Genomic DNA, 52,653 nt, shown 5'->3' with positions numbered 1-52,653 from the left:
GGAATCTGCGTGCTCTCGCAGAACAAGGAAACAAGAACTTGCACCATCCAGTACCTACGAGCAATACACCCCCGTTATAAACCCAAAGTAAACTGAGGGTCTCTCAGTAAAATTCTCCTTATACCTATAATACACGTACGTGCATGAATATTTCGCATAGAGCTTCCATTTCTCGCACTTTTGCTCAACTCAGAGAAAAATGCTCACTTTTTTTAAAGCCAAACGGTATATTCACGTATAAATACATATCTTATCGTACTCAGATAAAAATATTTCAATTTTTCACTTATTTCCCGTGGCTTTTTTACGAGTAAATTAATGACGTAACATGTCAAATCATCTTATATTCACAAAAATAAACATACTATTCTTTTGAATTCTCGTTAGCTAACCCAAAGCGGTGGTAGTATTCAGCAATTACATAATTATATTTCTCCAAGTCTTCCTATTTGAATGGTCCTATTCTAGCAACAAAGTTATCTTCTCATGTAAGATCCAATCGACATAATTTCTTGATAAGATCATTTTTAGATTCCATCGCGATAACGTTGAACTTTCTTCACGTACTGTTAACTAAGTTGCTGCGTATCGCTTTTTCCTGTGTATTTTGCCAATGGGGGAAAGAGGTAACACAGTACCTCGGAAGTGCTTCTTACTGGACATGTATCACTTCTGGGTCGATGTCGCTGGGCGACACGCTAAGATGGGTGGCGCGAGGGAATTCGAGTAGAATCAAGAGGAGATTTCGTGGGGCGACAATGGGACCGAGGAGATAAAAGAGGAAACTGGAAAAAGATGGAAACCGACTGCTGGAGTTCGAGAGTGGAGCAACAGAAAAGCACGACATGGAAGTTGATCTTGAAGCCTAGCCAAAGGACGCAAGGGCTTTGCCTTTTCTCTCTGTGAGAGAAAAGCGTGACTTGAAACTTGGTCGGAGGCACTTTTGGATGTTTGATGTTGATGGATATGGAGTGTCCTATTTCTGATGAACTGTCCAGAACTATGACAAGTTTGGGTTGGTCTATGTCATTCCTATCATGCAAATACTTACTTTTTATTGAGCTCCAAAGTGGGCACAACGGACCTATATGTAGGACCATTCCCTTTTGTAACACTTTTATAACATGATGACTTTACGACCTATAACATGCTAATCGACGTCTTTATACTCAATTACGCGAGCATATTGTAATGTTGCACATTATGACGGGTGTACTTCTTACTGTATCACATATGCAGTATAATTCGGCGACACCCTTCTATCATTCTCCACAAACATCACGTATCGATACACGATATAAGAAGATTCCATCCATCGAACGGATTGTCTTTGCCCTCTCGATGTTTTGAGAATACTTTCGAGAAACTACTTTTATTTTCTGAAGGGGTTATTTAGGTTTTCAATGAAGCATCGAATCCACCTCCGAAAGTATGAGCAAAACGAGAATCATTTGAGAAGTCTCGTTTAATCGGGAACTGATACAATTTGGAATACCAAATCACTCAAATCAACTCCATTTTCCCTCCGAAGGACAGGAAAATTATCCAAAAAGTCCTAAACCTATTGCACTTTTGCCAATTCAGTTCTAAACCTTTCAAGTTTGCCAATTGAGTCCTAAACCTTTACACTTCTTGCCAATTGAGTCCATCCGACCAATTTTGGCCGGAAATCGCTGCCATGGATGCCAGCCGGCTATGTGGCGCTAATGTGGACATTTTTGAATAATATTTTAATAATTTTTTGAATTTTTTATTTTTTTTCCTTTTCTTTATTTTTTTTTTTTGGTTTAGAGTTGGCCGGCGAGGGTGGCCGGCTGACCCTTGCCGGCTCTGGGCGAGGGCATCGCGACCTTCACCTGTGGCTGGCGAGGGTCGGCCGGCCAGCCACCCTCGCCGGCCAACTCTAAACCCAAAAAAAAAAAAACAGAGAAAAGGAAAAAAGAAAAAAGAAGAGAAAAACCACAAAAAAGTCAAAAAGTTATTAAAATATTATTTAAAAATTTCCTCGTCAGCGCCATGCGGCTGGCCAACATTCACGTCAGCGATTTTAGGTCAAAATTGGCAAAATTGACTCAATTGGCAAGAAATGTAAAGGTTTAGGACTCAATTGGCAAACTTAAAAGGTTTATGATTGAATTAACAAAAGCACAATAGGTTTAGGACTTTTTGAACAATTTTTCTGGACAGGACTCCCAACTTGAAAACACGATTACGAACTAATCACTCCACAATCAAAGAAGGGTTTTTCTTAGGGACCCCCAAGAAAATCCCATAAGTAGAGCGCATGAGATATGTAGTAGTAGAGTCACTTCAATTCAAAATCGAGAAGAGGTCCCGCCATCAACTTTTCTAAGATGGCACCAATCCACTGTTCCAACGCGACACGTTTCGAAGTTTCATTGGCGATCCAGTAGAGACACGAACCGGTGGGGCAAAGCACAAGATCATCAGCCAGAAAGATAGAACAGAAGAGATCCACTTTCGAGTCTCTTGACCCGTTGTCTTTAAGGAAAGACATGCGAGCGTCTTCTCCCAATGGCATAGGAAACAAGGTTCTGTCCTCTTGGATGGTAGTTGCACCATCTTCCATACATTCATCGTCTAAATGAATCCCCCATGCATGCAATCTGAATACATTCGAAGCATGGTGGTTGATGGGTATCATGTAAAGAGCAAAAACATCTTATTAGATTGAATAATCCAAGACGCGCTCAATCTCATGTTCCCCGATACACGCGATGATCGCTTCAAGATGCAGCGTCGCCGTGGCTCAACTGGGATGGAAGTCACGGAACATGTACCAGAATTTTACGCGATTGTGACCATAAACATAAGGGGACTACTTCCTTTCTTCTTTATATGAAGTCGCTTTCTCAGGTAGATCAAGTTAGTCTTCAACAGCAGATGTGCAAAGAATGGTGAAAATCGAATAGACGGGATCGTCACGCGAATTCTAGTCAGTTTCGAAACTTGAGATGCGCCCCATCACAGTATCCACCACTTATGAAGAATGGTGATGCTTTGATTTGAGCTGCATCATCTGTAATATTCGAGGAAATATTATGAATTCGAAAATACACCACTAATTGGCATATGCTTGTGAGAACTGTATCAAAGAAAGGAGGATGAAGATGAAATGTCTCTTTATTTTGACCTTTACAAACAGTGAGCTGAATTTACGTATACACTAAACGCTTCCATCTTTAATCATTACTTGGTTAAATTAATGTATGAGATATGTTGAATTGTTAAATAAAACGAAAAAAGTTACAGCATAATAAACTAAAGCTCGTGAACTTTGTCCTTATCGACATGTTGGCAAGTTCTTAGTGTTAAATTAAGTGAGGTTTAAATTAATTTAATTTTTATTCTTAGCAATAATTCAAATTTTGAAAACGATGTTCTACAATAAGTTTTAATGTTTTCTACTATTTATTTTATATATATATCGCAAGTTCAAATTAACAATAATTTTATTGTAACTTTGAGGTAACATGATTTATATATTCCTCATAGTCAAAAGCAGAAAATATAATGAATATGTATTTGAAATAAGCTATAATGTATCGAAATTTTATTTATTTTTTGACTCAATGAATTGAACTACTTGAGTAAAAAATGGTAATACTGATTGATTTTCAAAAATCTGTTGCCCAATATCATAATCTGCATCAAATATTTAGAACTTATGTGAATTTTGATATCCAAGGAAAAAGCTGTAGCACAACAAACAAAACCCTATGAACTTCATCACTATGAATAATCTTGAAATTAATTATCCCAATTATTTTTTTCTAATTATAAATGTTCAATTGGGTATTGGCTCGGGTCTTTTAACCATTGTTTAATCGGTTGAAACCGATTTTTCACTGTTGCATGCGAGTGTAAGTCACTAATTAATCTGATTCTAATTGCAGTAGAGTTTGGGAAGCACTGTATCAAACGGCGAAGCACGGTGTTATGGATCAGGCGAGGTTGACATGAAACTGCTTTTGAACCAATTGTGTTGTCCGGTGAGAGATTAACTACAGATTCGAGTCCTGATCTGTCGTATTAATCATCCGTAATCACGCGATTAATCAAGTCCACTGAAGTGCAGCTCATGCATGCACGTACGTACAAGTAAAGAACACAATAGAAACAACAAACGAAGGACTACAGAAACGCACACTTCCCACTTTTCACAATGCTATCGCCATGAGCTTTGTTTTTTGTGTTAATTAACTAAGCATTCGTTTAAGTCACTCTAATCGCTATCCGGGGTTTTCAAGACGGCCTGTAGCATCCTTAGAAAATTTACTTTTTTTAATTTTAATGGGCATCTTCACGTTTCATGCAAGACCGTGATTTTGTGGATAAACATGGAATCAAGGGGAAGGAGACAGTGGAAAAGACGAAGTTTAAGACTACAATGTTCCTTGAAAACACCTTCTGTTTGGTCCCTTCCAGAAATCTGGTATTGATCAGAATTTATTTTGTAAAGAGCTTCTTTGAACAAGTTAGGGCAGCATTGTATGGCCCATTCATGGACCATGGATAGCTATCAACCCCATTTTTGGTTCTCCTTCTTGGAGTGTCGATAAGATACACGTGTCACCAATCAGAGTCGTAACGGACAATAGTTTGAAGTCTGATTTGCTTAGTTCTACACATCAATGGTATGATTTCTGCACAAAGTGTTCCAGTCGAATTGTAGATTGGGAGGCTGTTTCCAGTTCAATCTTTAATCAGGCTTGAGAGTTTGCATTGAGATCTGGTGATTTGTACAGCTGCTAGTGATTAGTTTGGTTGGTGGGACTGAGAGAGATCGAGCGACTAATGTCGCGAAAAGAGATAATCTTTAATTATACCCCTGCGACGTGAAGGCTCTGCTAGTGATTCACAGGACGGAAATTATATAGCACGGGATGCAGATGGTGTTGAATCGGAGAGATGGAGTACAGATCTAAAGCATGAACCAAACAGCATCTAAATACCACTCTATCCGAGTCATTACCAAAAAAAAAGAGAACCGTCAAAACGTAATATGAAGAAGTTCCGGAACACAACATCAGAGCTAGAGGATTAGCTATGAAGAAGTTCCTGCCACGACATTAGCACATTTAGATGCTACGACCGTACAATCAAGAGGATTAGCTGCTAAAGGTATCTATCCAGCAGTAGATCCTTTAGATTCAATGTCAACTATGCTCTAACCTCGAATCGTTGGTGAGGAACATTATGAAACTGCGCAAAGAAGAATAGGAAGAAAAAAGAAGGCATTAAGAGATAGACCCTCCTGGCCCAACCCTAGACAATACTAAACACAGGATGTAATGCTCTATCTTCATTTTCATGGAGAAAGTGTTCAGTAATCGACATGTCCATTCAAGAGTCTTGCACCCAACAACAAATGCGACAGTTAACAAGGCCTACCCAGTATCATAATTCATTCTCTTTCCTTCCTCAGCTTCTTCATAGAACTGACAGACTGTCGTACGATCAGCTGGCTTTTGCCAATTCTGGCAAGGGACAATAGGACAGAACCATCACAGGGAAGAATACAATCAATAATCAAGTCGGCTCCTTTTCGAGATCATCGTATTATTATCATCTTGTGGCTACAGATGATTGGTTACCCACACAATACACGCTTGTAGTGATGCAAAACAGATGCCATCGAGGCACACATTTTGAGACCAAAGTATGTAGAAAGACCGCTTCCGGTAAAGCCAGCTGAATCTAATGTATACCTGCAGAGCAGTTGGCTCACTCGTCTAACACAGGGGAAAGCAAGGGCTTATCTGAAAAGAAAGCTTCCAAGTTCCCGACGACGAGGTCACATAAATCCGATAAGGATTCCGTGGTAAAAACAGCTGTATGCGGGGATAATACGACATTATCAAGAGCAAGGAGCTCTTCAGGAACATTGGGCTCATTCTCAAACACATCTAACCCGGCGCCTCCAAGCTCTCCCTGGACTAGAAGTTGCACCATTTCCTTTTCGTCGATAATTGATCCACGCCCAATGTTAACAATCACACCTTCCTTCCCCAAAGCTAATAGTACTTCCCTATCGATCATGTGGTGGGTTTGCTCATTCAGGCCACAACAGATTATAAGGGCATCGCAATTAGTGGCGAGCTCACGGACATCAGAATAGAAGGGGTACGAAACATATGGCTTCTTCTTCCTTGAGTTATATGAAACGGTGCATCCAAAGGCCTCAACCCTTTTAGCAACTTGTAGGCCTATCCTTCCCAATCCAACAACTCCCACTCTCTTGCCTCCTAGCTGCAAGTGCCACCATAGCCAGAGAAGATATAATTTACTCTTCATGTATAACTGAGACAATAAGATCTAGTCGCATAAAACAGAAGGAATTCTCTCCCTGAATTATGGAAATGAATGACGACATACTATTCTATCTACACCTCACCAGTAACAGAAAATCAGAAAAGCATGAGTTAGGCAAACCAGTTCAGAGGAACTCATGTTATGCCGCATCTGTTACTGACCCTAAATGGATTGTCCAAGTGTGCTTCACAGTCAAATCCATCAGCATTGACATTTTCAAGAGAAGACAAAACATTCATTATTTCAATTGCCTTGCTATAGAATACCATATGCCACGGCTGTAAAACGAGTGACCCGTGTTACAACATTTGATAACAACATTAGTAATTGCACATCGAATTTGCTAAGCCAACCCAGGGGATGCTCAAGACCATATAACTCTGTTGAACAACATATCAGACCAAACTCCCCATTAAACATAAATCTTGTGGCCACATCATATCTTAAATGAAGATTTTACGTATTATATTTACTGTCGGTAAATCGAAATTTTAAAACTTTAGGGAGCTGAATGCATTAGAGTCGAACGAAGGAAAATAATGAAAACCAATCTTTCCAAAGATCATCCATCAATAAAGAGATCTTTTTGGGCACACATCCTATATACTACCTTAAATTACTACTGTTAGCCCCTAAAACGATCATAGCTTTTTCTCGTCAAACAATCATGCTTGGCCGGCCCAAAGGTCTCGGCTTAGGGGCCGGCTTGTCGGCTCGGTATAAACATCCTCCACCTGATCAGCCAATTAATAGTAGAATAATCTGCAAAACACTTCTAGCTCAAAGAAACAAGTAAAAAACTATGCTTGTCCTATTCAGCTATTCCTTCTCCAGAAATTGATCGAGACACAGCACATCGCAGCATCATCAAATGATGGTGTTTAGCTAGAAAGAAATCATCAATCTCTCTACAGTCTAGAGGGTAAAGCTTTAACATAATGTAACGGAGCACATAATCATCAATGGCGAAACTCAGTTGTCACATTGCGGGTTACTCAAATGCTGACTTCCTGCACGTTCCATTAAAGTTCACATTCGCTTAATTCTCCTCTCTTGATGACCATACACTCATCCAAAAAACAATTGATGACAAAAATCGTCACAGGCAAGTAAAGAGATTGAGCGAGCAGTGATACCTTCGAACCGAGTGCGAAATCTCCCTCACTACTCCACAATCCCCGCCTCACGTACCGGTCGCCGGCCGAGACCTTCCTCAGCACGTCGATCAGCATCCCGACCGCCAGATCCGCCACCTCGTCCGAGTACACGTCCCCGGCGCTGGCGATCGCGATCCCCCGCCGCCGGCACTCGGCCAGGTCGATGTGGTTGAGGCCCGCGCTGGTGGTGACGACGAGGCGGACCCCCGGGAGCCGCCGGAGCATGTCGGCGGTGACCGGGGCCCCGCCGGAGGTGAGGATGGCCTCGGCGGGGCGGGCGTCGGGGGAGGAGAGGAAGCCGTCGAGGGGGAGCGGGGACTCCCAGGGCTTGAGGAAGCGGAAGCCGTCGGGGAGGGGGCGGTCGAGGAGGGCGAAGTGCGGGGGGTGGCGGAGGAGGAGGACGCAGGGCGGCGGGGGACGGCGGCGGAGGGGCGGTGGAGCGCCGTCGTCTTGTGGGTGGAAGGCCATGGGGAAGTCAAAATGAGCGATTGTCGAATGTAGAGAGAGAGAGAGAGAGAGACGGGGGAATTTTGTTGCCGTTGCTTGGGAAAGGGAACAGATACTTCAAGAGGAATTTGGTGCCATAACATAGTACATGTGGTGGTCCGCCTCCATATATTCGTGTCGAGAAGAATCCGATTTCACCCTTATAAAATTTTGGGACAAGTGCACCATAAGTCCTAAAACTTATCATAAAAATACATTTGAGTCCTAAAACTTGCAAAAAGTTCATTTGAGTCCTAAAACTTGTCAAAATGATTCATTTGAATCCTAAAGTTAACACCGTTAGATTTACTAACGGAAAACGCTGACGTGGCGCTGATGTGTCATTTTTAATTATTTTTCTTGAGACACGTGGCGCCATGTCAACAAAAATAAAAATAAAAATAGAAAAAGCTGCAAAAAAACAGAACCGGTGGTGACCAAGCCCGGTGGCCGCCGCCACAGCCACCGGGAAGGACCGGCGGAGGTCGCCTGGGCCTTCCCGAAGCCCGGCGATCCTCGACGGCCCCAGGCGAGGGCCGGTGACCCTCGCTCAAATCTGGGCCGAGGGTTGCGTAAGTTTCGTCCGATAATTATTGAAGCATATGTTTCCTTAGCTGCATTCGACATTGGGATTTTGTAAATTCACTATCAAGTACTGACTTTCTCTTATTATTCATTGTGAATCAATACAAATATTAAAAATTCTATGCAATGTAACCAATCCCTTAAAACCTTCTAGTCGAAATAACGATTTTATCCAAATACCATTTCCACGTGAAGAGCCTAAAATGAGTCAACCAGGTGGATATGGAGTTTTGTAGATTGGATAGAATATGGAAGTATTTTAGTAATATTGATCGGATCGAATCGGGTGCAGGTTGGGGTATGAGATCACTAATTATGTATTGCATATAAATGAATCAAAATAAGTTCGATGGGTCAATTTGGATCGAACTATTTTCGACCCGACCTATCCATTTGACGGCCCTAAACGAGACTCCATCAAAGTTGGACCGAGCATTGCAACCACAAGAAAAGCCGGCACCACTTTTGTGCGACTCTCCTAATCCTCAAAAGAAAACGTGATGATAATAAAGAAGTTCCAGAACATCAAGATCAGGGCTAGAGGTACAATACACAACACAGGATCTGATGATGTATCTTCATTTTCATGGAGAAGTCTTCAGTGATCAACATGTCCCCCATTCTAGCGTCTTGCACCCAATGACAGATGCGACGGTTGAAAACAAGGCCTACCCAGTATCATCACTCATCATCTCTTTCCTTCCCCGGCTTCTTCATGGTACCCGACAGACTATCGCACGATCAGTTGGCTTTCACCGATTGTGGAAGGGATCAACAAATACAACAGGACGAAACCATCACGGGGAAAGAATACAATCAATAGTCAATTGGCCACATATGGTGGGTTAGCCGCGCCAAACACGGCTAGTAGTGATGCACAACGGGTGCCATCAAGGCACACGCATTGAGACCAAAGTATGTAGAAAGACTGCTTCAGGTGAAGCCAACTGAATCTAGTTCAGTAGTGGTAACAGAGCCAAAATAGACCAGCTGAGCTGTCGGTTCACTCATCTAACACAGGGGAAAGTAAGGGCTGATTCGAAAAGAAAGCTTCCAAGTTCCCGACGACGAGATCGCATAAATCTGATAAGGTTTCCGGGGTATAAACAGCTCTATGAGGCGATAATACGACATTATCGAGAGCACGGAGCTCTTCAGGAACACTGGGCTCATTCTCAAACACATCTAAGCCAGCGCCTCCAAGCTCTCCCTGGACTAGAAGTTGCACCATTTCCTTTTCATCAATAATTGGTCCACGCCCAATGTTGACAATCACACCTTCCTTCCCCAAAGCTAATAGTACTTCCCTATTGATCATGTGGTGGGTTTGCTCAGTCAGGCCACAGCAGATTACGAGGGCATCGCAATTAGTGGCGAGCTCACGGACATTGGAATAGAAAGGGTACGAAACGTATGGCTTTTTCTTCCTTGAGTAATATGAAATGGCACATCCAAAGGCTTCAAGCCTTTTAGCAACTTCTTGGCCAATCCTTCCCAATCCAACAATTCCGACTCTCTTGTCTCCCAGCTGCAAGTGAAATTACCACCACAAGCAGAGAAGATATAATTTACACTCCATATATAACTGAGACAATAAGATCAAGTCGTATAAAATGGAATAAATTCTCCCTGAATCATGGAAATAAATGACGACATACTATTCTACATCTATACCTCACTAGTAACAGAAAACCACACAAGCATGAGTTGAGTCAACCAGTTCAGAGGGCCTTATGTTATGCCGCATCTGTTACTCACCCTAAATGGATTGTCCAAGTGTGCTTCGCAGTCAAATCCATCAGCATAGACATTTTCAAGGGAAGATAAAAAAATTCATAATTTCAATTGCCTTGATAAAAAATACTTTATGTCATGGCTGGAAAACATGGAGCGACCCATATTACAATTTTGACAATAAAATCAGTAATCGCACCATTGAGTTTACCAAGCCAAGCCAGGGGATGCTCAAGACCATATAACTCTGTCGAACAACATATCAGACCAAACTCCCCATCAAAGCTAAATCCCAGGGTCGAATCATCTATCTTAACTCAAAGATCTTACCTATCATATTTACGGTTATAATCAGAAAAATGAACACTAAATAAATCAAAATTTACAAATTTTAGGAAGTTGAATGCGTTACAGTTGAACAAAGGGTAATAACTAAATCCAATCTTTCAAAAGATGGTCTATTAATAGAGATGTTTTTTCGCCCGTCATGACAAAGTAGCTTTTTATGCATCTAGAGTCTAGACACAACCTTTATACCTTAAATTACTAGTGTTAACCCCCCATGAGAAGTCTGAGGTCCATAATAACTAGAAGATAAACTCCTCGTGCCGATCATTGCATTTTCTCGTCAAGCAATCACGATTGGCCAGCCCAAAGAGCTGAAGGTCTCGACTTAGGGGGCTAGTTCTCTCGGTATAAACATCATCCTCCACCTGATCGGACCAATTAATGGTGCCGTAATCTACATTTACCTCAAGAAACAAGTAAAAACTATGCTGTCCTATTCAACTATTCTTTCTCCAGAAGTCGATCAATACAAAACACATCACGCCATTTGTCAAATGATTGTGTTTACCTAGAAAAAAACTCATCAATCTCCCTACAGTCTAGAGCCCGAAGCTTTAACATAATGTAACAGAGCTCATAATCATCAATGGCGAAACTCAGTTCTCAAATTGTCGATTACTAAAATGCTGAATCTTGCACATTCAATTAAAGCTCACTTTCACTTCATCCTCCTCATCCAGAAAACTATTATTGACGAAAAGCGTCACAGACAGGTAACGAGATTGAGCGAACACTAATACCTTCGAACCGAGTGCAAATTCTCCCTGACAGCTCCACAATCCACGCCTCACGTACCGGTCGCCCGCCGAGACCTTCCTCAGCACGTCGACCAGCAGCCCGACCGCCAAATCCGCCACGTCGTCCGTGTACGCGTCTCCCGAGCAGGCGATCGCGACCCCCCGCCGCCGGCACTCGGCCAGGTCGATGTGGTTGAGGCCCGCGCTGGTGGTGACGATGAGGCGGGCCTCCGGGAGCCGCCGGAGCATGTCGGCGGTGACCGGGTCCCTGCCGGAGGTGTAGATCGCCTCGGCGGCGCGGGCGTCGGGGGAGGCGAGGAAGTCGTCGAAGGGGAGCGGCGATTCCCAGGGCTTGAGGAAGCGGAAGCCGTCGGGGAGGGGGCGGCCGAGGAGGGAGAAGTGGTGGGGGTGCCGGAGGAGGAGGACGCGCGGCGGGGGACGGCGGCGGAGGGGCGGAGGGGCGCCGTCGTTTTGGGGGTGAGAGGCCATATGGGAAGTCAAAAGTGGTGATTGAGTGGAGAGTCCGGTCAAATGTGGAGAGATATTTTGTTGCCACTGCTTGGGAAAGGTGATGGAGACTCAAGAGGAAATTGGCGCCTGGCCCACTGCCCTGAATTTAGGAAAATTTTCAAAAAAGAGTTTGAAATGCATCATTTTTTCCAAATAAAAATTTAAAGTGAATTTTATGTCAAATAAGTACCTAAAGTGACATGTCGATCTCAACTAAAAGTTTGAAGTGACCATGCAATTTCAAATAAGGACTTGACATTATCGATCGCCGGCAAAGCCAGCACGATCGCGCCTGGGCGAGGCCAACTTGGCTCGGCGAGGTCCTCGCCCAAGCAATAATTGACATGAATTCAAGTAAAGTTGAGTTAACTTATTCAATAAATTTGGGTCATATTCGTCCCGATTGTTTATGTCATCTCATGTCGTGCATAAATTATTTTTCAATGTAAATACAAAGCTCCCTCCTTTTTTTTCCCTAAAAGTTGGCAAGAACTATTTGTAACGCTTAGATTACTCATTCGAGATATTGTTTGTTTTGACTCATTTCATGTCGAGCCTCACGGTATTGCCTATGACGTATGGATAGGCACTATCCCAATAGGTCACTTATCTTAGAACTGAACATAAAATAAGGCGTAAAAAATCACACGACCTCACAACATCGCATAAAATCTAAATGAAAAAAAGTCATAGCATAAGCATTGATATCATACTGTGACAACCCTAGATTAACTCACTCTAAATATTATGCGATTTGGCCTGTCCCATACCGAGTCTTACAGTTTTGTCCATTGACGTACAATAGGCACTTTCCTAGGATATCACCCATCCCGCTAATGCTCTCACTTGATCAAGCTTAACATAGGAATTTCAATGTTAAACGTTATCGTTACGTCGAAAGACGAGTGAGTTATTTCCAATTTCGCATATATAATCCAGGCACTACTCCCCTATTTAGTGCACAATTCAATTCATTCATAACTCATTTGCCAACTTAGAAGCTTGCCGAGAGCCACTCCTTATCAGGACCCTCTCATCTTAGAATTTCTCTTCAGTAGATTTTCCGTCGTGCTCAAATAACATTCTCATGTTACTTCAAACATTGTCACCTTCACACCAATCGATCTTGAACGAGCACAATTTGACATTTCATAACATGCGTCGCCTTCAACTCTCAATAAGAAAAAAAAAAAACATCAAATCACCAAATACTTGAACTTTATGAAATCAGTTTTGCAAGTACTTCTTGAGTCCACTGCAATCAGATTGGGCAAACAGACAAAAGGAAAACATTAACTTTTTTGGAGGATTGGGGATTTAAATCAGTTGGACCCGAATTCAAATGTGCTTGAATGTTTGGCAAACACGGTTGTAGAAAGACAGCTTCAGGTAAAGCCAACCGGATCTAGTTTAGTAGCGGTAACAGAGCCGATATACACCGGCGGAGCAGTCGGGCTCACTCATCTAACACGGGGGAAAGCAAGGGCTTCTCCGAAAAGAAAGCTTCCAAGTTCCCGACGACGAGATCGCACAATTTCGAAAACGATTCCAGGGTAAAAACAGCTCTATGCGGGGATAATACGACATTATCGAGAGCACGGAGCTCTTCAGGAACGTTGGGCTCATTCTCAAACACATCTAACCCGGCGCCTCCAAGCTCTCCCTGGACTAGAAGTCGCACCATTTCCTGTTCATCGATAATCGATCCACGCCCAATGTTTACGACGACACCTACCTTCCCCAAAGCCAATAGCACTTCCCTATCGATCATGTGGCGGGTTTGCTCGTTCAGGCCGCAACAGATTACGAGAATGTCGCAGTTAGTGGCGAGCTCACGGACATCGGAATAGAAGGGGTACGAAACGTATGGCTTTCTCTTCCTTGAGTTATATGAAATGGCACATCCAAAGGCCTCAAGCCTTTTAGCAACTTCTAGGCCAATCTTTCCCAATCCAACAATTCCAACTCTCTTGCCTCCGAGCTGCAAGTGAAATTACCACCACAAGCAGAGAAGATATCATTTACACTTCATGTATAACTGAGACAATAAGATCAAGTCGTATAAAATGGAATAAATTCTCCCTGAATCACGGTCATAAATGACAACATACCATTCTACATCTACAACAACTCACTAGCAGCAGAAAATCACACAAAGCATGAGTCAAGTCAACCAGTCCAGAGGGCCTTGTGTTATGCCGCTTCTGTTACTGACCCTAAAAGGAATGTCCAAGTGTGCTTCATAGTCAAACTCATCAGCATAGACATTTTCAAGAGAAGATAAACGTTCATAATTTCAACCCCCCTGCTGTAAAACGCTCTATGCCATGGCTGTAAAACATGGAGTCACTCACATTACAACAAAATCAGTAATTGCGCCCATTGAATTTATTAAGCCAAGCCAGGGGATGCTCAAGTCCATATAAACTCTGTCGAACGACTCATCAGACCGAACTCCCCATCAAAGCTAAATCCTGGGGTCGAATCATCTATCTTAACGAGAAGATCTTACCTATCATATTTACTGTTATAGTCGGACACATGAACACTAGATAAATCAAAGTCTAAAAATCTGAGAAATTCGCACGCGTTAAAAGTTGAACGAAGGAAAACAACGAAATCCGATCTTTCAAAAGATCATCTATTCATAGAAAGATTTTCTGCCCGTCATGACGAAAAAGCTTATTATGCATCTAGACACAGTCTTTATACCTTAAATTACTAGTGTTAACCCCTACAAGACATCTGAGGTCCATAACAACTAGAAGGTAGACCCTTCGTACTGATCATGGCATTTTCGCACCAAACAGCCGTGATTGGCCAGCCCAAAGAGTTAAAGGTCTCGACTTAGGGGCTCGTTCGCTCGGTATAAACATCCTCCACCTGATCGGACCAATTAACAGTGCAGTAATCTACTCCTAACTCGAGAAACAAGCGAAGACGATGCTGTCCCATTCACCTGTTCTTTCTCCAGAAGTCTGATCCATACAAAGCGAATCGCACCGCTGTCAAATGATTGTGTTCGGCTACAAAGATGATCATCAATCTCTCCACAGTCTAGAGTCCGAAGCTATGACATAATGTAACAGAGCACATGATCATCAACGGCGAAACTCGGTTGTCAAATTGTCGATTACTCTAAAATGCCGACTCTTGCACATTCGATTGGAGCTCACTTTCGCTTAATTCTCCTCTCTTGATCACTAAACACTCATCCAAACAACCATGAATGACAAGAATCGTCAGATACAGATAAAGAGATGAAGCGAGCTCTAGTACCTTCGAACCGAGTGCGAATTCTCCCTCGCTGCTCCACAATCCACGCCTCACGAACCGGTCGCCCGCCGAGACCTTCCTCAGCACGTCGATCAGCAGCCCGACCGCCAAATCGGCCACCACCTCAGAGTACGCGCCCCCCGCGTTGGCGATCGCGATCCCGCGCCTCCGGCACTCGGCGACGTCAATGTGGTTGAGGCCGGCGCTGGTGGTGACGACGAGGCGGAGGCTCGGGAGCCGCCGGAGCACGTCGGCGGTGACCGGAGACACGCCGCAGGAGATGATCGCCTCGGCGGAGCGGGCGTCGGCGGAGGAGGAGAGGAAGTCGTCGAGGGGGAGCGGCGATTCCCAGGGCTTGAGGAAGCGGAAGCCGTCGGGGAGGGGACGGTCGACGAGGGAGAACTCGAGGGGTTGCCGGAGGAGGAGGACGCGCGGCGGGGGACGGAAGTCCGGGGGCGGAGGAGCGCCGTCGTGGTGGTGGCGTGAGGCCATGTGAAGTCGAAACGAGCGACTGACAGAACTGTCGCGTTCATCATTCATGTCATTTTATGCCTTTGTTAAATAATTTTACATTTTGACCAAATTTTTTTTTTTACATGATCATGAAGTTCATTTTTTCTTGGGAAAAAATCAAAAAATCAAATTTTAAATGCATGACAGCATTCTTGAACTTTTTTGTGCAAACATCAACTTTCTTTTTGTGCACATTTACATGTATTTAGTCCATGGGCATTTTCGTCTTTTACTGCTTTTCTTTTTTTTTTTTTTTTTTTCTTCCGTGAGGGCCCTGCGCGTCGAACGAGGACCGCCCTCGCCGGCGTCGAGCGAGCCGCCCTCGCTCGGCGAGGGCCCTGCATAGGAAGAAAAAAAAAAAAAAAGAAAAGAAAGAAGACGAAAATGCCCATGGACTAAATACATTGCAAAATGTCTGACAAGTTTTTGTGTCAAAAAAAAGTTGAGTAATGTGCACATGCAAGTTGGGATTTTGGTGGTTTTCCTTTTTTTCTTTGTAAAAAAATTGATGAAAATTGTATAAATTCATCTCGATTTCTAAGTAAATACGAGTCGGGTTTTCGTGTCATCTCGTGCCGTGCGTAAATTGTTTCCAATGTAAACGCAAAGTTAAAATTTATGTATCGACCCTATAATAATCGTGCCGTGTCAGGTTGGCGACATTGTTTCCAAACATCGTCATACTACTCGATTTGAATGAGCACAATTTGGCATTTGAATAACACAGTAACATTATAAAATTAATTGGGAAAATGACAAAAACAATCCATAAATTTTAACTCAATATACAATGTCCTTCGTGATTTTTTTAAATTATTCAATATAGTCCTTCATTTTGCTCAAACGATAAATTAGACGTTATTTAATGACGTAAATTATTATGTGCTAAGTTGGATGTTTAAAAATGATAAGTTTATATGTCCGTTTTTTTATCCATCTATTTTAGAAAAGGAAAATAAAATTAGGGCATTACCACATCCAAATAAATCTTCTAGACTTTTACGTATTTGATTTGTTGAAAATGATTAATTAACGAAAAATCATTTATAATAAAAGAAAATACGCACGGTTAAAAGTTAGAAATATGAGTTCCTTAATTTAAAAAGGGCAAAAAAAAAACTCCTAAAAATATTTTCCAAAAAAAACGTTTCCTTTATCATAATTATTTTCTCAAAACAAACGCACCCTTACCCTTACCCTTACCCCCAAGACGCTACGCCACCACAAACATGTGTGATGGTACAAAATTAGACCTTCATGCTACGACAACTATCGAGGTTAGAGAGGGAAAGTCGGGTCAATTCGGACTAACCCTCGGCGCTGCGCGGACCTTCTTTCAATGTGCGCGAGACTCTAGAGCCGCAAACATCCTTTGGCTTTCGTCATTTTTTTTCATAATTAGGTCTTCCGATCGACTCTTCAAATTGCAAAACAACAAAAAAAAAAAATCTACTCGATTAGCCTCCATCAAAGCTGCACCGAGCATTGCAACTACAAGAAAAGCAGATACCCACTTCGCCCACTTTTGTGCGATCCTCTCCAAAATCCTCAAAAAGCTCTTCCCCCTTTTTGCAGAGAGAGACGCACCAAAGAAATGTCTCTCGATTCTCTGGGCCCGGAGGAAATTGCAAAGTCAGAATATATTTGTTTCTGTGGAGTGACATGATGATTGATGAATAGAAAGTAACAAGCACTAGGGTTGTCAGAACCGAACCGAGATACGAATCAAATCGAATCAAATCGAACCGAAAATTTCGTGCATTTCGGTTTGATTTCGGTTTCGATTTCGGTTCGGATCATCAAAATAAACCAATTTTTCTTTTCGATTCGGTTTATTTCGGTTCGGTTTGGATCGGTTTGGATCGAACCGAACTAAAATAAACACTTCGGTTTAGGGCTATTTTGCCCTCTCTCTCCCCTTCTCTCTCCTCTCTCTCTCTCTCTCTGAATGAACTTGAAACCGAAAACTGATCCGAACCAAATCGATTTTTCGGTTCGGTTCCAATTCGGTTCGGTTCAAATTCAGTTCGGTTCAAGGGGGCACCCTTAATGGTTCGGTTCGGTTCGGTTTTCTTGAAAAACCGAATTGAACCGAACCATTTACACCCCTAACAAGCACAAATCATTTTTGATCACCACAAGTTTCCCAATTCACCAAACTTACCGTTGACTCCTCCTGAAATTCAACAATATGCGAGCAGCAAAAGCTAAAGTTGGGCCCCTGCTCTGTCTCCAAATCAATCATCTGCAGCCGAGAATGATGATATGCAGCTTGTAGGGCTGGAGCAACTGCCCGGAGCAGCAACCATCCGAACACGCAAGGAAGCGTATCGGGTGATGTTTGTACGAGCTGATGCATGGCGTCTTGAAAAACAAGAACTCCAGATTGGTTCGGCGAGATATAATAAGGTGGTTTTGCAATCGATCAGAGCCCGGTAAGGATTAGAAAAAACCAATCTCCAGTGAGATGCCTGATGAGCCATCTTTGTTTTTTCCCCTTCCAATCTTTATTGCATCATGAATATACGAATGATAACAATTGCGAAAACCCAGCGACCATGTTACGCTCTACAGTCAGTCTAGTGGAAACTAAACCATGGATCAAATTCTGGGGTTCTGATAAAAAGACTCACCGGGCCTTCCCTCAGGACTTGAGCAGCCGGTTCACTCATCTAACACCGGGGAAAGCAAGGGCTTATTTGAAAAGAAAGCTTCCAAGTTTCCGATGATGAGATTGCACAAATCCGAAAAGGATTCCGGGGTAAAAACAGCTGTATGCGGGGACAATACGACATTATCAAGAGCAAGGAGCTCTTCAGGAACACTGGGCTCATTCTCAAACACATCTAAGCCGGCACCTCCAAGCTCTCCCTGGACTAGAAGTTGCACCATTTCCTTTTCATCGATAATTGGTCCTCGACCGATGTTAACAATCACACCTTCCTTCCCCAAAGCTAATAGTACTTCCCTATTGATCATGTGGTGGGTTTGCTCAATCAAGCCACAACAGATTACAAGGGCATATCGCAATTAGTGGCGAGCTCACGGACATCAGAATAGAAGGGGTACCAAACGTGCGGCTTCTTCTTCCTTGAGTTATATGAAATGGAGCATCCAAAAGCCTCGAGCCTTTTAGCAACTTCTAGGCCAATCCTTCCCAATCCAACAATTCCAACTCTCTTGCCTTCCAGCTGCAAGCGAAATTACCATCACAAGCAGAGAAGAGATAATTTACACTTCATGCATAACTGAGAGAATAAGATCAAGTCGTACAAAATGAAATATGAGTTATCCCTAAATTGTTAAAAAAAAAAATGACAACATACGATCATGCATCACCACACCAGTATCAGAAAATCACACAAGCATTTGTTAAGCCAACCAGTCCAGAGGACCTCATGTTATGCCGCATCTGTTACTGACTCAAAATGGATTGTCCGAGTGCGCTTCACAGTCAAATCCATCAGCATGGACATTTTCAACAGAAGACAAAACGTTCATAATTTCAATTGCCTTGCTATAAAATACTCTATGTAGTGACCCCATATTGCAACATTTTATAACAAAACCAGTTATTGCACCATTGAATTTATTAGGCCAAGCCAGGATATGCTCGGACAACATATCAGACCGAACTCCCCATCAAAGATAAATCTTGGGGCCGAATCATCCATCTTAACTAGAAGATCTTACCTATCACATTTACTGTTATAGTTGGACACATGAACACTAGATGAATCAAAATTTAGAAACTTTAGGAAGTTGCATACGTTAGAGTTGAACGAAGGAAAACAACCATATCCAATCTTTCAATAGATCATCTATCAATAGAGAGGTTTTCTGCCCGTCATGAGGAAAACGCTTATCATGCACCCAGACATAGTCTTTATACCTTAAACTACTAGTGTTACCCCCCTACGAGACATCTGAGGTCCAGTATAACTAGAAGGTAGACCCTCTGTACCGATCATGGCTTTTTCTCATCAAACAATCACGATTTGGCCAGCCCAAAGAGTTAAAGGTCTCGACTTCGGGGCTCGTTCGCTAAGTATAAACACCCTCCGCCTAATCAGACCAATTGATATTGGAATTCAAACACTTGTGCCTCAAGAAACAAGTAAGAACTAAGCTCGTCCTATTCGCCGATTTTTTCTCCAGAAGTTGATCCATACAAGGCGAAACGCACCGCCATCAAATGATTGTGTTCACAGCTAAAAAGACAACCATCAATCTCTTGTAACAGAGCACATGATCATCAATGGCGAAACACGGTAGTCGAATTGTCGATTACTCTAAAATGCCGACTCTTGCACATTCGATTGAAGCTCACTTTCACTTAATTCTCCATTCATGATTGCTAAACACTCATCCAAACAACCATTAATGACAAGAATCGTCAGAGACAGAGAAAGAGATGAAGCGAGCTCTGGTACCTTCGAACCGAGTGCGAATTCTCCCTCGCTGCTCCACAACCCACGCCTCACGCACCGGTCGCTCGCCGAGACCTTCCTCAGCACGTCGATCAGCAGCCCGACCGCCAAATCCGCCACGTCCTCCGAGCACGCGTCCCCCCGCGCTGGCGATCGAGATCCCCACGCCTCCGGCACTCGGCGACGTCGATGTGGTTGAGGCCCGCGCTGTCGGTGACGACGAGGCGGACCTCCGGGAGCCGCCGGAGCATGTCGGCGGTGACCGGAGTCATGCCGGAGGCGAGGATCGCCTCGGCGGAGCGGGCGTCGGCGGACGAGAGGAAGTCATCGAGGGGGACTCCCAGGGCTTGAGGAAGCGGAAGCCGTCGGGGAGGGGACGGTCGAGGACGGAGAACTGAGTAGGGTGCCGGAGGAGGAGGACGCGCGGCGGGGGACGGCGGCCGAGCGGCGGAGGAGCGCCGCCGTTTTGGGGGTGAGAGGCCACGTGAAGTCAAAATGAGTGCGTAAATCTCATCTCGATCTTCTTAAGTAGAGGCGAGTCGAGCTTGCTGTTCGATTAATTCATGTCACATGTGTCGTCTCGTGTCGTGCCTAAATTATTTCCGATATAGATATGAAGCTACATTTTTTTTTCACTAAAAGTTGGTAAAAAATATGTTGGTTCCGATTAGTCTTGAATGATCATGTCGGGTCGAGTTGGGTCGAAATTTCTCCTAAATAGATTTCCGTCGTGTTCAAGTCGTATCCACAGAATTATTTCATGCACCGCCGCCCTTCAAAGCTAGGTTCTGCGAGACTCCTTTGTGACATCGGCGTACTAACCGATCTGCACAAGCACAATTCCGGACATTGCGAGGTCGATCTTAACATACCTAGAGTCGAGGGCAATGGACAACGTACCTCTTCGGGTCCATTGCAATCGGATTGGGCAAAGAGATCAAAGAAAGAAACATCCAATTTTGGTGGATCTGAGATTCGAATCGGTTGGACCAGGTCGACCGACCCGATTCAAAATGTGCTTGAATGTATGGAAATCAGTAGGGACCAAAGAGCATTAATGTGTCGCTGTCCATACGTGGGAGTGGTCCAAAAATGCAAATTCGGACTTTGGTAACATGGGGGGGCATCTTGAGGTTGTCGGGTCGGTCCAAATCTAACTTTCCATGTTAGTTACACTTGCTTTTTGTTATGTTCTGTGCGTGGTTGATTAGTATGGTAGGTCATGTTTGCTGCGGTACCGGATACGGTTGTGCTGTACCATTCAACGGGATTCTTCTCCCCTAATCAACCATGTGGTTGATAACAAGATTTGACAAGAATGGACAAGAGAGACTAGAAAAGTAAACTAAGCAATCATTTGCGTTGGATCCCTTTCGGCCTAGCAAGCAACGTGTTTATTCCGAAAATGGAATTCACGCTCCTTCCAATTCCATGTGGATTCTCATGGATTGCCGAGACAAGGTTCTAGAGATCGGAATCGACGAACCATTTTTATGGTTTTGATTTTAGGCTCCTCTTCCCGTTCGATTGATCAGAAGCATCCGTCAGCCTGAGGCCGACTTTGAATTCGATTCGAAGTGAGAAAAAAGAGAATGCTCTACTTCAATGCAGCAACTTGTTTCGAGCTGATTAGGAAATGATTTCATTCCTAGATCACTAATTATACTAAATACAAGAAAGCCGGTGCCCTGAAAATGACATAGTTTCATTCCCCAAGCATGTGTCATGTCACAAAATGAAGAGGCACTCGTGCTTTTAGAACATCACCAAGGCCGGAAAAGGGAAAGTCGAGTCAATTCGGATCCATCCTCGGCGCAGCACTAATCTTAAGCCGAGTCGATTCGGATCGATCCTCGGCGCGGCACCGGACCTTCTCTCGGCGTGCGCCGCAACCCACCTTTTTGGCTTTCAACACTTTTCATAATTAGGTCCCCCAATTGACTCTCCCAATTGCAGATAATCTACTCGATTGGCCTCCATCAAAGTTGCGCCGAGCATTGCAAAGAAAAGCAGATACCCACTTTCGCGCTTCTCTCTGCTAAATCCTCAAAAGCTCCTCTTTTTCGCAAGGGAGACACGCACCCAAGAAAAACGTCTTCAACTTTCTTGGGCTCCAGACAGAGGATATTGCAAAGTCAGAACATGTTTGTTGTTCTGCGAAGTGATCTTTCGATTCATGAACAGAAGAAAGTAACCAAGGACAATCATTTCGCCTTTTACCATGATATCCCAAGTCACCAAGCGTTACCGGGGCTCCTCAAATTCAACAGCTGCGAGCAGCAAAAGCTTCAAGTGGGGGCTCTGCTCTGTCCCCAGCCAAATCATTAATCCTCTGATGCCGAGAAGAATGATGCGCAGATTGTAGGGCCGAAGCCACCGTCCTAAGCAGCCATCCGAACGCGCAAAGACATCGCGCGTTATGCGACTTTACATGTATTTGCCGGCGTCATCGCGTTATCATGACACGTGATATTGGCGTTGCATGATAAGGTTTTGCAATCGATCAGAGGTCGAAAAGCATTAGAAAACAGTATTATCTACAGTGAGATGCCTAAGAAGCCTTCGTTGTCAATTTTTCCTTCAAATCTTTGGTTGCATCATGCATCTACAAATGACAACAATTGCTGAAACCCAGCGACCATTTTACACTCTAGACTACAGTCAGTCAGTGGAAACCAAACTATGGATCGAATTCTAGGATTCCGATCGAAAAGCTCTCACCAGGCCTTCTTTCGGGACTTGAACTGGAAATTGGACGGCGGCGACGGGGAGAACTCGAACGGCAGGTGGGGCGGCTCGGCTTCGCCAGAGAGCATCCCCACGACCTCCGCCATGTTCGGTCGCTTGGTCGGCGACCGCTGTAGGCAGAGGAGGGCGATGGTGATGCAGAGCAACGCCTGTTCCGTGTTCAGCGAGTGTATGGAGCTGTCGAGAAGATCCAAGAGCCTCCCGTTTTGAGCCAATTGCCTTGCCCAAGAAATCAAATTGGCTCTCTCGAACTCTGCCATCGGAGAGGCGGTCACTTGCAGCGGCCTCCTCCCCGAGACTAGGACCAGAAGCAAGACGCCGTAGCTATACACGTCGCACTTCTCCGACAATTGCCCGCCGCCGCCGTACTCGGGGGCAATGTAGCAAACAGTCCCCCTCATACTCGGTGTGCTACTAACACCGCCGCTCTTCGGTATTATGTCGCCGGCGCTCGTGCAGGACCATTCCTGGCTATTCCTCCTCCCGTTTCTCAGCTCTCCACTCAATCCGTCCATCCACCAATCCATGCTGCTCCTACTCTTCCTCTTCTTCCTCTCCTGCGCGGCCGAGTCGTCATCCTTCTGCCACCACATTTCCCCTCCGTCGCCGCTCGAACAATGCCCACGCCTCTTCTTCGTCTTCTTGGAGAGCTCGTCGCAGAACTCCTCCCTCCACCACTCCTTCGGCTTCTGCTTCTTTTCCTTCTTCGGCGATCTCTCCTCGTCCAACGAGGCCCACCATTCCCACCTTTTCCTCTGCTTCCTGGGCGGCTTGAGCTTCCTGCTCGACCCCTCATCTTTTACCGGATCGGGCGACGACGAAACCCAATCGCTCTTGGGTCTTTCCTTCCTAATCTCGCTGCCGATCCACTCCATGACATAATCTTTCACTCTCCCCGACTCGGACCCTCCTACATTGTCTTGCCTCCACCACCAATTGCTCCTCGAATTCCACTTCTTCTCGGCCCCCCCGCCGGCATTCGCTCGATGCGCATCCTTACCGCTCTCTATGCTAGTCCCGTCGAAACACCCCTCGGACACACTCCCTCTTTCCATTCCCATCTCCGGCGACGCCGCAGCCGCCCCTGGAGACTCCTCCGAATCCAAGACCCTGATCACGCAGCTCTCGGGCGACCGCTCCGCGCAGCACCGGCTGCTGCCCTCGTCGCAGCCGGTCGCGACACTCTCCGACTCCTCCAAGATGGATCCATTGTTATCCTCCTCGACGATCATCACCGTCCCATTCTCAACCCCATCCACATTATCACCCTCCTCCATGATTTCCTCGGTCTTCAGCCGAGCAAGCCCGAAATCCCCAATCTTTGCCCTAAACTCCGAATCCAGCAACACGTTGCTGGGCTTGATGTCCCCGTGAATCACCGGGGGATCGCAACAGTGGTGCAGATACTCGAGCCCCCTCGCGACGTCGGCCGCGATGTCGAACCGCCGGCGCCACTCGGCGAGCTCGGCGCACTTCTTGTCGAAGAGAGCATCTTGCAAGCTCCGATTTTGCATGAACTCGTAGACGAGCAAGAGCCTGTTACCTCGGCGGTTGGTGGAGTAGCCGTGGATGGAGACAATGTGGGGCGAGCCGTTGAGGACCGGGGCGAGGGAGAGCTCGTTGCGGAACTCGCGGTCGGAGGCGGCGGCGGCGGAGGGGGACGGGGAGGGGGACGGCGACGACATGAGCTTGACGGCGAGGGGGGAGGGGTGGCAGGGGAGGAGGGCCTTGTGGACGGACCCGAAGGCGCCGTGGCCGAGGAGGGACGAGGGGGAGAAGGAGGAGGTGGAGCGGCGGAGGAGGGAGTAGGAGAAGCGGCGGAGGAGGTGGTCCTCCTGCTGCTGCTGCTGCTGCTGCTGGCTGCGGTGGTGGTGGCGGTGGGGGGACTTGGAGTCGGCGGGGGCGGTGCGGGCGCGGGAGAGCCTGCGGTAGAGGAAGACGGAGAGGAGGAGGGCGAGGAAGAGGAGGACGAGGGAGAGGGACGCGGCGCCGGCGAGGGCGGCGGCGGGGAGGAGCGGGTGGATGCCGCGGTGGTGGCGGGCGGCGGGCGCGGCGGCGGCGGCGGTCAGAGGGGGCGGAGGAGGAGGAGGGGGAGGGAGGCGGGAAGGCATGGTATCGGGGGGGGGGGGCCGAGGGTGCGGAGGAGGTCAAGGACGAGAGGATGAAGAGGACATGGCCATGGAAAGAGAGAGAGAGAGAGAGAGAGTGTTGTTGCTGCAGAGAAGCAGAGCAGTCTGTGTTTGTTGTTGCAGAAGAGAGAGACACTGAGGAGAGAGAGAGAGAGAGGGGGGGCGGGAGGAAATTATTTTTTCTGAACAGGAAAATGAGCGCCCTCGCCATCCTTTCAAGAATCCGGAAAAAAAAAATATTTTATTGTTATTGTGTGGCGAATATCACTTTTGGCTCAAATGCGAATATTATTTTAAAAAAAAAAAGGGTTTGTTCATGGAAGACTAGGCTAATTTAGATATTCTAACAAAAAAATGTGCTAATTTAAATAAAGTTAATATCATGAAAAACTCCGAACTGATACACCCGTGATAAATTTATCATAAACTCATTTTTTAACTGCCAAAAACTCCGAACCAGTATGCATGTGGCGAAGTTACCGAGAACTCATTTTTTGACAATTAAAAACTCCAAATCGGTACACCTGCGACATATTTATCCTCTGTTAGTTTTCGTTAAAATGGATTAATACCGATAAAAACCCCGAACCAGCATGTCATTCAACTCGGCAATTTGACGGTAAAATTTAACGAAAACTAAATGATGGTAAATTTGTCATAAGCGTACCGGTTTAGAATTTTTAGTGGTCAAAAACTTAATTTAGGTTAAATGTGCCACATGTGTATTGACTTGGATTTGTCACCGTTTAATTAGTTTCGCCACGTAAAACTAAAATTCCAATTAATGTTGTTTTTTTTCATTTTCTGCAACGTCACTGGGAAGTAATGATAAGATTAATATCTCTAAGTAAATGGCGAAATAAAATACCAAATATCATTTCTCGTTCGAAAAGTAAACATCAAATGGATAATATTTCAATTATCTCGATAATTACAACAAACAATAATCATTCAAAACTTGGAAATGAGAAACTCAGAGAAAGATGAAAACGGTTGCTGTTGTACTAAAAGATCAACCAAATAATTTATTTATTTTTGGTCGAAAACCAAAGAATTTCATCGATTGCAATAAATTTTTTTCCTTTTTACCTTTTTATCTATATACTCTTTCGTGGAGATCAACTTACATCGTAATTTTTAAAATAATATGTATATGATGAAAAGAGGCTGAGTGAGAAAGTAAAAATTGAAACAAAATCTATTTTTGGGCTAAATAAATAAATATAATTATTTAATTTTTGCTTTCTCTCTAGAAGCCAAAAGAGACGGGAAAAAATATCTTCTTTTTTTTTAAATTTTTTTCGCTGTTTTTTTGGTCGAAATTTCTTGGCCATAGAGTTTATCATTTTCAATACCTTTTTTTTTGCCATATTTCTTTTCGATAATGTTGGACGCAGCGATGGGTTGTACGTGCGAAACGACCGTGTCTTGATGAGTTTGAAAATTTTTCTCATGTTATCGCTTGTTTTTTTAAATGGAAAATAAGAATGTGAAGGATATCGTACTTTTAAATTTATTTTCATTAATAATTAGGAATACGGATTAATGTATCCGTACAGGAGCAAATGTAACAGATTTTTTCGAGCAAGATTAGGTTCCTACTTTTATGCGATTTCATCCTTTCGAGTATTTTTTAATTGATCGGCTCTCTAACTCCGACTCCATTCGTGCAATCATACTATCCCGATCACCGGAAAAAAAGGATTTCAAAAACTATCTCTCTCTATCGAACGAGTACGATTTTAGTGTCTCCGTTGAGTTTTCTATGTTCCGTTAATGAGGCGTGTAGTTAAGTGTCACTGTCGTATCGACTTTACCCACGTCAAGAATGTCATGTTCGTAATTTGATCGCACAAATTGAGGAAAATTAGATGACTCGAGTTTACAAAAAAAAAAGTTTGGAGGACAAAATTGTAGAGAGAACATAACTCAGAGGACAAAATTTCAAAGAGAATAGAACTTGGAGGACTAAAATTGGACTTGACCCTTTTCAACATTATTAGCATCATTCAATGGAAATGAATTTCTAGATAGTATATGAAAAGCATTTTCTTTTGACCCGTTTCAGTCTTATAGTCATGAACTCATATTTATCTATATCAACAGATTCTCGATGCAAATCTTAAGATTCGATGTCACATCCATACACCCATATCTCCGGGGGAATCTACAAAGTTAAATCGAAAGCAAATTTATCGATCCGCCACCGAATTTCCCGATCTACAAAGTCAATCCTAACCCGACAATTTTATCATTTCCTAAGTCGTGATGTTTCACCTACACATGTTGTGTGTGTGTGTGTGTGTTTTTTTTTCTAATATTTCATGTTGGACAATATATAGCATGTACTTGGCCTTTGGGCTTTTGCATGGCTTTCTTTAATCGCTATGTTTGAAATGGGACACTTGTGAAAAGGAAAAAATGCGTAGCAAACCGTTATAAAAATCCTCGGACGTTGAGATATCTTTGTCCTTTGATTATGAATCTTTACCCATAATTTAATATGAATTTTTATATGATTATCTTGGGAATTATTTCTCATGCGTTGACAAGTAGGCTTACAGTCCTTCTTAGTATATAAATTTGATGGTTTGTTCCTGATGGAAGACTATAAATTTAGTGCACAAAACTAAAAAGGGACTTTAGAAGTAAAAGGTAAGATTTGGATCGACATCCACACAACTTCAAAGTCTAAACCAAATATAGGTTCGTTCTTTTAGGTTAATACCATAAAATAAAAATCTCAAACTATTATCACAATGACACATTTACCCTCGAATTAAATGATAATTCAACTAATTTTTTGCCTCACGAAAAAGTCCTTAATCAGTATCCCTATATTCTACTATTAATTAGCATTCCGTCCAATATCTTTTTAAAATGCATACTTGTCAATAGGCATGGCACGTGACTACATGACGGATCTGATGTGGAGAGAGAACGACAGATCTGACGTACAAAATCCGCTCGCGCGGACACCTGTGCATTTTTAACAGGATATTAGATGGAATGCTAATGAAATAATAAGATTCGGGTCGGATTTTTCGTGAGAAGAAAATCAGTTTTGGGTAAATGTATTATGGGGGCACCAGTTCGAGATTTTTCCGCGAGGTACCGGTTTGGGATTTTTCACGGGGTATCGACCCTTCCATCAGTTGCCAAATTTTGAGTTCATTCCTCTTAGGGCCCGTTTGGTAACGTGCCAAACAGTAAAAATTTCTGTTCTTTTGTTCCCAGAAATAGTTTGGGAACAGAAATGCGTTTGGTAAACTTTTTGTGCCCGGGGACATTTTTGCAAAAATTTGTGCCCAGAAACAGTTTTGGAAGAGAAACAAAAAGTAACAAAAAGTTGCTTCTTGTTTGTCGGCACAATTTTGAGAATCGGTTTTTTTCTTCTTTTTCTTTTTTTTGTTTTATTCGTTTTGTGTTGCTCTTCTTGGGGTGGCGCCGCCGGTGGCCGGTGACCGGCCACCCCCAGGGCCGCGAGGGCGTCACGGCCCTCGCCGGCCGCACGAGGCGAGGGTCCCCCTTGCCGGCGAGGGCGAGGGTGGACCCTCGCCGCCTTGGGCGAGCGGCTCGCCGTCGTCATGGCGAGGTTGGCCTCGCCCGGATCGGGCGGGCCGAGCCTCGTCGTGGGTCGCGACGGCAAGGCTCGGCCTCGCCAGATCTGGGCGAGGTCAGCGGCGAGGCAGGCGGCGAGGGCCGCGACGCCCTGGCCTGTGGCCGGTCGCCGGCCCCGGCGACCGGCCATGGCTAAAGAAGGAAGGATAGAAAGAAAAAAAAAATTAAATAATTTAAAATATTATTAATAAAAAGAAATTTTGTGTAGTTACCAAACGTATTTCTGTTCTTTTCTATCCCAGGAATAGAAATTTTGGATAGTTACCAAACGCCTTCAAATGCTTAGAAATTGTTTCCGGACACAGAATAAAAAAGAACTATTTTTTAGTAGAAATAATTTCCCGGCATAAAAATATTGCCATGCGAACCCTTAAAGTAATCTCTGGCCAAAAAATGGAAAAGGAGCCATTGTAAGTAAATTTGTTTGGCCCTCAAATTTTGGGAATGGTGCTGTGAATTTGACCTCTCTCTCTCCTTCTCTTTTCTTTTTATTTCACTTTTGGCCCAAAGGACGTTGAGGTTTGCAAATTGCAATGAAGGACACATTGAATTCCCCAACGATTTTACCTGCTGCTGTTCCCGTACGCACGCTTGCTTTTACTTTTATCGTCATCTCCTCCTGCGAGAAAAAACCAGAAGCTTTGACAGCGACCGCGCGTGGGGTCATTTATTGCGAGGCGTTGACCCGTGAGCCAACCCGGTGGCGGTTCGTGGTTGAGCGGGGATTGGGATTCCCTCGGGAATCCCAAGCTCGCCCACGCGCCGGCTTCGGCGCGCGTGCGGTCCACCGGCAAGTCACGTGAGCCCGCCCGTGACCCTGGGACTGGTCCAAGCATGTGCTCTGCTCTCCTTTTCTTTTTTCTTTTTTTCTTTTTATATTTTTTTCATCCTTTTTTTTTGGCTTAGGATCTTCCAGAATCAATAGGTTAAAACGATCGAAGTGGGGATAACATTCGCGTAACAAGGTGAAATTGACAAGAAACTTGTCTTTTGAAAGTGCGGCATTATTGTGTATAGAAATCGATCACTGTGGCGTATAGAAAGTATTGTCGGTATAAAAGATTTCAAGAGAATATAACGAATGTTGAATTGCTCGACGGTTGATATGCTGCAATTGTCTTGGATAGATGGAAAACGTCGTTCTCCCAAGTACAACTAAGAATGTCTTTGAGATAAGTGCACGTACGAAGTAGCCTTTTTTTCTCACCCCTTAACCTGCAAACACACGTCGAGGATCAAGACAATCGCCAAATATTGATTAATACCAAGACCGTGCTCGATCGCAAGCTGTATAGAGGATACCGCGTTTTTCTATGTAGTTTTGTCGTTCGACTTCATCGTCGAGCGGGTCGAGCTATGCCGGAACGAGATGGCGAGAACGAGCAGCTTTTCCCTAACAAAGTAAAAATAATAACCAAACAAAAAAAAAAAGAAAGCTATTTGAGAAAGAGATGATCAGCATGTAGAGATGGTAATTCGTTTAGCGTCTCGCCACATGATAATGGCATGCGATTATAAAGAAATGAATAATTTCAATATATTAAGCTTCTTGTAAGATAGACAAATATAGGGCTAATTTAAAATAGGGTTAATACCACGAAAAACTCTAAACTGGTACACTTGTGACACATTTACCCAAAACTATTTTTTTGACCATAAAAAACCCCAAACTGGTACACTTGTGACAATTTTACCCCGAACTATTTTTTTGACCATCAAAAACCCCAAACTGGTACATCTGTGACAATTTTACCCTGAACTTACCACAAAAAAATCCAAACTGGTACATATGTGACAATTTTACCTTGAATTAAAATTTTAATATTATTTTTTATATTTTTCAAATATTTATTTATTTTTTTTATTTTTTCTTTATCTTCAACCTCTGGCCGGTCGTCGGTCCGGCGACCGGCCAGAGGCGGAAGCCGGCAAGGGCCGCCCTCGCCGGCGTCGGGTGAGGGTCGTCCTCGCCAGATCCCTCGCCCTCGCCAGTATCGGGCGAGGGCCGTCCTCGCCAGATTCAGCGAGGGCCGCCCTCGCCGGTATCGGGCGAGGGTTGCCCTTGCCGGCGTCGAGCGAGGGCTGCCCTCGCCGGCTTCGGGCGAGGCAGCCCTCGCTTGGGCGAGCGAGGACGGCCCTCGCCTGAGTTGGGCGAGGGTCGCCCTTGCCGAGTCGAGCGAGGGCGGCCCTCGCCGGCTTTGGCCTCTGGCCGGTCGCTGGACCGGCGATTGGCCAAAGGTTGAAGTGAAGAAAAAAAAAAAGAAAAGAAAAGAAAAGAAAAAATTCAAAAATTCAAAAAAATTCAAAAAAATTCAAAAAAAATAAAAAAAATAATATTAAAAATTAGTTGGGATAAAATTGTCACATGTGTACCAGTTTGGGGTTTTTTGTGATATGTTCGGGGTAAAATTGTCACAGGTGTACCGGTTTGGGGTTTTTTATGGTAAAAAAAATAGTTTGGGGTAAATGTGTCACAAATGTACCAGTTTAGGGTTTTTCGTGATATTAACCCTTTAAAAAAATAGTATCAATTTTACCTCAAGTGACAATTTTGGTCTAAACATTTGGTTTTGTCTCAATAAAAAACATAAACTTTTTCCCGAGTCTTAAATTTGGCCCCCGTGATATGAAATTTTCAACTTGTTCGGGTCAGAATTTGGATTTAAGTGAAAATTTGTGATTTTTTACGAGACGAAAAAAAATTCGAATAAAAAATTTCACTCATAAGTAAAGTTGGCGTTTGTTTTTTCTTGTGGAAATTAGGCCGATATATATATGGCTCGGGGGCAAATCGTGAAAACCACCAAGGAAACAGTTGTGCAAGAAAGGATCTCTGTAGCAAGTGGCTGCACGATGCTCTCATTGACTTGGGATGGGAACTTTGGTATAAAAGAATCTACCGAGGAGAACGGATGGTGCCAAACGCAAGGCTTTTCTCGCTGACCAGGGAAAAAACAAAAGTGGAAAGCCTGAACAAGAAAAAGAGCAAAAGGACAGAGAAACAGAGATTACGCCCCCCCCGCCCAATGCAAAACATTTACTTCGAGAAAGAGAGAGGAGAGAAGGGAGAAGTGATTCCTATTCACATGTTATAATAAGATGAACAATATGGTATCAAATCGATCAACATTTGTTTCCTCATGTGCACACATCAGGAAAACTTAAAATTGCCGACCCTCATGCAATCACCCAGCAAATTAAAAAAAACGATCCGGCGTACGGCGCGAGATCGGTTTCTATATCGCCAACTGCAAAGCAGTCCCCCATTCGGATCATATGCTCGAGTCGTGGCTCGCACGTTACGCGATCACGGGGTCCAAAACCCTCTTTCCGCCCCCTAAAAGTATTCTAACGCATTCAAAATTTAGCGACTGAAGCTCTGCCCTTCTCGAGCGAAGATCACGTGAGCCCCCACTTCTTCTGTAAATGTGAAAGTAAAAGAAAGGGTGCAGGGAGACCCGCGAAGCTTGTCGGGGTGGTGGGGGCTGACCCCGCCCCCCTGCGCGGTGTTTCCAAGGGCCACCGTGCCCCTGATCTTCAAATGACGTGCTCGCTTTGACCGTATATGATTATTTTCTTTTTGGTGTTTTGTCTCTAAGAATATTCAATTCTTGCTAACATGAATTTATTCCCTAGAGAGGGGATTGGGGAATTAAAAAAAAATTAGCCCGAATGAAAAATTACCCTCTCTTGATTTATTTGCGGGGGCATTTAAAAAAGGGTTGGTACTATGAAAAACCCCAAACTGGTACACCGGTGACAAATTTACCTCGAACTATTTTTTTTACCATAAAAAACCCCAAACTGGTACACCTCTGACAATTTTACCCCGAACTAATTTTTTGACCACCAAAAACCTTAAACTGGTACACCTGTAACAATTTTACCCCGAACTAATTTTTTTGACTACCAAAAACCCCAAACTGGTACACCTGTAACAAATTTACCCTCCGTTAGTTTCTATTAAATTTTACTGTCAAATTGCTAGGTTTAATGACACGTTGTAGTTGACGGGTGTACCAGTTTGGAGTTTTACCCCTCTGTTTATCACAAGTTTATCAATTTGTGGTCGGTCTTTATGAATATTTAATTCTTGCTAACATGAAATTATTCCCTAGAGAGGGGATTGGACAATTTTAAAAAATTAGCCGAAATGAAAAATTACCCTCTCTTGATTTATTTGTGGGGGCATTTAAAAAAATAGGAATGGAAGAAAACAAAAATGTGATGATGAGAGAAGTGAGAAATTGGAGTCGATGCAATGAAAAACCAGCCGTTTTCTCCTCTTCTTTTGTTTTCCGCTATTAGAGAGGCCTCATCTCGGTACCAATACTGGGAAACCAGATTTGATACGCCAGCATGCAAGTTGCAAAGTTATATCGACTTAAAAGGTGTGAATGTTTCGGTGTAAAACTTCTCGACAGAGAAAAATGTTTTTCTTTTTTGTGAAAATCAATTTTCAAGGAGATAATGGCTGGATTTCGATCGTCCGGTGGTGTACTTGAAAGTGAGACGGGAAAAAAGATTTATGATGTTTGGATTTTTGAGAAGTTACTCTCACTAAGCTCGTTTTTTTTTTTAATCGAACTTCTCCAAGCTATTACTTATTTATGAAGTGCATGAATTTTGTGGTCTTTTATTATCAAAATAAAGCAACCTAAAAATAGACGAAAAAATACGAGTAATTAACAAATTTTTTTTTTTTTTGGTAAGGTAAGGATAGTAATTAACAAACTTGATCTCTCAATTCTCATAAAATTTCACCTAAGAAAGGTCCTGCATTGCAAAATAAGTAATCAAAGAGTGATTAAGCATCCAAACGGAAATCACCGAAGAGGAGTGAAAGATCAGTAGAGAGGGAACAGATTGAAGTTCTGCGTGAGCGTCCATGCGGAAAAGGAGTTTGGAAAACGAAATTCTTCTTTTTAGGATGGAAAAATCGTTTTTTTCTATGTAAGTATGGTCGTTTTTATTGATTGTAAAGTGAAACAAAATACACCAAAGTCCGAAAAATCATCTCATGAATTCTTTTTTTTCTATAAAACAAACACATCCAAAATCACACCCGCATCACAACAACAAATTCAGCAAGCAAGCGCCCCGACTCGGAACATGCTTCACGACAACAAAGGTATCAGAGAAAACATTGCAGCAGAAAGTGAAGCAGCATATCGTCCAGTCATGGATAAAACTCACTTATGTGCAGTATAACCAAGCCCTTATGCCAAGTGAGAACCAAGACTGCCCCCTACTCCATCCATTCACCTGCACGATTCGTCATGGAGAAACGAAAAATTGAAGATAAGTTCCTTTTCACTTCAATAACAACATAGTAACAGAGTAAGAAGCAAAGCTTGAACCAACCATCAATTTGCAAAAGCCTCCACACGAAATCACATCCCCCAGTAGCAGCGTGTGGTTACTGCAGGGGCCGAGAACTGCCATTTTCTGGAGTACTATTCACTGGGGTTGTGCTGCCGCTCCTCCTGCTCGAGCTCGAGTGTCCTGTAAAGCTCCGTCCCATGAACTTGCCTGCTTTGCTTAGGCCGCTTCCGACAGCTCCTAGCCCGCTCCCAACGAGCCCCACTCCTGCACCGATGCCGCTGCCAACGAGCCCAACTCCAGCACCAATGCCGGTACCAACCATCCCCACCCCGGATCCAACCAAGGATGCTGCTCCATCGAGTGCATCCATTGCACTTCCAATGACTCCAGCCTCTTTCAGCTTCCGTCTCGCCTCCATGATCAGCTTCTCTTCTTCTAGAGCTGCTAACTGTTCCTCCTTATTGAATATGTGATAGAAAAGCTGAAAGTCCAAACCGGCATAGAAGAGAAGATTAAAAGTCAAATGCACCTCAACGTTACCTTCAAGAAGGGTTATCCAAGCAGCGATGGCACCAGCATCAATTGAGAAAGGAAAAAAGAGAAACATCCTAAAGCACCAAGAAATAGTAAAACTAAATAAGCACCAGAGCTTCCACTTCTACGCTCTCATGGATCCAGAAACTTTATACAGTGGGACAGTTCAATAAATAAAAATGCAAACAAAATTTTAGGTCCACCACAGGTGGAAAAGAGAAATTTGCACATTCATTGTTAGACAAGCAGCATGTGCATTTGAGATTAATTTTCTGACTGTAATTATGTTTTACAATAGCAGTGGCTCAAATAATAACTCGATGTTTTGTGCTTGAAAAATTACAATGTCAAGTAATATTGGATAGATTTTATCTATGTATTAGAAATTAAATCTTTACTTATCTGCTGCAATTCTTAAACATAGTGGCAAGATGGAAAAACTGAAAAACTAGTGAGATAATGACTTGATTAAGTTCTTTTCTTTTTCAGAAATTTTCTAGGGCACGATGTGAAATCCTATTGACAACATAAAATAAATACATGCTTCTTACAAAAATCAGTGGGACAAGTCGCCCCCACTACTAGCCACATAGACCCATCCCTGGTTCGTGCTGAGTAACTCTTTAGTTAAGTCGTAAGATACAAACAGTACCTTAAGGGTAACAGTCCCTCTGTCCTTCTTGTCTTTTATTTTCAACATATCAAGTGATGGAAGCAATCTCACATTGACCTCAGTCATAGTCTCGGCTTCCAACTCAATCAAGGGCAATTTTGCAGTTCCTAACCGTTTGTCTTGTCCAATGTCCTCATCAAAAACCTGTTTGAGAAATCCATAAATGGATTATGGTTTAATACTAACAAATTTTATTTATCAGCATGAACACAATAAGATTTGTGTCTCTGCATCTGCATTTATCTGCGGATCTGAAACAGGTTCCTCAACATAACAGTGACAGCCAAATATTGGTTCACTAGCTATGATTCCATGTTTATTAGCTAGCAAGCCGCCACCTAGTGCTATTTAAGAAGGAAGACGATCTTTTTAATACATTTCTAGCATAGGTAAAAGTCTCTGAAAAAGGAGAGATTATGAGCGGAAAACCGAACAGAGACAAAGCAAACAAGTCAGAACCTCTAAGATTAGTGACTGCGTCTCCTTGTCTTCGACAATCAGATTGAAAGTTTGATCCCAAACTGGATTCAGGTTGTCATCAATAACCTTCGTTTTAACCTTGAAAAGAGGCCGGATGTAAACAACCGTGTACGGGTCAGATTTTCCAATCATCTCCATGTTCTTCAAATCATTTGCTTTTACTACCGTTACTGTAAGCTTGCCCTGTGGCTTCAGTTCTAATTCACTGCATCATAAGAAGGGTAATATTCAAACCAGGAGCAAATCAGTGAATAAGTATCTTCAAGAAAACAAACGCTGGAGATAGAAAAGGCTAGTGATATCTTTTCTTTTATAAGCAAATTGCACAAGCTACTACAAAGACTTATTCCTCCAAAATCAGCATCCAGTGAGGACAAACTCAGGCTAAACGGAGTCTATTGTGTGATATAGCAATTTCTACTTCACTACTTTGCCCTGTAAATGTAAGTCAAGAATACATCTGAACTATCATAACCACCCATAAACGGTAATAACAACTAATACTAGTGCCTGAAATGATGCATATTATCTTCAGCTTTGATATGTAAAATGCCTTTTTTTTCTCGTGATAAACTGATATGTAAAATGCTATATTGAAGAAGTCCTCACACAAAGAAGATAGAATACACCAACTACAAAAAAGGAAAGAGTTAGGTCTCTCTTCACTCATAAAAAAATGTTACAACCTCATAAAATTAAAAATTTATTCATCAACATGTAACCTCTCTCCCGTAATTAAAAAGTCAGTCAAATGTACCAGTAACCATCTGACCAAATTTTAAGTAAATATATATACTCTCAATCTAAAGACCAAGATGAGAAGGCAGATAGCTTATTTACCTTATATCTACAGGTATACCACCTAGCGGAACAACAATCCTGTGGGGCCATTGAAGTGTATCTGTCACAATTGAATTCACGGTATCCTACCATTTGCATGATATTACCAGAAGTCAACCTTTGCAAAAACCCAAGAACAAGTTTAGAGTTCTCTTGTAGCAAAACTCACATCGATCATGTCTGATAGTCCGGGAATGGCTGTGAGGCTTCCACCAACGGCTTTCAGGGTATAGTCAATTCTTGGCTCTGGCTGGTAAGTTGTACAAGATAGTTAGTGACTTTGACAACTAACTACTAGCAAAGTCTTTCTATACAAAAGGAATAGTTCACTGCAATGAAGATATTATTAATGCCCAGTACACTCAGATGAAGGGCAAATTAAGAAAGGGAGAACAAACAATATATCACGAAATGGAATAATGTTTAGTCAAAACCAACTATTCAAATAGACACCAACTTTAATGAATACTCGCAATAATGCATATTTCAATGGAAGATATGTACCTCAGAAAGTAGGGCAGCAACGACAGCAGAAATGCACGGGATCTCATCAGCCAGTTGGAAGATAACACGAACAACAGTGAAAACTTGAAGATCCTTTAACTGGAGCAATTGGTAATTTCCCAAATTAATTGTACTGAACCAATTCCTTTTCAGAAACTAAGAGCTGTGACGAAGATTTGACAGCACAAAATGACAGAATAATACTGTCACTAGAGCATTATTATCTTTAAATAACAAAAATCACGCCACTCCAACCTGAATGGGTATTGACGCTCCAAGTGCAGTTTGTACTGCTAAGACAATGCTGGGATCTCCTCCCCATCGAAAGTCAATATCCATAGTAATTTGACCTTCTTTAAGACTCTGAACACGTATACCTACATTGTTCAATTTACAAATAAAAGAAAGGTGAGCAATAATGCACCCCCCAAAAAACAACATATACAAGGAAATGAAGAAAAGGAATTACAAGAAATTACATTCAACATGAATTACTAATATCTTATACAATTATATAGGTTATGTCATAAACTTTATAGTGACGAATAGGTGAATCTCCACACATCATGTACGAGACATTATAATGGCTGCAAGCTTATGTCATGGCTGAGAGAGCAGCAAATCTAAGTAAATAAAAATGTTATGGAGAAAGGACCCCATATATTTGTTGATTCATACCTTCTATTTTTGGTGCCACGGTTCCAAGAGACAGCTTGCTGAACTTCAATGAAGTTATTCCTGGAGGTCGGTAGTCTTCCAATAATGGTTCAACAGATTCCTTAATCACTGCTGTTGCAGCCTGAGAACAAAGACAAGAATTTTTACTAAAGAATTTGTAAGATTGGGCCATGGTATAATCACACAGCACCATTTCTCTGTTATCGACCCCTTGCCCTCAATTCAGTGGTCAGTTCCCTCTAATATCATTCTCCCCGTTTTCTAGTAGGATTGATCCTTCGGAAGGTAAAACATGCACAACATGCATACCAAGCATATCCAGAGATCCAACTCCAATGTAGGCTGTCATGATTCAAACTGTTTATCAAGCAAAGCAAACAATCTAGATCTGGATTCTGGGTTCAAAAATGAAGCTTCATTCGAAGAAAATTATTAATTACAACATTTAACTAATCTTCAAGGGGACAGACACCATCAGAAGCATGCTGATAGGGAGTTTTCAATGGCTTATACATAAAATTTTCTTTCTCGACACATATCTAAAGATCAGTAAATAAGGGGAGAAAAAGAAAATAACAACCACTGTGAGAAAACATAAGCAAACAGTTCACACACTCAAACCAAGCTAGCTTTGTTCTTGTCACTGGCTGAGAAAGGTTGCATTGACAAAGATCATATTGAGTGTTAAAGCATCACAAGCTTGTGCTGCAAAGTAACAATTCCAAAAATCTTATTTACTAGGAACGAACAGAAAATGCGGGTTATTTTAGTAACGTTCAGATCAGCAAAGGCAAAGAAATAGAACACATTACCTCTGCAACATATGGCCACAGTTTGCTGAGTTGCTTGTTTAGCCATTTAGCCTATGAAAAAGAAGGCAGATACACCATATTATAATAGAACAGCCAAGTGTAAAAAAGAACAAGAATATTAAATGAGTCTGCTTCTAAACAAGTACCATATTGAAGAGGTTCAATTGAGATTCAGAGCAACATATTCTAAAACACAAATAAGTCACTTTATCGACATTTGCAAATCTAAACAAATATATACTTATCCACCACCGCATTGACTAGCTAAGCATTGCATGACTGTTCAACTGATAACTACGAATTTCTTCGAAATGTTTCAAAAGCTTTTCTCTGGTCAACATCTCCTACACGATTATATGATAATAACATATGTAAACATAGGTAATGGACATAACTGACAGAGGAATCTGCGGTTTAATGTAAAGAAAAAATTCCATAAATTTCATCAATCTTAAGAACATGTCGAGATGCGTGAGAGGTGAAAACCAACCTGCTCAAATTCTGGAAAAGATATCCATTCAGGAAAGTTATCACTGCAAATCTTCTTCAAGTCATTTCGATCAAGAGAACCCAGTAGTTTGATATCCATAGCCTGTGAAAGGATGTACAATAGAGCACGATCAATAACTAAGAAAAATCTGGCTTAATCAATAAAAAAAGCCATAGTCAGCGAAGTTTCAGCATCTATAAAAAATGACGACGCATTTTGGCATAAATAGAATGCTAGAACGCCACAATGCACCAACAGCTGAAGCTTGTGGAGGACTGCCAGTTGCCTGTGCTTGATATTCAGGCAAATCAGGTGCTTGATTCTATCTTCCCATGCATGATATTGCGATGAATTGTGAATTTAGTAGCCCCGTGAATACTTCCGCTTCAGAATATCACTTAGGATTTGGCATAAGCCGTATAGGACTGCATCAATTGCCCGTAGTTGGCAATTATGCAAGCCACAACACTGCCCCTCGAGCATTTCACGTTAAGTTAAAACTACATTCTAATTCCGACTTCCGTCAAGCATTTCACGTTAAGTTCATCAAAGCAGCATTAATGGACTGCCTACTATGACCAACTCAAACTGCCATTGAATCAGACACCGATACAACAAAATCCAACTTCCATCCCAACTCCAACTTCTATCTCGCATTATTTCACATTAAGTCCAGCAAATGCAACACGACGAGCAGACGACCGCGATCAAATCAAATCGCCACTCAGCGAAACGAAATCTCCGGCGGGTTTTACCTTGGCAATGCGCTTGGCGCTGCGATACCGCATCATGTAGCTCCATCCGAACATCAGCGCGATGCCGACCACGGTCCCCATGAAAAGTCCCGACGTCAGCCCCATTCTCCTCTCTCTCTCGCTCTCTCGAACCGAAATCTCAAAAGACCGCCAACTTCTCCGAGAAGCCAAGCCAACGCCGCCGCCGCAGGAAACGAATCAAACCAAAGCCGACGGACGTATCGATGATCGGCGGAACGGCGACTTGGATCGGATTGACGGTAGAGGATCGACAAGAAAACAAAGAAGATGAAGAAAGCGATGGCTCCTCCGTCACTCCGCCGTGGACTCTCCGCTCACCGGCTTGCATGAACGACGAGACGGAACGAATCGATGCCGCTTCGCTCCGCCGTCGCTCGCAAAAAGCTCCGATCAGTTTTTCGCCTCCGCGGAAAGGGAATGCGAGTCGCGGTGAAGATGACGAGGGAGGGAAAAAGTGCGGATGCAGAAGATGGAGAAAGCAAGAAGAACACCCGGGGGAAGTGTTTTCTTGTGCAGTTGATTACTTATGGAAATTAATTAATTAGTTAACGGGAAAAGGACACGAACCGTTTCTGAACTTTGACTCAATGTATAATTTGATCTCTAAATTTTTAATTTATTCAATATAATCATTGAAATTTAATCCTATATTCAATGAGGTCCCTAAATTTTTAATTTTTTTAATGTAGACCCTGAACTTTTTATATATATATTCAATTTAGTCCCTAAACTTTATAAAAATGTTCAATGTAATCATTTCATTAATTCAAGTTCATGAACTATATTGTACATTTTCATATAGTTCATGGACTAAATTGAATATGTACCAAAAGTTCAGGAATCACATCGAACATTAGGCTAAAGTTCAGGGATTACATTGAACAAATAAAAAGGTCAGAGATCAAATTGTACATTGAGCCAAAGTTCAGGGACTGTTTTTGTTATTATCCCTTTAGTTAATTGATTAATTTCTTTTATTGGGGGTCCGTATCGTGAAGCGGACGACGCCGTTTTTCCGGGTCACGTAGCCAATGCGTAGAGGTGCCGTGGGGACCGCAGATATCGCCGTTCGTTTTTTCGAATCAAATCCAACGAACTCTCTCGATCGGGTTGACTCCATTTTTGGAAAATACATTTTCTTTTTTTTCTTCTTTTTTGGGTAAATTGAAGTACGTTTGCTTCTGGTGTGCACGTTGACCGCAGCATGCAAATAAGCCTGTCCGGAATTACTTTTTATTTTTTAGTTTTTTTTTTGCTTCTTTCTTTTTAGATTCGTCGGTGCATTGCACATGCACTATGCCCTTTTTCTTTTTTCTTTTTTAATTTTGAGCAATTGAGATTTTGATGGTACAACTTTTGATGCGTAAGTGGATGTTTGATGATTTTGGAAAAACTGAATAATACTTTAAATTTTAAGATAAAAGTAAAAGAAAAAGGGCAAATGTCACCGAAAATCGCAAACTATGCACACTGCGACACAAATACTCTAACTTTTATTTGATTCATCAAAAAACCTTAAACTTGGCCGTTATGATACAAATACCGCCGACATTTTTTGGATCATAAAAAAATCCAAACTTATATCATATGTGATATATATATCCCTCTATTATAGTTCCATCCAATGTATATTTGTCACATTGATATAAGCTCGAAATTTTTTCGAGTCATAATGGGTAAGTTTAGGGTTTTTAGCTACACAAATTTCTTTTTTGGTGATTTGCCTCACAATTGACATAATTTGAGATCTTTTGAGGTATTAATTTAAAAAAAAATTGTTACAAAACATCCAAGGTGTTCTTTTTTGGTGATTTAGGTCACAATTGACATAATTTGAGATCTTTTTGAGGTATTAATTCAAAGAAAAATTTGTTACAAAACATCCAAGGTGTCCTTTCTTTGATGGGTGAAACGACAAGACGTCGTGCTTGTTCCGACCTTGTGTGTTCCAATGCTAAGGAAACGACGAGTTCTAGGGAGCAAACGACGAGCTCACAAGTCATTCGGACAATGTGAAAGAGCCTAAGGAGGCAAAAACCGTCTGTCTTTGCTCGACTTTGAATCCATCGCAAGGTCATCAGGAGCTCCGTAGAGGACACGATTAAGAGGTTGGCTTGAGATGAAGCGGGAGTCAGTCACAATGGCAATGCCTCGATCTCTAATGACATTGATCTTGCTTGATTTCGGGCTATTTCACGGTATCAAGTCGGGCCGACTTAGGGTGCCGTCGGCCGAGCTTCGCCTAAGCGGCCCATCTTAGCTCTCAATCATCTTCGAGTCAAAGATCATTGAAAAAAGGCACACCCCCTTAAGTGTCCTAACAATACGGGAGGCCCCGATGCCTCCCTTATGGAAACGGCGACGACTCAGCTAAGACTTGGTCTTTGTTATTTTGTTCATCTAAGTGGGAAAATCGATTAATGTCACCTTAAGCTAGAAACTGCATGAAACCTAAGCCAATACATCTCTCTCTCTCTCTTCAAAACCTTACAAACTATATATAGACTTTCTTTTACAGAACTGCTACACTCAATGTAAATTCATGAATATTTCAAATAGAGGTGCAAGGGATTCAAGTTACTTCGTGAGCTACTTGAGCTCTGTTGATATATTCGGCTTTTTTTAGGTTCAAGTAGATCGGATACTTAACTGAATCGAGTTCGAACTTGTAAAATAATTCGCTCGACGAGGGCTAGGCCCTGTGCTGCGAGAAGGTCAGGCGAGCTCATGAGAATTGTTGGAAATATAACGCGGAAACGACATGATCTTGCAAATTAAGTCAATGCAAAAATACCAGAGAAATAAACGAGGAACGATAAAGGACACCAGAGATTTACGTGGTTCGGTCCGAATATCGGTACCTACATCCACGAGGAGAGCCAGCAACAAATAATCCACTATAATCGGAGAATCAGAGTTACAAATCGCTCAAACGCTCGAGTGTTTCCCACACCTAGATTTAAGCCAAAACCCAAAGTGTTTATGAATAAACAACTTAATTGGACAAAATAAACTCACTGCACAAATCACCGCGTGTTGAAGCCCAAAGCGAAACACTCTCGTATGATCGAAAAACCAAGAACGACCGTACGTTCTTTTCTTTTGTTCTCGTGCGGCGCTTCTTCTCTGAGGGCTTCCTGGACGTTCGCGGCTAGTGCGGCTCATCTCAATACCCTATTCTGTTCGGCAAAATATATACATGTGGCAGTCCTCCTTTTCTACGTCTCTAATAGAAGAAGTCCGCGTACGATCTGCAGAAGATAAAAGCAAAAGAACCCTTGCTTTCTTTCTTGCTCAAATAATGACTATTTTACCCCCACAAGAGAAATAGATATAATAAAATAACGGCAAAAGAACATTACAAGTGCCATAACTTGTGTACGGCGCTCACTTTAGTGCCATAACTTTTTTTTGGATCACTTTAGTGCTAAAATTTTTGAAAAAACGATCACTTAAGTGCTAAAATTTTTGAAAAACGATCACTTAAGTGCCAACTCTCCTCTTGCATACCAATTTTTCGCGGAAATCCGACGTGGCATTTTTTTATTAATTTCGAAGGCCGACGTGGCTCGCGGAGTCTCGCCGGAGATTGGCACTTAAGTGATCGTTTTTCAAAAATTTTAACACTTAAATGATCGTTTTTCAAAAATTTTAGCACTTAAGTGATCGTTTTTCAAAAATTTTAGCACTGAAGTGATCCAAAAAAAAGTTATGACACTTAAGTGAACGTTTTTCTTCCGACTTGGCACCAAAGTGATCCGAAAAAAAATTATGGCACCAAAGTGAGCGCCGTACACAAGTTATGGCATTTATAGTGTCCTTTTGCCATAAAATAACATGTGCCCATATTTTGTCTTTTAGTGGTCTTCTCTATTTGCGTCGCCGTGAGCCCCACATCCGAAATCAACCAAATTGAAAAGTTAATTTGTTACGCAGGCTTAAGCTCGAGACATAAATTCAACAATTCTCCACCTTGGCTCGATGTTTATAGCCAAGTCATAGTGCTCATCTTTCATGCTGCTCTCCCAACGCCCCGACGGGCGCTCACTCTCCACTGACGCCAATTGTGCTCAAGCAGAGCTTGAGCTTCGCCAAAGGAACATGCTTAGTCATCATGTCCGTTGGGTTCTTCTCTGTCGCAATCTTTTTAACAATAACTACACCCTTCGCTAAGACATCTCGGATGAAGTGGTACCTGATGTCGATATGCTTCGTTCGCTCATGATAAACCGGATTGTATGCCAGATATATCGCACCTTGGTTATCACAGTGTATATCAACACTTTTCTGATCTAACCCAAAGTCCGAGAGCAAACCTTTTAGCCATATCGTCTCTTTCGCTATAAAAGTCAATGCCATGTACTCTGCCTCAGTCGAAGACAAGGCAACGTGATCCTGTAAGGATGCCTTCCAACTAACTGCACCACCTACTAGCGTAAATACGTATCCTGCTAAAGACCTGCGTTCATCCAAGTCGCCTGCGTGATCCGAATCCACATAACCAGTGGCCTCACTGCCATTATTGTCCCTTTGGTACACAATTCCAACGTTTGCTGTCCCCTTCAAATATCTGAGGATCCACTTCACAGCTTCCCAATGAGCTTTACCAGGACGCTTCATATAACGACTAACAACGCTCACTGCTTGTGAAATATCAGGCCTAGTGCATACCATAGCATACATAATACTACCCACTGCACTAGAATAAGGAACACGGGACATATGCTCCTCCTCCTCCTCAGTTTGCGGTGATAACTTATCTGAAAGTTTAAAGTGCATCGCCAAAGGTGTACTTACAGATTTCGCTGACTGTATATTAAATCGTGCAACAATCTTCTCAATATATTTCTTCTGAGAAAGACGTAAAATTCCTACAGTCCTGTCACGCAAAATCTCCATACCCAAAATTTTCTTTGCAGCACCTAAATCTTTCATCTCAAATTCAACACTCAATTGCCTCTTCAGCATAACAATATCAGAGATGCTCTTAGCTGCTATCAACATATCATCAACATATAGTAACGGATATATCAAAGTCCCATCCTCCAATCTCCTATAGTAAACACAACTATCCATCTGGCTTTTGGAATAGTTCTGACTAGCCATAAAAGAATCGAAACGCTTATACCACTGCCTAGGAGACTGTTTCAGCCCATATAAAGATTTCTTCAATAAACAAACATGATCTTCCTTACCTGGAATAGCAAATCCCTCTGGCTGCCTCATGTAAATCCGTTCCTCCAACTCACCGTGAAGAAACGCTGTTTTCACATCTAACTGCTCCAGCTCGAGATCCTGTGCAGCAACTAAGGCAAGTAAAACACGAATAGAAGTATGTCTTACCACAGGAGAGAACACCTCGTTGTAGTCAATGCCCTCCCGCTGTGTATACCCCTTCGCCACAAGTCTCGCCTTATATCTCGCTGCCTCGACACCGGGAATGCCCTCCTTCCGTTTAAAGACCCACTTGCTACCGACAATCTTCTGGCTCTTAGGTACTTTGACCAACTCCCATGTCTGATTCCGATGAAGTGATTCCATCTCTTCACTCATAGCCCCTATCCATTGCGACGACTCAGAACTCGCCATCGCCTCAGAGTAAGACGAAGGCTCATCTGTCTCCACCTCGTCACCTGCATAAGCAATATCTGTATAACCATAACGTACCGATGGTTTAATTTGCCTTCTCTGTCTACCCGCGGCTATAGTGTGCTGCGGCTCTGCTGATTGTTCATTATCACCAACTTCAGGAACTGCGGCCTCATCTGCAATCTCAGCTTCTGTTACCTTCGAGGTCTCCGGAGTTTCCACCTGAATCTCCACCTCACTACTGACACTACGATCTGTCTGCTCTGCCGGTTGTGTCTCAAGACCCCTCCTTTGAAGCATTGCAGTCTCGTCGAAGATCACGTCTCTGCTGATTAGAAAACCGGGTGATCTGGGATTAGTGCACCACAACCGGTAGCCTTTCACCCCATGTGCATAACCCAGAAATATGCACTTCTTCGCCCTCGGCTCAAGCTTACCATCACTCGCATGAGCATATGCAGGACATCCGAATACTCGTAATCCGGAGTAATCAACAGGTTTCCCCGACCATACTTCCTCAGGAGTCTTCTACTCTATAGCAGATGATGGAGATCGATTAACCAAGTAACATGCCATGTTCACTGCTTCGGCCCAAAATTCCTTGCCTATTCCTGCATGCGAAAGCATGTTCCGAGCTCGCTCCAGTAAAGTTCTGTTCTTCCGTTCTGCAACGCCATTCTGCTATGGTGTCCCGGGCACTGTGTGGTGTTTCACAATCTCTTCTTTCTTGCAGAACTCGGTAAAATCTTTACCACAGAACTCCATGCCATTATCGGTTCTCAGGCACTTGATCTGTTTATCTGACTGCTTCTCAATCAATGCCTTCAACTTCTTGAACCAATCAAACACATCATATTTGTGCTTCAGAAAGTGAACCCATACCTTTCTAGAGTAGTAGTCGATAAATGTCAACATATATCGGGCACCTCCTTTCGAAGAAACCGGAGATGGGCCCCAGACGTCTCAATGAATGTACTCAATCGGTCGCTTGGTCGAATGAATAGCTGTTGTAAACTTAATCCGACGCTGCTTCCCAAAGATGCAGTGCTCACATAAGTCCAGCTTCCCTGTCTTCTGACCCTTCAACAACCCCCTATCACTCAGCATCGTCATACCTACCTCACTCATGTGCCCCAAACGCATATGCCATAACTGAGTCAAGTCAGAATCTGACTCACCTGATGAAACTGCAGCAGCTCCTGTCACGGTCTCTCCCAATAGATGATAGAGAGAACTCACTTTCTTCCCCTTCATCACTGTCATGGCACCTCGAGAGACCTTCAGCACTCCACCTTCAGCGGTGTACTTACACCCGATATCATCGAGTGTCCCCAGAGAAATAAGGTTCTTCTTGAGCTCTGGTACATGTCTCACGTCTGTCAGTGGGCGCACCACCCAGTCGTGCATCTGAATCCGAACTGTTCCTATCCCCACAACATTGCAGGTTGCATTATTCCCCATCAGAACTCTACCACCATCTGCAGTCTGGTAAGTAGTAAACCAGTTCTTATGAGGCGTCATATGATAAGAACACCCATAATCTAGCACCCATTCGTCTACTAACGAACCAGTAGTCACACACAAGACGGCCTCTGCATCACTAGTGCTCTCCTCAGCAACGTTTGCCACACTGCTTGTGGCATTCTGCTTGTCACCTCTATTTCTTCGCTTCGGACAATCTCTCCTGATGTGCCCCTCCTCGTGACATTCAAAGCACTTCACGCGTCCTTTAGACTTTCTATTGCGTGACTTTGACCTGCTTTTACCTCTGCTGCTACTGGACCCTCGATGTTGTTCTCTACCTCGAATCACTAGTCCTCGCGCTACATCCTGCGCTAGACTGTCATCTCGCAACTTCCTCTGCCACTCTTTAGAGAACAATGCTGACTTTACCTCTTCCGAGGTAATCGTAGTACGCTCTTGGAGTAGTGAATCAGTAAAGTGCTCCCATGATTCAGGTAAAGAAGCCAATAACATCATGCCCTGTTCCTCATCATCAAGTATCTTACCGACGTTCTTCAAATCCATCATGAGTTTATTAAATTCATCTAGGTGGGATCTGATCGACGTACCTTCAGTATATCGAAATTGAAACATCCTCTTCAACATGTACAAGCGATTGTTCAAACCCTTCGTTACATAGAGTGCCTGTAATTTTGCCCACAATGCTGCGGCATCCTTCTCCTCAACCACCTCTACTAACACTTCATCCGATAAATTCAGCAGGATTATACTCTTTGTTCTCTCCATTAGGTCTGCTTTATCAGCTACTTTCATTATAATGGGTAATCCATCTTCGCCATCTAATGCTTTGGCCAAACCTTGGGTTGTCAATAGCGCACGCATCTTGACGCTCCATAACCCAAAGTTGTTCCTCCCGTTAAACTTCTCAATCTCAACTTTCGCTCCAGACATAATTGCAATAGCAGAATTTCCAGATAATAATCAGACAAGCAGAAGCCCCAAATCACAATCTAGAAAATCCAACCCTCAAGCTCTGATACCAATTGTTGGAAATATAACGCGGAAACGACAGGATCTTGCAAATTAAGTCAATGCGAAAATACCAGAGAAATAAACGAGGAACGATAAAGGACACCAGAGATTTACGTGGTTTGGTCCGAATATCGGTACCTACATCCACGGGGAGAGCCAGCAACAAATAATCCACTATAATCGAAGAATCAGAGTTACAAATCGCTCAAACGCTCGAGTGTTTCCCACACCTAGATTTAAGCCCAAACCCAAAGTGTTTACGAATAAACAACTTAATTGGACAAAATAAACTCACTGCACAAATCACCGCGTGTTGAAGCCCAAAGTGAAACACTCTCGTATGATCGAAAAACCAAGAACGACCGTACGTTCTTTTCTTTTGTTCTCGTGCGGCGCTTCTTCTCTGAGGGCTTCCTGGACGTTCGCGGCTAGTGCGGCTCATCTCAATACCCTATTCTGTTCGGCAAAATATATACATGTGGCAGTCCTCCTTTTCTACGTCTCTAATAGAAGAAGTCCACGTACGATCTGCAGAAGATAAAAGCAAAAGAACCCTTGCTTTCTTTCTTACTCAAATAATGACTATTTTACCCCCACAAGAGAAATAGATATAATAAAATAACATGTGCCCATATTTTGTCTTTTAGTGGTCTTCTCTATTTGCGTCGCCGTGAGCCCCACATCCGAAATCAACCAAATAGAAAAGTTAATTTGTTACGCAGGCTTAAGCTCGAGACATAAATTCAACAAGAATCATCCGCATGAGCTGCAATTGATACTGAGAGATCGATGTCGAAAAGGCAGCAATCCTGACGGTGCTCAATTCGATCTTGAACATGCTCTTCTCGGTCGACCTGGCGCGCCACGGCAACGTGGGTTCCTGTGGGAGTTCATGGACCTCGTCTAGGGGGTCCTGGAAGAAGCAGGGAGGCCGATTGTCTCGAACTTCTTCCCGGCACTAAGAGCTTTTGGCCTGACAGGATTGAGCCGAAGGATCTCGGGTTACTTCAGAGAGTTCTTGCGATTCTTGACAGAATCATAAGGAGAGAGGACCAAATCGAGGGCGTCGGCAATTGCACGCACACCGAGCAAGGACATGCTAGATTCTCTGATAATTTTGAAAGAGAGTTCATTGCCGGTAGATACTTTAGTCTTAATGTGTTAATCTCTTGGCTTTTAGCATACTGTGTGTACGACATATTGGGTGGACCGCCCAAGATGGGCCAAACCCGGCCCGTGAGCCACAAGGGCCCATGAGGTAGTTATTTGTCTATCTATAATAGAAGGCACCCCTTGGAAAACAGACGTGATTTTCCATATATGCAAACACACTCTTTTGATACAACGTCTTCTCTATTTTCCTTCGGAACGCACGTGAGTACGAAAGACGATCGAAGAACTCTCAAGCGCAAAGTGGCACTTAATCTGTAACAATACCAGGTATGTTCGTTGTGTGATATACCTGTACGATCGGTAATATAAGTTGATGGTCCTCGGGCACGTTTTTCGCATTGATCGAATTCGTTCCGAATATGTTTCGAACGCAACGATCGGGGATTGAGTTTTCCCAACATTGGTATCAGAGCCCGTTTACTTGTTTCCCGATCATGCATATGTATCGTCTGAAGTGTAAACTGCTTGTTTTTTCGTTTTGGCCTTGTTTTTGCTTGTTTTTTTCGCGTCGCCGAACTGTTCATGCATGTTTTGATTTTTGTTTTTCGTCAAAACTTGAATTTTATTGTATAAACAGAAAGGGCTCGTCGAGACGAGCAAAATGATGGGCGGCACGTCGCCGGAGGACGCCGCACGCGCCCTCACGCGTCGTCAAGGGCAGTGCGCGCGACGGCGCGTGCGTACCATGCGCGGCCGTGCGAAACGGAGCGTCGGTCGCCGCTAATCGCCGATGATGACGTCATCGTGACGTCATCAGGAGCGGACCCATTGACCCGACCCGACCCGGTTGACAGTTGACTCGACCCGATTGACCCAACCCGGATTGACCGTTGACCCGACCCGGTTGACCGTTGACCCGATCCGATTGACCGTTGACCGAACCGATTGACCGTTGACAGGTCAACGGTCGGACCGGTCAAACCGATTGAACCGGACCGGTTCAAACCGGCAGAATGACCCAGTTATTTCTTTCGGCCCGTTCGAGCTCATTTGAACTCCGATTTGGGGGTTCTTGGTATCGACGTACTCGTATCGGAATGCTCTACGTTATGATGTATTCATATTACATTTTTGCTGCACTTATGAATGTGAAAATGCACGATAAACCCTATGTACACGTACTTAGGGGTATATTCTTTGGCATTTTCTCTAGTATTTCTCTATCATTTTTTGAAATACAAGTGCTAGATCATATATATATATATATATATATATATATATATATATATATATATATGAATAAGCATTCCTTATCTTAATGTATCATGGATTATAAGTAATCCTTCATTCCGCATTCGTTGCGGGAACAATGGTACATTTAAGACGCACTCCGATAATCCCCAGAACGGCAGCTCAAAAGGAGAAGCTTGAGAACTTAAGAGTCAAGCTAGCTCTTTATCGATGGGACGCTAAAGATGATATGATGACACACATCATCAAGGTCAACAAAATGATAAAGGATATCATTTGGAATGGTTTTGTAATGCCGGAATATGTAATGGTCGGAGCCCTAAAATGCACTATTCCTGAGGAGTTGGGAAGAATGCTTGATGAGGTTAGAGAAACCTTAAAGGGTCCAAGCTATAAGATGCTTATGGAGAATTTTCTGCAACAATACATAAGGGTCGGGGCAAGGAGAACATCAACCCTTGCATTGAATGGGTCTCGGCGCAAATCATGGCCCGGATCTAGGGTTTTTCCGGGAGCCTCTGTTTATGTTCCGAAGAAAATAAAACTTTCTAAAGAATTTTATGAGTCCTTTCCTGTCTATGTGTTGGATTGGTACACTTGATGTTGTTCTTTTAGGATTTGGAATCAATTCTGTACATGTTTCTAGTTGATATTACATATTCTTAAACATTTGTGAATGTGTTATGATATATATATATATATATATATATGGCTATGAATTTTTGGTGATTTCTCATTTTATATTGCCATATTATGTGTTATGTTTTATGTGGGAAGTTCTTCAAAGTTTGTATAACTTTTGAAGAACCAATTTCATTACATAAATGATTATGTTAATGATAATTTCAAATTAGGTTTTTTAGACGATGATTGGGAACATAGTGACCTTTCGACTCTAAGACCTTTTGTGAAACTATTCATTAATATGATTAGTTTATGCAATCATGATGCTGATGAAGCATTTAGATAGGCTTTAATAACTCATGCGTATGTGTCTGAAATGTTCAGATACGATGGCTTCAGCAACTAAGAACATAGTGGCTGAACTAAATAAGGGAGAAAAATTGAATGGCGACAATTATGAGATTTGGAGTCTCAAGATTCAATATGTGCTGGAAGAGCAAGAGGCACTCGAAGCTCTTAACCAGATTATGGAAGAACCTGAGGATGGGACAACTGCCCAACACAAGAGGGACAAAGATGCCTTTGCTGTTTGGAAAAGAAAGAACTCCCTTGCTCGCATTACGTTGCTAAGCAGCATGGACAATGACATCATGCGAGAGTTCGGACGTTTCCAGAACGCCAAAGACATGTGGGCTGCATTGGCATCAAGATTTGGTCGAACTTCTGTGACCAAACTGAGACAACTCACTATCCGTTTCGACTCATACAAGATATCTCATGGAAAGACCATGAAACAATATTTGAGGCAGATGTCGAATATGATTTGTGAGCTAAAGGATGCCGGGCACATACTCACTGATGAACAGCAGGTGCAGGCAGTAATCCGCTCCTTGCCTCAAAGCTGGGAGCATATGAAGATCCATTTGACCCACAATGAGGGTATCAAGACCTTCGAGGATGCTATGCGGCATCTTGAGCTGGAAGTGGATCGCCTCATGGCAGCTAAGCCAGAAACTGATATTTACTTTGCTGGTTCTAGCTCGCATGGAGTTTCGGGCTCCAAGAGGAAGCACCTTGCTGGGTCAAAGAAGTGGAAAGGCAAAGGGCCAAGTCCTTCAGGGAAGAAGCCGAGGCTTAACCAACGGGAGAAAGAAAAGCGTCCTTTCAAGAAGAACATTTCAAGAGTGAAATGTTTCAACTGTGGCAAGAAGGGTCACTTTGCTCGCGACTGTGGCGAGCCAAAGAAGGTAGAAACTCTTAGCATTCATGAAAATGCTACTTATGTGTCTAGTTCAGTGTTTCTAACCGAATCTAATCCTTTGTGGACTGTAGACTCGGGAGCCACAGACCATGTAGCGAAGGACAGAAAAGCTTTCGTGGAGTTCCGACGAGTTTCACAAGGAACGAAGTGGATATACGTAGGGAACAATTCAAGAGTGGAGGTCAGAGGCATTGGCACCTGTCAACTACTTATGCGCGGTGAACGCACATTGTTCCTACATGATGTGCTATTTGCTCCAGAGATTCGTTGGAACTTAGTTTCGGTGTTGGTTTTAGTTAGACTTGATTTTAATGTAAACTTCCATAACAATGGTGTAGACTTGTGTTTAGGTACAAGTTATTATGGTTCCGGATATTTCTTAGATGGTTTCATTGTATTAGATGTTGACTATTGTGAAGTTAATGTTAGTTATTCCTTATTTACATCATCTGATTCTTATGAGAATGATGTGAACGTGTGGCATGCTAGACTTGGTCATATTGGCCAACAAAGAATGAATAGATTGGCTAAAGATAGCTTATTGGGCAATATTAAAAAGGTTGATTTGCCCATATGTGAGCATTGCCTAGAAGGAAA

General features: G+C 42.9%; 5 protein-coding genes and 1 pseudogene across 7 annotated transcripts; all 6 read right to left on the bottom strand.

The window, feature by feature from the left end:
* Positions 1-5,528: 5,528 nt before the first annotated feature.
* On the bottom strand, positions 5,529-8,024 carry LOC115691794 (glyoxylate/hydroxypyruvate reductase HPR3-like). Its single transcript, XM_030618531.2, has 2 exons — positions 7,473-8,024; positions 5,529-6,273 (listed from the first exon to the last, which is right to left on the bottom strand). Exons 1-2 carry the CDS (start codon positions 7,959-7,961, stop codon positions 5,749-5,751), a joined length of 1,014 nt encoding a protein of 337 aa, XP_030474391.2. The 5' UTR covers positions 7,962-8,024; the 3' UTR covers positions 5,529-5,748.
* Positions 5,529-11,958, bottom strand: LOC115691793 (glyoxylate/hydroxypyruvate reductase HPR3-like). Of its 2 annotated transcripts, XR_008817996.1 has the most exons (3): positions 11,387-11,958; positions 9,400-10,092; positions 5,529-5,565 (listed from the first exon to the last, which is right to left on the bottom strand). XR_008817996.1 is itself a non-coding variant. In XM_056318093.1 (2 exons), exons 1-2 carry the CDS (start codon positions 11,870-11,872, stop codon positions 9,568-9,570), a joined length of 1,011 nt encoding a protein of 336 aa, XP_056174068.1. In that variant the 5' UTR covers positions 11,873-11,958; the 3' UTR covers positions 9,044-9,567. The 2 variants fall into 2 exon arrangements, 1 of the variants encoding a protein (XP_056174068.1); XM_056318093.1 differs by lacking the exon at positions 5,529-5,565 and having other exon boundaries at positions 9,044-10,092.
* Positions 11,959-13,105: 1,147 nt separating this feature from the next.
* On the bottom strand, positions 13,106-15,786 carry LOC115691792 (glyoxylate/hydroxypyruvate reductase HPR3-like). The gene is made up of 2 exons (XM_030618528.2): positions 15,173-15,786; positions 13,106-13,874 (listed from the first exon to the last, which is right to left on the bottom strand). Exons 1-2 carry the CDS (start codon positions 15,707-15,709, stop codon positions 13,350-13,352), a joined length of 1,062 nt encoding a protein of 353 aa, XP_030474388.2. The 5' UTR covers positions 15,710-15,786; the 3' UTR covers positions 13,106-13,349.
* Positions 15,787-18,338: 2,552 nt separating this feature from the next.
* LOC115691795 (glyoxylate/hydroxypyruvate reductase HPR3-like) lies at positions 18,339-20,669 on the bottom strand (annotated as a pseudogene).
* A 1,991-nt stretch (positions 20,670-22,660) lies between these two features.
* LOC115691829 (receptor-like serine/threonine-protein kinase At2g45590) lies at positions 22,661-24,971 on the bottom strand. The gene has a single exon (XM_030618563.2). It carries the CDS (start codon positions 24,969-24,971, stop codon positions 22,830-22,832), a length of 2,142 nt encoding a protein of 713 aa, XP_030474423.2. The 3' UTR covers positions 22,661-22,829.
* An 8,643-nt stretch (positions 24,972-33,614) lies between these two features.
* On the bottom strand, positions 33,615-40,194 carry LOC115691800 (calcium-dependent lipid-binding protein-like). Of its 2 annotated transcripts, none has more exons than XM_056318092.1 (12): positions 39,702-40,194; positions 38,947-39,048; positions 38,457-38,507; positions 37,645-37,765; positions 37,222-37,343; positions 36,967-37,065; positions 36,632-36,712; positions 36,463-36,548; positions 35,602-35,827; positions 35,122-35,286; positions 33,971-34,416; positions 33,615-33,875 (listed from the first exon to the last, which is right to left on the bottom strand). In XM_056318092.1, the coding sequence occupies exons 1-11, from the start codon at positions 39,804-39,806 to the stop codon at positions 34,030-34,032; spliced, it is 1,545 nt and encodes a 514-aa protein (XP_056174067.1). In that variant the 5' UTR covers positions 39,807-40,194; the 3' UTR covers positions 33,615-33,875; positions 33,971-34,029. The 2 variants fall into 2 exon arrangements, with proteins under 2 accessions (XP_056174067.1, XP_030474398.1); XM_030618538.2 differs by having other exon boundaries at positions 33,975-34,416; positions 39,702-40,193.
* Positions 40,195-52,653: the final 12,459 nt, after the last annotated feature.

This window comes from Syzygium oleosum, unplaced genomic scaffold (assembly GCF_021117445.2).
Source record: "Syzygium oleosum isolate NSW1041296 unplaced genomic scaffold, Sole_v2.1 Sole_v2.14, whole genome shotgun sequence".
NCBI classification, from domain to species: Eukaryota; Viridiplantae; Streptophyta; class Magnoliopsida; order Myrtales; family Myrtaceae; genus Syzygium; species Syzygium oleosum.
This window is presented reverse-complemented; position numbering and strand designations above follow the sequence as displayed.

Coding starts and splice junctions, on each gene's coding strand:
- LOC115691829 (XM_030618563.2), bottom strand. CDS start 24,971: ATGCCTTCCCGCCTCCCTCCCCCTCCTCCTCCTCCGCCCCCTCTGACC.
- LOC115691794 (XM_030618531.2), bottom strand. CDS start 7,961: ATGGCCTTCCACCCACAAGACGACGGCGCTCCACCGCCCCTCCGCCGC. Junction 6,274..7,472: donor ATTTCGCACTCGGTTCGAAG/GTATCACTGCTC, acceptor TGGCACTTGCAG/CTAGGAGGCAAGAGAGTGGG.
- LOC115691793 (XM_056318093.1), bottom strand. CDS start 11,872: ATGGCCTCTCACCCCCAAAACGACGGCGCCCCTCCGCCCCTCCGCCGC. Junction 10,093..11,386: donor AATTTGCACTCGGTTCGAAG/GTATTAGTGTTC, acceptor TTTCACTTGCAG/CTGGGAGACAAGAGAGTCGG.
- LOC115691792 (XM_030618528.2), bottom strand. CDS start 15,709: ATGAATGATGAACGCGACAGTTCTGTCAGTCGCTCGTTTCGACTTCAC. Junction 13,875..15,172: donor AATTCGCACTCGGTTCGAAG/GTACTAGAGCTC, acceptor TTTCACTTGCAG/CTCGGAGGCAAGAGAGTTGG.
- LOC115691800 (XM_056318092.1), bottom strand. CDS start 39,806: ATGGGGCTGACGTCGGGACTTTTCATGGGGACCGTGGTCGGCATCGCG. Junction 39,049..39,701: donor GCGCCAAGCGCATTGCCAAG/GTAAAACCCGCC, acceptor ATCCTTTCACAG/GCTATGGATATCAAACTACT. Junction 38,508..38,946: donor CTTTTCCAGAATTTGAGCAG/GTTGGTTTTCAC, acceptor TCTTTTTCATAG/GCTAAATGGCTAAACAAGCA.